The 72,089-nt window shown below is 38.0% G+C and overlaps 1 protein-coding gene across 4 annotated transcripts; it reads right to left on the minus strand.

Moving 5' to 3' along the window:
• Positions 1 to 15,133: 15,133 nt before the first annotated feature.
• Positions 15,134 to 40,582, minus strand: Slc5a7 (solute carrier family 5 (choline transporter), member 7). Of its 4 annotated transcripts, none has more exons than XM_006524775.3 (9): positions 40,125 to 40,582; positions 38,503 to 38,732; positions 35,358 to 35,471; positions 34,480 to 34,635; positions 28,899 to 29,047; positions 25,706 to 25,849; positions 23,267 to 23,420; positions 20,219 to 20,436; positions 15,134 to 18,691 (listed from the first exon to the last, which is right to left on the minus strand). In XM_006524775.3, the coding sequence occupies exons 2-9, from the start codon at positions 38,678 to 38,680 to the stop codon at positions 18,062 to 18,064; spliced, it is 1,743 nt and encodes a 580-aa protein (XP_006524838.1). In that variant the 5' UTR covers positions 38,681 to 38,732; positions 40,125 to 40,582; the 3' UTR covers positions 15,134 to 18,061. The 4 variants fall into 4 exon arrangements, with proteins under 4 accessions (XP_006524838.1, NP_071308.2, XP_006524837.1 ...); NM_022025.4 differs by having other exon boundaries at positions 38,503 to 38,735; positions 40,125 to 40,578; XM_006524774.3 differs by lacking the exon at positions 40,125 to 40,582 and adding an exon at positions 39,849 to 40,058 and having other exon boundaries at positions 38,503 to 38,735.
• Positions 40,583 to 72,089: the final 31,507 nt, after the last annotated feature.

Genomic DNA, 72,089 nt, shown 5'->3' on the forward strand with positions numbered 1-72,089 from the left:
CCCAACACAACCGAAAATCTAGACCCAGATTTAAAAACATTTCTCATGATGATGATAGAGGACATCAAGAAGGACTTTCATAAGTCACTTAAAGATTTACAGGAGAGCACTGCTAAAGAGTTACAGGCTCTTAAAGAAAAGCAGGAAAACACAGCCAAACAGGTGATGGAAATGAACAAAACCATACTAGAACTAAAAGGGGAAGTAGACACAATAAAGAAAACCCAAAGCGAGGCAACGCTGGAGATAGAAACCCTAGGAAAGAGATCTGGAACCATAGATGCGAGCATCAGCAACAGAATACAAGAAATGGAAGAGAGAATCTCAGGTGCAGAAGATTCCATAGAGAACATCGACACAACAGTCAAAGAAAATACAAAATACAAAAGGATCCTAACTCAAAACATCCAGGTAATCCAGGACACAATGAGAAGACCAAACCTACGGATAATAGGAATTGATGAGAATGAAGATTTTCAACTTAAAGGGCCAGCTAATATCTTCAACAAAATAATAGAAGAAAACTTCCCAAACATAAAAAAAGAGATGCCCATGATCATACAAGAAGCATACAGAACTCCAAATAGACTGGACCAGAAAAGAAATTCCTCCCGACACATAATAATCAGAACAACAAATGCACTAAATAAAGATAGAATATTAAAAGCAGTAAGGGAGAAAGGTCAGGTAACATATAAAGGAAGGCCTATCAGAATTACACCAGACTTTTCACCAGAGACTATGAAAGCCAGAAGAGCCTGGACAGATGTTATACAGACACTAAGAGAACACAAATGCCAGCCCAGGCTACTATACCCGGCCAAACTCTCAATTACCATAGATGGAGAAACCAAAGTATTCCACGACAAAACCAAGTTCACACAATATCTTTCCACGAATCCAGCCCTTCAAAGGATAATAACAGAAAAGAAGCAATACAAGGACGGAAATCACGCCCTAGAACAACCAAGAAAGTAATCATTCAACAAACCAAAAAGAAGACAGCCACAAGAACAGAATGCCAACTCTAACAACAAAAATAAAAGGGAGCAACAATTACTTTTCCTTAATATCTCTTAATATCAATGGACTCAATTCCCCAATAAAAAGACATAGACTAACAGACTGGCTACACAAACAGGACCCAACATTCTGCTGCTTACAGGAAACCCATCTCAGGGAAAAAGACAGACACTACCTCAGAGTGAAAGGCTGGAAAACAATTTCCCAAGCAAATGGACTGAAGAAACAAGCTGGAGTAGCCATTTTAATATCGGATAAAATCGACTTCCAACCCAAAGTTATCAAAAAAGACAAGGAGGGACACTTCATACTCATCAAAGGTAAAATCCTCCAAGAGGAACTCTCAATTCTGAATATCTACGCACCAAATGCAAGGGCAGCCACATTCATTAGAGACACTTTAGTAAAGCTCAAAGCATACATTGCACCTCACACAATAATAGTGGGAGACTTCAACACACCACTTTCTTCAAAGGACAGATCGTGGAAACAGAAACTAAACAGGGACACAGTGAAACTAACAGAAGTTATGAAACAAATGGACCTGACAGATATCTACAGAACATTTTATCCTAAAACAAAAGGATATACCTTCTTCTCAGCACCTCACGGGACCTTCTCCAAAATTGACCATATAATTGGTCACAAAACAGGCCTCAATAGATACAAAAATATTGAAATTGTCCCATGTATCCTATCAGACCACCATGGCCTAAGACTGATCTTCAATAACAACATAAATAATGGAAAGCCAACATTCACGTGGAAACTGAATAACACTCTTCTCAATGATACCTTGGTCAAGGAAGGAATAAAGAAAGAAATTAAAGACTTTTTAGAGTTTAATGAAAATGAAGCCACAACGTACCCAAACCTATGGGACACAATGAAAGCATTTCTAAGAGGGAAACTCATAGCGCTGAGTGCCTCCAAGAAGAAACGGGAGACAGCACATACTAGCAGCTTGACAACACATCTAAAAGCCCTAGAAAAAAAGGAAGCAAATTCACCCAAGAGGAGTAGACGGCAGGACATAATCAAACTCAGGGGTGAAATCAACCAAGTGGAAACAAGAAGAACTATTCAAAGAACTAACCAAACGAGGAGTTGGTTCTTTGAGAAAATCAACAAGATAGATAAACCCTTAGCTAGACTCACTAAAGGGCACAGGGACAAAATCCTAATTAACAAAATCAGAAATGAAAAGGGAGACATAACAACAGATCCTGAAGAAATCCAAAACACCATCAGATCCTTCTACAAAAGGCTATACTCAACAAAACTGGAAAACCTGGACGAAATGGACAAATTTCTGGACAGATACCAGGTACCAAAGTTGAATCAGGATCAAGTTGACCATCTAAACAGTCCCATATCACCTAAAGAAATAGAAGCAGTTATTAATAGTCTCCCAACCAAAAAAAGCCCAGGACCAGATGGGTTTAGTGCAGAGTTCTATCAGACCTTCAAAGAAGATCTAATTCCAATTCTGCACAAACTATTTCACAAAATAGAAGTAGAAGGTACTCTACCCAACTCATTTTATGAAGCCACTATTACTCTGATACCTAAACCACAGAAAGATCCAACAAAGATAGAGAACTTCAGACCAATTTCTCTTATGAATATCGATGCAAAAATCCTCAATAAAATTCTCGCTAACCGAATCCAAGAACACATTAAAGCAATCATCCATCCTGACCAAGTAGGTTTTATTCCAGGGATGCAGGGATGGTTTAATATACGAAAATCCATCAATGTAATCCATTATATAAACAAACTCAAAGACAAAAACCACATGATCATCTCGTTAGATGCAGAAAAAGCATTTGACAAGATCCAACACCCATTCATGATAAAAGTTTTGGAAAGATCAGGAATTCAAGGCCCATACCTAAACATGATAAAAGCAATCTACAGCAAACCAGTAGCCAACATCAAAGTAAATGGAGAGAAGCTGGAAGCAATCCCACTAAAATCAGGGACTAGACAAGGCTGCCCACTTTCTCCCTACCTTTTCAACATAGTACTTGAAGTATTAGCCAGAGCAATTCGACAACAAAAGGAGATCAAGGGGATACAAATTGGAAAAGAGGAAGTCAAAATATCACTTTTTGCAGATGATATGATAGTATATATAAGTGACCCTAAAAATTCTACCAGAGAACTCCTAAACCTGATAAACAGCTTCGGTGAAGTAGCTGGATATAAAATAAACTCAAACAAGTCAATGGCCTTTCTCTACACAAAGAATAAACAGGCTGAGAAAGAAATTAGGGAAACAACACCCTTCTCAATAGTCACAAATAATATAAAATATCTTGGCGTGACTCTAACTAAGGAGGTGAAAGATCTGTATGATAAAAACTTCAAATCTCTGAAGAAAGAAATTAAAGAAGATCTCAGAAAATGGAAAGATCTCCCATGCTCATGGATTGGCAGGATCAACATTGTAAAAATGGCTATCTTGCCAAAAGCAATCTACAGATTCAATGCAATCCCCATCAAAATTCCAACTCAATTCTTCAACGAATTGGAAGGAGCAATTTGCAAATTTGTCTGGAATAACAAAAAACCTAGGATAGCAAAAAGTCTTCTCAAGGATAAAAGAACTTCTGGCGGAATCACCATGCCAGACCTAAAGCTTTACTACAGAGCAATTGTGATAAAAACTGCATGGTACTGGTATAGAGACAGACAAGTAGACCAATGGAATAGAATTGAAGATCCAGAAATGAACCCACACACCTATGGTCACTTGATCTTCGACAAGGGAGCTAAAACCATCCAGTGGAAGAAAGACAGCATTTTCAACAATTGGTGCTGGCACAACTGGTTGTTATCGTGTAGAAGAATGCGAATCGATCCATACTTATCTCCTTGTACTAAGGTCAAATCTAAGTGGATCAAGGAACTTCACATAAAACCAGAGACACTGAAACTTATAGAGGAGAAAGTGGGGAAAAGCCTTGAAGATATGGGCACAGGGGAAAAATTCCTGAACAGAACAGCAATGGCTTGTGCTGTAAGATCGAGAATCGACAAATGGGACCTAATGAAACTCCAAAGTTTCTGCAAGGCAAAAGACACCGTCAATAAGACAAAAAGACCACCAACAGATTGGGAAAGGATCTTTACCTATCGTAAATCAGATAGGGGACTAATATCCAACATATATAAAGAACTCAAGAAGGTGGACTTCAGAAAATCAAATAACCCCATTAAAAAATGGGGCTCAGAACTGAACAAAGAATTCTCACCTGAGGAATACCGAATGGCAGAGAAGCACTTGAAAAAATGTTCAACATCCTTAATCATCAGGGAAATGCAAATCAAAACAACCCTGAGATTCCACCTCACACCAGTCAGAATGGCTAAGATCAAAAATTCAGGTGACAGCAGATGCTGGCGAGGATGTGGAGAAAGAGGAACACTCCTCCATTGTTGGTGGGAGTGCAGGCTTGTACAACCACTCTGGAAATCAGTCTGGCGGTTCCTCAGAAAACTGGACATAGTACTACCGGAGGATCCAGCAATACCTCTCCTGGGCATATATCCAGAAGATGCCCCAACAGGTAAGAAGGACACATGCTCCACTATGTTCATAGCAGCCTTATTTATAATAGCCAGAAGCTGGAAAGAACCTAGATGCCCCTCAACAGAGGAATGGATACAGAAAATGTGGTACATCTACACAATGGAGTACTACTCAGCTATTAAAAAGAATGAATTTATGAAATTCCTAGCCAAATGGATGGACCTGGAGGGCATCATCCTGAGTGAGGTAACACATTCACAAAGAAACTCACACAATATGTATTCACTGATAAGTGGATATTAGCCCCAAACCTAGGATACCCAAGATATAAGATATAATTTGCTAAACACATGAAACTCAAGGAGAATGAAGACTGAAGTGTGGACACTATGCCCCTCCTTAGATTTGGGAACAAAACACCCATGGAAGGAGTTACAGAGACGGAGTTTGGAGCTGAGATGAAAGGATGGACCATGTAGAGACTGCCATAGCCAGGGATCCACCCCATAATCAGCATCCAAACGCTGACACCATTGCATACACTAGCAAGATTTTATTGAAAGGACGCAGATGTAGCTGTCTCTTGTGAGACTATGCCGGGGCCCAGCAAACACAGAAGTGGATGCTCACAGTCAGCTAATGGATGGATCATAGGGCTCCCAATGGAGGAGCTAGAGAAAGTAGCCAAGGAGCTAAAGGGATCTGCAACCCTATAGGTGGAACAACATTATGAGCTAACCAGTACCCCGGAGCTCTTGACTCTAGCTGCATATATATCAAAAGATGGCCTAGTCGGCCATCACTGGAAAGAGAGGCCCATTGGACTTGCAAACTTTATATGCCCCAGTACAGGGGAATACCAGGGCCAAAAAGGGGGAGTGGGTGGGCAGGGGAGTGGGGGTGGGTGGATATGGGGGACTTTTGGTATAGCATTGGAAATGTAAATGAGTTAAATACCTAATAAAAAATGGAAAAAAAAATCACAAATGGAAAGGAAGACATAATAACAGATCCTGAGGAAATCCAAAACATCATCAGATCCTACTACAAAAGGCTATACTCAACAAAACTGGAAAACTTGGATGAAATGGACAATTTTCTAGACAGATACCAGGTACCAAAATTAAATCAAGATCAGGTTAATGGTCTAAACAGTCCCATATCCCCTAAAGAAATAGAAACAGTCATTAATTGTCTCCCAACCAAAAAACCCAGGACCAGATGGGTTTAGTGCAGTTCTATCAGACCTTCAAAGAAGACATAATTCCAATTCTTCTCAAACAACTCCACAATATAGAAACAGAAGGTATTCTACCCAATTCATTCTATGAAGCCACAATTACTCTGATACCTAAACCACACAAAGACCCAACATAGAAAGAGAACTTCAGACCAATTTCCCTTATGAATATCGATGCAAAATAGTCAATAAAATTCTTGCAAACAGAATCCAAGAACACATCAAAACAGTCATCTATTATGATCAAGTAGGTTTCATCCCAGGGCCATACCTTAACAAAATAAAAGCAATATACAGCAAACCAGTAGCCAACATCAAACTAACTTGAAGCAGTCCCACTAAAATCAGGCACTAAGCAAGGCTGCCCACTTTCTCCTACCTATTCAATATAGTACCTGAAGTCCTAGCCAGAGCAATTAGACAATAAATAGAGGTGAAGGGGATACAAATTGGAAAGAAAGAAGTCAAAATATCACTATTTGCAGATGATATGATAGTATATATAAGTGACCCTAAAAATTCCACCAGAGAACTCCTAAACCTGATAAACAACTTCAGTGAAGTAGCTGGATATAAAATTAACTCAAACAAATCAGTGATCTTTCTCTACACAAAGGATAAACAGGCTGAGAAAAAAATTAAGGAAACAACACCCTTCTCAACAGTCACAAATACCTTGGTGTGACTCTAGCTAAGGGAAGTGAAAGATCTGTATGATAAGAACTTCAAGTCTCTGAAGAAAGAAATTGAAGAAGATGGAAAGATCTCCCATGCTCATAGATTGGCATGATTAATATAGTAAAAATGGCTATCTTGCCAAAAGCAATCTACAGATTCAATGCAATCCCCATCAAAATCCCAACTCAATTCTTCACAGAGTTAGAAAGGGCAATTTGCAAATTTATCTGGATTAACAAAAAACCTAGGATAGCAAAAACTATTCTCAACAATAAAAGAACCTCTGGTGGAATCACCATGACTTCAAGCCGTACTACAGAGAAATTGTGAGAAAAACTGCATGGTACTGGTACAGCGACCAACAGGTAGATCAATGGAAGAAAATTGAAGACCCAGAAATGAACCCACACACCTATGGTCACTTGATCTTTGACAAAGAAGCTAAAACTATTCAGTGGAAAAAAGACAGTATTTTCATCAAATGGTGCTGGCTCACCTGGCGGTTATCATGTAGAAGAATACGAATTGATCCATTTCTATCTCCTTGTACTAAGGTCAAATCTAAGTGGATCAAGAACTCCACATAAAACCACTGACACTGAAACATATAGAGGAGAAAGTGGGGGAAAGCCTCGAATATATGGGTATAAGGGAAAAATTCCTGAACAGTACAGCAATTGCTTGTGCTGTAAGATCGAGAATTGACAAATGGTACCTCATAAAATTACAATATACAATCATATGATTCTGATTTAGGTTTTATCTGCTTGATTCTAATTCCAATTCTGGTTCTTCAACATATTTCCTATTGCTAAGGACATAAGTTAGCTTTTAGAGATTATTGCTCTTACTTAAGGATAGGTATTTCATATTAGACACTCCCCATAATGAACTATTTATTCCCAAGATTAAGAGGATGCTTATTTCTATACTTTTAGAAATGTTGTTTATATATGTATATATATATATACATATATACACATACACACACACACACACACACACACACACACACACACACACACACATATATATATATATATATATATATATATATATATGACTATTTTAAAGATTTTTTTTTACTGCAACTACCTCTTTAAAAGCAAACAAACCGGTATTTCAAGATCTTTAGAAACCAGGCTTCTAAGAAAGAAACTCCTAATTATTTTCAAATTACTATTTTGAAACGTACTTTGAGGTACACAGATATCCTAGAGTTTATATATCATCTTAAAGTGTTGTACCATAATGATATATTTTAAATTAGTTGTGTGTATGTGCACAAGTTTGTGTGTGTGTGTGTGTGTGTGTGTGTGTGTGAGAGAGAGAGAGAGAGAGGGAGAGAAAGAGAGAGAGAGAGAGAACAATGATAGCCATAAATGTCAATCTTTATGCCATTTTTGATGTCTTATCCTACCTTGGATGCCTCAGGAAAATTAATAAAAAGTTAGTTTTTTTATAACATAAAAATATTCAAGCTTAAATCTTTAACAAGTAGTTCAAATTTGGTTAAAAGTAAATAATGTACTTTACCTATGTTTTTCACTGTTAGATATTTAAGATACTGTTAGATAATGATTGAGGTGATGTGAAAATAAAGGAAGAATAACATGATCTTCTTCATAGTTACTTAACAATTTTAAGTGAGCTTTCAAGGTTCTAGTGGATTTGTGAAGAGGGAAGTAATACAACAAACCAGAGCTGCCATCCCAGCCCCTGTGTCACGGCCAGAAAAAAACAAAACAAAACAATATTCTCTGCTCTTCTTTGTACATTTCCTTTACTCTTAGCTAGCAAATATATTGTTCAAGCATAGACCATCAATTCATTTCATGTTAGTTCACTACAGTTGCCCAAGTATCCTTACAAGAAAGGAAGAGAGAATGAAGAGTCAATAGATCCTTTTACAAGTAATACCAGCTATATCTCTTTTTGACCACCAAGACCAATAATATCAGTTGGAATGATGACTTTGCCTCTCATGGAGTGTCTTAAAAGGAGCCTAAAATGCTCAGCTAGCAAATGTGGCACTTTCTCAATAGGGTTCCTGCTGTGTACATTTGCATAATGTTTCCACTCTTCAAGTTGAGATTTCCTACTTTGCAGAACTCAGAGCTTCAGAGATAAGGAACACAGATTCCCACTGAGTCAGTAGGAGAAATAGTTACTAGGCAGATACCTGCTTCCTCAACCCATGTATCCAGACCCACTTCTTTTTACTTGTGACATAAAACCATATAAAATCACTTGGCTTAGTTGAATGCTCTGTTCTAGAGAGTGCCATATGCCCTGCAGTGCTGCTTTCAAGTGTCTTCATCTCTCCCTCCTTTAACCCATTTCTATACTATGGCAGTCTGGACGCCATGTCATGGGTTACCTCTATATTTCCTTTGCTGGAAAGTGGAACACTTGGTGGCTTGATTATTTTGTAGTAAGCCATTATATGGTGGTGCTGATAAGAAAGCCACATCACATCCAGAGTCTACATCTTGTCAGAATGAAAAGCTTGCTCTTTGTGGGTAGAGGACTTAATAGAATAGATTTGCCACACATTAGTGTGTGGTTTCCTCAAAGAATAAGGTAATGTGAAGACAGGCAGTGTTATTTTTTGATGTGGGCTACAGTCATTGGTCATTCTCACTCATGTGAGAGAAGTTCTATTATACTGTTTTGGCTGATCAGATAGCTAGAGAAGTGGTCTTCAAGCAGGTTGCAGCATTCAGAGTCCTCAGAGCACAAATCTGTGATAGGGAGTGTGGATCTTTTCCTGAGTCCTGAGTAATTAAAGCAGATGCACATATTTGTATGACTGTCACCACAGTGAAAGTATGGCACACTAACACACCAGCTTCCGTTACACTGTATTATTTCCGGTTCACAGATGCTCTAGTGGACTCTGCATTCCTACTTGAACATTTTTATAGTTCTTTTGAAAGAACATTATTTTCTAGAATAGACATTTTTTTCCTTATGTGTTAACAATACAAACTCCTCAGGTGAACAAGTAAAATAATCTGAGCAATATTTTGAAGAATACTTATTGAAGGCATCACTTCCAGATATTTTGAATCAATCAGTTTAAGTGAAGGCCTAGTATATTTAAGAAGATTCTAGGTCCCTGTACTGTACATTTTTAATTGAGACCTGTGCTGACTAATGTTTTTGTTAACATTATGCTACCTACAGTCCTTTGGGAACAGGGAGCTTCAATTGAGGCAAGCCTGTGGGACATTTTCTCAATTACTGATTGTAGGTGAGGAGAGAACCAAGCCCATTTTGGGTGGGGCCACTCCTAGAAAAGTGCTTCTTAGTCATATAAGAAAGCAAACTAACTGATCCAGAAGAAGCAAGCCAGCATGCCACAGTCATCTGTAGCCTGCCTCCCAGGTCCTGCTGTGTTTGAGTTCCTGCCCTTACTTTCCTAAGTGATGGACTCGGTGTTTTATCAACACCATTACAATCAATATAGAAATCTATACCAATGAAAATCTTAAATCTGTATCAACATAAATTCTGTACCAATGTAAGAAATTATAAGTTCAATTTGTATCAATTATAGAGGTTTCTATCAATGAAAGAGTATAGCTACACGATGCTTTGTTCAAGAATAAAATTAGTAGTCTATCCCAGCTATTTCTTTCCTGTTCAAAATTATGACCACTCCCAAAGTATTCCTTAAAATGACAACCTATATATAATTTATAAAATAACCATAACCAGACAACCAAACCAGAAGGTTGGGATGACAAGTCTTTGCAACTTCTTCCTGCTTAATAGGGGCAAGGAACATTCTTTAATGTGGGGGAGGGGTAGGAAAATTAGAAAATTTGGTTAGACTTAAGAAAGCTAGTTTTAACATCTGTTATCCAGTCTCTGTATGCTTAGGAGGCTCAGGGCTTGGCTTAAGTTTGTTTGGATTCATCAGAAAGGTTGGATGAAATGAGGTTACCTAGAACCAGCAGCAATCCTGAAGCTGTTCTGGAAGCAAGTTTCTGGACAGCATCAGGAAGCAGGGGGCGGGAACATCAAGTCGTTCAGCATCCCAGTGGACGATTCTTGTAAGAGCTGAATATTCTGCAGTCTCTGAATCTCACAACCAAATTTTTAGTAACATTAAGATGGATGGTGCAGTGTGCAAAGATCGGGTAAAGATGAAACTTTGCTTCCTGTGTGAGTCGGTCTTTCTAATAAGTTAATTTTATCAATAAACAGATGTAATAAATCTTCATTCATGCCATATGAAGAAGGGCAGGAAGAGTCTTAGGGACCCATAATTAATAAGATTTATTGTCTCATTTTAGCTGAAGTTTTGGCTAGAGGCATTTTTATGTCTAAGCCACTTAATTAGGCTATTCCTTTGTCAAGGAATCAGCAGATCAATTTATCTGTTTTAATTGATTTTCTCAAAATTCTCGAGATCTTCAGGTGATCTTTCCCTGTTATATGTGATCCGTATCACTTTGGAAGGGGGTCCAGAGCCTAGTCTCCTTTTCGGTCAACACAAGTACAGACCCTTTCTCCCAAAATAGCATGTTCTTGGTCCAGTGACTGGAATTCATTAAGGGTATGGCTTGACTTCTCTCCTAGAGGATGAGAAGGGTGAGCCAATGATGATAGAGCTCGAATAATGTACTTTCCTCTTCGTGCTACATTTTTGTCTCTGGTTTTAAAAGTCCACATTTTAGATCTTTGGAGTTTTCTATTAAAAAGTCAAATTTGGGAAAATCATTACCAAACATTTAGCTGTATGAGTTAGAGGAAAATGACAAGGAATCTACTATGAAATGAGCCCTATATAGGTTAGGTTTCTCCTAAGGGCTGAATGTGAACTTAATGTTGATTCAGGCATGTTGTCTCCACTGTGCACTTTGGCTCTGTGAGTAAGAACAAATGAGTTGGGACTGTCACAGTCTCTCATGGGTTCAGCTCTTATTGTTCACTGCACTTAGTTACAGCTCACAGTTCATGCCAATGGCTATCTATGTCTGGGACATTTTAACCTACATAGAGGTAGACAATTTACAATATTTTTTGAGTTTGATTTTGTTTGTTAAATTCAAGTAATTTTGCTTTGTAGCCCTTGGCACTTGCCCTTTCCCTCACATTCCCTGTGCTTTAAAGGCCAAATTACTTAGTTGGTTTTCAAATTTTAAATTTTACCATATCAATTTCTTATATTTTACATCTCTTTAAGATTCTTTAGCCGGGCATGGTGGCACATGCCTTTAATCCCAGCACTCAGGAGGCAGAGGCAGAGGTAGGCGGATTTCTGAGTCTGAGGCCAGCCTGATCTACAAAGTGAGTTCCAGGACAGCCAGGGCTATACAGAGAAACACTGTCTCAAGAAGAAAAAAAAAGATTCTTTAAGAGTCTATATTCATGGTTATAATCCAAACATGAGGAAGGCAGAAGGAGGTAGCCATCCTCAGCTACATAGTAAATTTGAGGCCAACCTGGTTTATGTGAGACTCATGTCTCAAAAAAGAAAATTTAAAACATTTTATGCTTCCATTCAAACAATCAGAAACACACATAGAAACAAATCTAAACATTGCATTGTCATTTCAAATATCCAAGGGCCTTTTTTAGTTTTTATTTCTCCCTTTGTACTCAAGGTACTCAGCTTGGCAGGTGGTATTGACCAAAAATCAAAATTACACAGTGAGGGAAAACTTGGGCTTCTCAGTTAAGCTCATGGTTATATGCAAGGATGGATCTCTGCTTGGAGAGAGATTCTGAGGAATGGATATCTGGAAGCAGTGAAAACAAATTACTCAAAGTCAAATCATAAGTTGAAGCTGGTAGCCCATTATCTACTCAAGACAACTTTCTAGCCTGTTTTCTTTTTGTTCTTTCTTCTTCTCTGATCTGCTTTTTCTGGAGATCTCTAGACATCCCTCTATATGTACAGCTTTCAATTGCTACTATCTACTTATGACTGTTCTCCAAGCAGTTCTCTTTTGCTATTCTAACAGTTCTCTGGATAGCTTGTCTATTGCAGATTATAATTCCAGACTTTATTTTTATATACCAATCCAGTCATTTACTCCAGGTTTACTTTCAATTATCCTGTGAATCAGAATCTCATGACCCCAGGCCCTAATTCTTAGGAGACAGGAAGCACACATTTTCTTTTAGCATTGCAAAGAATTCGGAGATCTGCCTGCCTCTGTTAAATACAGACAATAAGCTGGCTGGGTGGGACCCATCCTGAAATTATGATTTCAACCATACCTGGGCCTAACCTTGCTCTGTCCCAGGCTGGGCCCGAACACAGAAATTTGTCTGTCTTTGTAAGGATAAACAAACAAAGAATCTTTTCTGGGTGGGATCACCTATGATCATCTCTCCTTAAATCTCTTTATCTCTTTCCTTAGTATCTTTCTGACAAGTTGGCTCATAGTGCTGATGCCTTTGTTCCTGCCTTTGTTCCTTTAGATTCATGAAGCCCCTCATATAATTCATATTTCATCCTTTTTTGAGAAATTATATATATATATATATATATACTCATGTTTTAGAGCCTTTTTCAACAGCCTTAAGGACTGTTCTGAAGGTCCCAGAATTTACCAATTTTGCCGGAATATTCCTATTAGCTACACCTTCACCTCCCAGACTCATGCTGTCACTTGTTATCATGGCATCATTAAAGTTAACAGAGAGGACATTCCTTGATGGAGAGATGTAGAATATGTAAATTATTTAACTAACAAACTCTCTCTCCACAGAAGTCATCAACAGTCTTGGTGGAGGCTCACATTTGCTGGCCCTATCCTAGGGGCAGAAACCATGTCATTCTGTCCCCACCAAGGCCATGCCATACTTGGCATCCTTATAGATTACACACAGAGTAAAATTTGGGTGCACAAGGAGCAGCCTGAAAACTCTGTTCAACTGTGTCTGTAAAGCAAATGTGATCTGTAGGTCAATAGGGCTAAAATAGGACTCTAGTTTTTTCTTCCAATATGTAGATTCCATGATGGCAATGTCAGTTTTCTCAGTTGAAGAGTAGAATTTGTAGTTCTGTCTCCCTATTTTAAGGGTTGTCTACCATGTAAACTTGTGTGTATCTTATAGCTTACTAAGAAGAGGTAAATGCCATTTTTTTTTTATCAGCAAGACTGAGACCGACACAGTTGTGTAATTGGTAAAGCATATGCAGCTGCCAAGGCATGTGCCTTTCCCTGTGGCCCTAGGCTCAGTTGCTATCTATCACGTTACAATCTATTCAACCAAATAATGCATAACCAAACTGAGAGACTCTGTTAGAACATTGCTCAAATCAAAAGTACTACATAGCTGAAACAGACCTCTAGAATTTCAATAATTCTAACACAAGCATGATTCCCAGATCTTATTTTCCATGGGTTGATTCAGCTGCTTTTTTGTTGTTGTTGTTGGAACCAATTTGTAGTTACTTCATTCACTGTATCTGCTACTCCCAATTCTATAATTAGATCTAAGTCCTCTTTGGTCTATGTATTTCATTGTTTCCAGGTAACAAATTGTTAAATCAGCACTCAAGTTTGGTTCCAAAATACATTACACAGTAGCTTTTAAATACAGGTAACTATAGTTTTCCAATTAAAAATAGATTCCAAACAGAATCATGAAAATTTATTATTTATTTTAGAAAACCTTAATCTGTTTTTTGAGAGATTCTAAAAATAACATTAAGATAGGATGGCTATTTTCACTGTGCTATTGTTGGAGTTCTTGCACTGATGGTATACTCTTGTCAAGGGTAATCATTTTTCCTAAGTTTCTCTAGAATGTATACTCTGATTCCACTAATAATAGTGATTGAACCTGGTATTTCACACAGGTTAGGTGAGCATACTACCCAGTGATCTATATCCCCAGCCAGCTTTAAAAAACCCTCATCTTTTACATAATAACTCATTATGTTGCTCAGAGTGGTCTTGGGCTCACTCTGAAGCCTAGACAGGCCTTGTATTTCCAGTCCTCTTGCCTCATCCTCCTGAATAGGTAGACTTCACTACTGCTGTGCCAGTTTTGACTCTGCTTTTATGCTTTCTGTGTTTTTTTATTTCTAATAATTTTATTGTAGAATATTTGAGATAAAGCAGAATTTATACATAAGGAAGAATATCCTCAATGGTGGATAAACATGATATATTTCCTTGTTAGACGTACATTTTATTCTTCTATGAGCTCTTTTAGATCCTTCTACCTTGTCCTTGTCTTATGTACATAATGCTTATGGTGATGGCCAAAGAAGCCAAAGATCTTCTGAACCTCAGTAAATATCACTTTTAAATACTCCTTGAAATGTTTAGACAAGAAACTTCAGTATAACCTTGGAGAATGCAAAGAACTGGTTTGTCACTGTGTACTGGCTATACGTCCTACATCATCAGTGATAAGATAGCTATCTCAAAACCGCGTCTTTATAGTGATATTTATTTATTTCAAAAGAATGCCTAAATAATCTAAGAGAAGGTGGATAGATTGCTTCTAAGATAAGATATATAGATTGCTCTAAGATGTTACAAGTTGCAATTTACCCACTTGACATTTAAATATCTTTCTATGCATTTGTTTATTTCACTTTCATTGCATAATTGTCTTCAAGCACTATTTATATTTAAATAAGAGACCCCCCAAAAACATCAAATCTACACATGATATTCTGAATTTCAGTGGAATAATTTAATACAGTATTATTACATTTGAACACATACATGTATACTTGTAAATCTACTTATTTGAGTATAACTTTGTATAATATTTTGACAGATAAAAATATATGTTTTGGAACCATTATATGCATTTACCTATGCAGTAGCAAACATACAATATAGCAAACTTATAACATACGATACCAGAGTAAATTTTGTAGAAAGACATAAAGGAAAGTGATGATTTATGTTTAAAATATATGTTAATTCATTATTTACAAATAAAAATTTCAACACATGTTATATTAAATGTACTAATTTCAAGCTTATGTTCATACAATATTCACAAAAATTCATTATTTATAACAATGAAATTGGATTTTGGCACTGAGCATCTGATAGCTTGTTGACATATCATTTCACCTACAAGCTTGATGTTCTGAATATGTGGAGAGGAACACAACTTACCTAAGAAACATAGTACAATCATTGGTAATATATGGGAGGGAAACTCCTATCTTGTTCCAATGCTACACATATTACTTCCCAGGCAAGAGGCTGAAACAGTTGTGTTATTTTAATTTCATTGGGGATTTGAAAATGACGTCTACTGCCTGAATCTGGAATGACTTAGAGATGTCACCATTCTGATACAGAGTAGACCTTCCGTACTTTGAAGCATCATCCCTTGCTTGAAATTCATGAGGAATTCATTCCAGAGTATGCATAAATAAATACTTTAGGATTCTTCTCTCATTTTCTTTTTTGCTATTTTAACACTTTAAATATTATAAGATTAGTTGGGCAGTTGTTCACTAAGAACATTACAAAATATATTGTATATGGAAAGAACCTGCTTTGCTGTAAGGTCTACAGTATGAATGAGACTCCATGATGTTCATAATTCAAGAACGCACATTAACAATCCGATGGAAGGGCACAGATGATGAGTTGGGCAAAATTCACTCTTTTGTCTTTGTTGAAAGACCTTGTGGGTCTGAAATACCATGTTTACCAGAAATTTCATCCTTGTCACTAGTAGTTTTTCATGCCCAAAGTTTTCTATTTTTTAATCTGTGTTTTCTTTTTTCTTTGATTCTTTTCTCACCCCACATTTGAGCATCTCAGACTCCATACTTTCAAATAGTCCATAGTTAGTGAGTTGATTCTGAGATAGACTGGAGGGTAAATTAATTATCTTTCTTATGTAATATACATACAGTAAAGAGGCCTACGAATTGAGACACCACTGAAAAGTAGGATATTACAATATGTAAAATTATTTAACTTTAAATTTTAAAAGTCATACTAGGAATTTTTAAGTCACATTTTTAAGCAAAGGACTTCCACCTTTTGATACTTTGAGAGATAATAACTGTAACCTATAAAGAGAATTCTAGGGTTTGGGGGCACAAGGTTTGTGTGCAATTCTGAACAAGACAAAGAGAAGCAAAACTACATTTAATGACTGACCTCTTGAAATCCATGTACACAACAGATATTAAAAATGATGGCTTCTTCTTTCTATGACTTGTTTTTACTGTTTGCTTTCTATTACATTTGATATTCAATATACATACTTGTTGTGATCTGTCCAGTCCCTAAAAATGGCTTATGTGGAACAGTGTCAAGAGTAGGTCCTGAACACTAAACTATTCCATTAATAAATGTCCAAAATAAGCAGGGTTTGTTTTCCAGTTTCTTGGTGAGGTGTTTGGAAGCTGCTGGTAATAAATATACATTGAACGCATGCTGATAAAGCAAGTGCCACCTCTAACAGACGTTAGAAATCTCTCTTTACAGATGGCTCATCTTTGCCTCCAACACTGACTTAGAAGATAGGCCAAGACATTGTATTTGTAATGTGTAACAGTATTTAATGTCTAAAAGCTGGAGATAGAAATCTGTTTTTCTTCTTCTCCTTCCTTTACTTTTCTTCTTGACTTATTTCTGTAATGCCATCCAGCAACCATTTCATGCTTGGCGTCAAGCCCTTCTCTTTGTGGAGATGGCAATCTTAGATATATTTGAAGAACTCAGTGCTTTTTTTCCAACTCCAACATAGATTGTGTTTCTATCATTTACACATAAAATGTCACTATTAAGTAAGATATGGTTTGTGTTGCTTGTGCTTAGAATAATGTATGGCATCACTGAAAAACTAAATAAATCATTGTGGGGCTGCAATGTAGCTCAGTAAGAGAGTTCTTACCCAGCATGTGCAATAGATTTCCAGCACCTCAAAAAAAATATGAAGAGAAAAGGAAAGGGAAGAAAAGAAGAGAAAGGGGAAGGGCAGAAAAAAGGAAAGGAAGTAGAGAGTAGGAGGGGATGGATAGATGAAGGGATGGTGGAGAGAGTACACATGCAAGATGGCAAGAAAGGGTAAGGAAGCGCACCTTGAAAAATGAGTAAAAGCCACAGTTCAAATCAGGCAAGAGCAAGACAGCCTACCCATGGAGAGAAGTCAACTGGCTAACTCACTGCATCATCCACAGTAGTGACTGGGATTGAATGCATAAACTCCACGTTGTAGTAATTAAAATGGTGTCCAGTGCATTAGCCAGTGAGGATGATCAGGACCAGCCAATCTCCTTCCCATAGACTCCCTAATATATATCCCCCTTTTTTCCATAATAAAGATAAGTAATATTTGGCCACCTTCTTTGGCTAGGGCTTTATGCATTTTTATGCACTTAACAATGCTATTTAAAATTAAAAGTGCTATGATGAGAGATAAAGCTTTTGGCTTCATGCTCGATTCCTTCTCACTGTGCAATTGTTATTTTTTCTGAACTCATCTGTCATAACTTATTTTATTTCTGCAAAACTATTTCCCTCTAGACACTTATATTTTAACATGTGTAAGATATGCTCCAAGCCTTTCTTCCAGTACTACCCTACAGCAATGCCCTCTTCTGTATATTTTAGATTGGGTCATTGTAAGTTATCTTCAGTCCCAGACCCCTCCGGACTGGAATCAACATCAAGGAGGGCCTCCTTATTGGTGAAAGTTGAACTGAGGGTTAGGCTCTGCCGAGGTTTCACAGGTGCAAGTTCATTTAATTTGATATTTTCATTTCTGACTAGAATGGTCTTGTCCATGTTCTCTTCACTGTGCCTTGCGACAACAGCATCAAATACATCTAATTTTGGAGGCAAGGTTCCACTTTCAAATAGATACTTGGCTAGATAAGAAACACAAATGTTGGTAAAGAATGAGGTAACCATGGAGAGAGTTTTAAATGGGAACCTCTGATTGTATATACCATTCTTGTCAGAGTAATAACCAGGGTAGAAGATTAAGGGCTGCAAGTATAGATATGGCTCTCCTCCAGTAATTCTCAGGAATAGTCCAAAAATATAACCAGCAACTGCCCCATAAGTGTTGGTTCCTTTGATGAAGAGTACACAGAGCAGCTGTGGGAAGATGATGATGTAGACAAGGTCAGAGCTCAGGTACCAGAGCCCATACACAGTCTTCGTCAGCAAAGCCATGGCTGTTGCAGATGCTCCGAACACAAGCACAGTGATCCTCATGACCCACACAATTTCCTTGTCTGATGCCTGTGAGGAATCAAGGCACAGTCAGTTTTGTCAACAAGGTGCTGGCTTTTTAAGTGATAAATAAGGACGTTTCTATGCTTTAAAACTGATCTTATCCATTCTCCTGGGTTCAAAGCTGATGCAACCTGTGGCACTTGTGTACAAAGGCTTATGGTTACCATATGAAGAAAGTGAGGCTATGAAGCCTTGTTCTGAATGTACAGGGGGAAGCTGAGATGAAATAAGACCATATGTCACACATAAAATATGGAAAGGTGATATCCCACTCACATGAGGTACTAAGAGTATGGGTAACCTTATAGCTTATGCTTGTAAGAGTCCTACCAAAAAGATTACATATTTATTGTTTTAAATCCAATGTTTAGGGAACACCTGTGATGAAATACAAATGGACCATTTTTAAAAATTGTGTATGTACATGCACATACCTCTGAGCAAATATTCATGCTATGGTACATGTGTGGAGGTCAGAATTTGCAAATGTCAGTTTTTCTAATCATGCGGGTTCCACAGATGGAATATGGGCCATCAGACTTAGTAGCAGGAACATCTTTTTAAAAACTAAGCCATCTAGTTGGCTCCAATAGACTTATTTTGCTGACTATGACACAGGCAACCTGGTGAGAAGTCAAGCTTTATATGACAGAGAAAAGCTCTTGAGAGAGGCCCATTGTTTTCCAAGGACTACCTACAGTAGCAAGCTGTCCTGAAACCTTTCAGTTCCATAAGAAAAATCAAATAGAAAGGCTACTATGTGTTAAAAGCATTCTGCGGAACTCAAAGACCACAGAAGTTGTTATAAAAATAGAGTTAAGGAGTTTACCATGACTTAGGCTATGAGGTATCTCTAGGACCCTAGTATATTTAAGCAGATTAAGTGCTTTTCTAAAATTTTTGAAGCTGTATTGTCTTTTACAAGACAGACAAGAAATATAAACTATAGTAACATGACATGTTCTTGGGAAAAGTTAAACTAGTATGTTTCCTTTGCTGTGAAAATAAACAATGTGTTACTGTGATTCATTTGCAGGATACATAAGTACACTATATTTAAATATGTGTTTGAATCACTCTAAGGGGTAGATTTCAATATAGTCTCAATATGTATACACAGACTTAAATATCCTTCATCCATAATGCTTGACAGTAGAAGTGTCTTATATTGTCAGGGGCTTATGTTTGAATATTGGAATATTAGCATGCTCATAATGAAAAACACTAGGAGTGAAACTCAGCTTTAAAACAGAAATTACATGTTTCATATATACCTTGTAGATACAGCCTGAAGGTGGTTTTATATACTATGCTTAGTACAAGATTTCATAGTATGACACCCCCTCCCCTGCAAACTGTTAAAATTTGTTGGTTTTCAAAAAGTTTTAGGTTTTGGAACATTCCAAATTGAACATTTCAGGTTACAGAGATTCTATCTGCAATACCATATGCATAAGAAATATAGCAAATGCATTGGCAATGGCAACGACTACTAGTACTACTACAAATGACAGATTAAAAGGCTGGCCTTACATTTTGTCTGAAGGAAAGCTGGTAGATATTCCGAGCAAACATAGAACTCGCCGACAGGATGGACGAGTCAGCTGAGGACATGACAGCAGCTGAAACAGCACCAAGCCCAAAGAAGGAGATGTACACAGGGCAGAGGTACTGCAGAACGATCGGGAGAATCATGTCTGCTTCCTCCTTAGTCTTGGGATCTGGATACCCGTAGGCAGTCTGGTTCCAGTCTGTGGAGCAGAAGAAACCACCACAACTGAGAGCCCTCACATGGTCTATGGAGATGGAAAGTCCATATGCTGGTCATGTAATATGTCCGACCTGCCTGGGTCCAGCGAATATTGATAGCGTTCAGGTTTAGTTACACCTGCTGGGCCCTGGAACCCAGATGTTCTCTGTGTGCAGTGCTGCTTACTCAGAATCACAGATAACAAACTTTCTTTTCTTCACTTTTTTCTCTTTTTTATTTTATTAGATATTTTCTTTATTTACATTTAAAATGTTATCCCATTTTCTAGTTTCCCCTCTGAATATCCCCTATCCCCTTCTCTTCTCCCCCTGCTCCCCAAACCCACCCACTCCCATTCCTGGTCCTGACATTCCTCAATTCTGGGGCATAGAACCTTCACAGGAACTAGGGCCTCTCCCTGCATTGATGACCGACTAGGCCATCCTCTGCTACATATACAGCTAGAGCCACAAGTGCCACCATGTGTTTTCTTTGATTGGTGGTTTAGTTCCAAGGAGCTCTAGGGGTACTGGTTAGTTCATATTGATGATCCTCCTACGGAGCTTCATACCCCTTCAGCTCCTTGGATTCTTTCTCTAGTTCCTTTATGGCAGATGCCAGCAAGAGTATGCTGCCAGGAGCCTGATATAGCTGTCTCCTGAGGGGCTCTGCCAGTGCCTGGAAAATACAGAAGTGGATGCTCATAATCATCTATTGGACAGATAACAAACTTTCTTAAACCAAAGCAGTTTCTTTAGATTGATTGGAACTGAGTGGGGCCCAGGAACTTTTGTACATACTGAAATCATAGCAGATTTTCCCCCATCCACCCTTTTCCTGAAGAAAGTATAACCTTGGACCTACCTTTGAGTTAGTTTGCTTCTAAGCAGTTTCATTTTACGTAGAGTTTTCATTATAGAAAGAGAGGTAGGCTTTGCTAAGGGTAAGTCTTTTTTAATTATGAGGATCAGGTATCTGGGAGGTTTTTAGGCTTGGTATAATAAAATGACTTGAAACATTTGTTTGTCTTTGAATATATACCTTCTATTTTGTTATTTATGTGCTTTTGTGTGTGTGCTCACATACTTGTGTGCTTATGCATGTATAGTACTCAAGTGTTATGGCATATGACTGTGGAGGTAAAAAAAAAATGAGGATGTCAATTTGCTCCTTCTACCATTGGTTGCCATGGATGGATTTTAGGTTGCAAACTTAGTGGCAAATGCCTTCACTCTCAAACCATTTCACTGTCCCTATATTGGGATTGGTGTGGTTACCGCATGTGTTGAGGAAGACAAGGGACCTGTATATGAACATTAGTTGACTTCTTCGATATGTGCTGTTCTTTCTTGGTGTTACAATGCCAGGGTCAACAAACATTAATTCTTGCCATTTATTCACTTCCATTACAGTTACAATTAAAGCTATGCCTATATGCTACCAGGGCTAAAGATGCAACTGAGAAATTTAGTTACAAGAGTTAATAACAATAAACGTGCACCCAGTCTAGGAAAGAGAAAGCTGTAGTCTTGTTTTTGCTAACCTGCTTACACATGCATGTATATCCATGGGAGGGAGTGGATCTATTAACTCTTGTGAAGCAAACCCTATTTTCTTTTTAACAGAAGCAGATGCTGATAAAGACCTTGGCCAATGTTTTTATCATTCAATTATTATTTCATGTCAATGGACATGGAATGGGAAGATTATACTATGAATCATGGTTTCTGTTGTAAAACTAAAATAAAAATACACCAAAGTAATTCAATAAATAGCATTACTTTTACAAGAGAAAACAGGATAAAAGGTGAACTTTTTCTAATATGTTTTAATGGGCTCTACTTAAAGAATGTTTCTCAATGTAGATAAATATTACATATTTTCATTCAAATGTTACCTCTAATCATAATTAAGACAGCTGCAACTTAGCTCTGAAGTTCATAAAATTCTCCGCTGACCACAAATTTCAGTTTCTGTCATTATGTTCTTGTGTTTTTATGTTTACACCTCTTCTAGTTCTCTGAAGCCCCAGTCCACAAGGTGATAGTATTGATTTTAGGCAAGGAGGTTATTATGTTGCAAAGACAGAACCCTCCTGAAAGTTGTCAGTGTGCTTGTGGGGGAATCTAACTTCTTCTTCTTACTATAGAAGAAACATGAATGACAGGCATGATTACATTCAAGAGAATGAAAGGCAAAACTTAAGAAATAAATGTTACCTAGAGGCCAACAGGGAAATAATAATTTTATATTGCTCTTTTCTGTTATCTTAGTATTTAGTTTCTTTATCTTAAACAATACATGTAATGCTTAGTTTCTGCAAGTAGAATAGAAAAATCTTCTTGGTTAGCAAGCTATTGAAAATAAAGTGCTAAGATCTCATGTTCATAGTGGTTCATGGGGACCATAATGACAGAAGGATGATGATCTCCTAAGGTAGTTCCTTGCAATATTTGTATCTCTTTGGCTCACCAAGAGGACTGTAGAGGGTCTTCAGTGTTCATTTCTACCCTTTAAACTCAGAATGGAGTAGTATTTTTAAACCCCCATCCCCATGGTTATACAATGTGCATCATAGTTATCTCCTGGTTGACAGAATGCAATTTATAAAACACCAAAATTGGGTGTTCATAAAGGTTTCATCACTAAGTGACAAATCTGGGTAGAGAACACAGAACTAGAACTTTATTTAATGAATGCTATAGCAAAGTCATAGTCAGGTAATAGAGAAAGAAATCATTTACTCTGTTGGGGAAATAGGGATGTGGCATAGAACGCCTAGGGGGTTGGAACACTACCTTGGAAATGTAACAAAGATGCAAGATGTTTACCTGTGGAAGCTCCAATAGCTCCTATGCATATGGCGGGTAGAGCCATCACCAGGCACCCAAAAGCTGCCAGGAAGGACAGTACCTGAGCATAGGTGGCTGAGGATGAAGAGAGGACCCTCTGGAAGTAGGCTTGCCATGGGATTCCACCCAGCATCTGCATGAGAACCCAGGGATTCAGAGTAAGTCAAATGAAGGGAGCAAATGAAAGTGTTGCTTCTTAGGAGTTTTGCAACACTGCATCAGTTGCAAAGTTTTAGTAGACTGTGAAGTGTGAAAAGTGCTCCACAGACCACAAATCCCAACTGCTACAACTGTGTTTGCAGTATAACTTCAGTGTTTGTCAATTTAAATTCTGTTCTTCTGGGTGGAGGAGTCTGTAGCATTATTGGCTCTTGGTGAACTAATTAGATCATGAAAATGGGATTCTTATAAATCTAGTTAGTATTTTTGTTAATAAATCAAACAAGCAAAGAAAAAAACAATAAAAAATAATTGAGAGAGGTTAGTTCTCTTTCCTACCAAGTAAGGACACAACAAGAATGTGTTGTCTATGAAGGGTCAGCCCTCATCAGACATATCTTGCCAATGCCTCAATCCTGAGCTTTATAGTCAGACTATGACAAACAAATTGTGTTGATTCCAAAGCATCTAATAATGATAGTTGTTAAAACATCCACAGAAGGCCTGTCAGTGAGTGACAATGGTGATTTTTTGTTTTTAATCTTGGACTCCTTGAATTATTTCTCGTTGGGATTATACTAGACAGTTTTTTTCTTTTTCTTAATTTGATTGCTTTTAGGTGCCTTAAAATTACCCAGAAGTCTTCAATTCAGTTTGGGACAGGATTCCCACTGTCATAAAAATGTAAAAACTAATTGGGTTTCTGAAACTCATGTGATGAAATATGAACCACGGGTCCCAATGAATATCTATAGATGTTAATCATATAGTGGGAATGAGAATGGTGGGAAGACATGGTTTTCACATCCCTCTGGGAGAGTGAATGCACTGTAGTATTTTATTAAAGGGGACTCTGCAGAATGCTCATTGGGGCACTGAAGAGAGGGTCAGAATTTCTGTCTCTATTCATTTTTGTAGAATATGTCCCATGATTTAGTTTTCTAACTAGATTACAGATATTTTAGCACAGTATATGTAAATGATTGATAAATGTGACACTAGAGGTACACTCAATATTTTCATTAAAGACACAAAACCAAAAAGTTTCGTGGCATTATAATAGGCTATAAGAAGTCTGAATGGAAACAAAACTGAGAAACAATTATGTGGGATTGAGAGAAAAGGAAATAAGTGGATGCCTACAGAACAAGGAGCAAAGCCTGTAGAAATGACATCTGAGTTGGACATACAAGAAGAGGAGAGTTTCTTGAGGGAATGCTAACATGACACAAAGTAAACAAAGAATGGTACCCAGGTATCTGTGGGACCACTGCATATGTGATATGGGTAGAGTTCAGGGTCTAGAGCAGTTGTCTGAGAGAAGAATGGAGGATGATTGACTTTCTCCTAGAGTATTGATACATCTTCAGCTGTCAGATGGATGGAAAGTTGGTATTCAGGAATTAGTATATTAATGAGGGCATAGTTGAAGAAGCTTGCTATGTCACCTGTGGTTTTTCTTCAGGGATTTAACTTTGGCATAGCTATTTTTGTTTGTTTTGTTTTTGGTTTTTTTTGTTTGTTTTTCGAGACAGGGTTTCTCTGTATAGCCCTAGCTGTCCTGGAACTCACTCAGTAGACCAGGCTGGCCTCGAACTCAGAAATTCGCCTGCCTCTGCCTCCCAAGTGCTGGGATTAAAGGCATGCGCCACCACGCCCGGCTACTGGCATAGCTATTTTATTCATCTTTGTTTCATTTGTGTCAAGCATAGCACAGAGTAATTTTTCTTCCCATACAAGTCACACATATTAAAAAGTAAACAGTTCAAAATAAATTGTAAATTTCATAAATCTATTCCTCAAGTCTGTATTCTTTCAAAACCATTTTTTAAAAATTTTCAAATGTGTAAGTTGGTACATCAACGACTTTTCTCATGTACTACTTATATTAGAATAAAGTAAATTTTAATGCTTTGTTCCAGAACACAAATCAGAAGCTTCAGGTGGCCTGGTTCTCCAGGTAAGTAAACCTCTATGTTACAGTTGGCAATTACATGATTTATAAGATCCTATTGTAGCAGAACTCTGGATCCAGAATATGCAATGATATAGTGCTAGACCTTTAAGGTTCCCTTTGCTGTCTACATTGTGTAGGTTACCATTAGTCAACATGTGGCTCCACCCTTCCAAGAAAAGAGTTAATTCAGATATAGCCCTGGGTCAGCAGAGGAAGCCGTGTGTACACATGTGAGATCCTGAATGTGTCTTTGATTTTTATGAACAACTAGACCACATTTCTTGGATGACAGTGTCACTTACCAATAACAGAAAATTATCAAGCCAGGTGTAGACTTCAACTGATTCAATGGTTCCCAGCCAGGGACTCTGGTATTTAGCATGCACAGCTGTGAATCCGATGTCGGTGACTGCAGGATGTGACAGGGCAAAAGGGACACTGATCCACTGGAACAAAGAATAACATTGGAGCATTGGCTATGAGCTTAACTGTCCTGGATATGTGTGGGTCATGTTCCTAGTTTATTTTTCTCAGACTTGGCACAGCTTAATAGCTGCTCTTTCTCAGACAGAGAAGGAACTAAAATCATGTTCTCTATGTGAAGCTATGAAACACTGATTTAGAAAAAAAATGAAAAAAGTCATTGAATACTCATGTATTTGATTATATTGGATTAAGTAAACTATAGAAGTGGTCAGATGAACCTTTTGAAAAGAAAATATTGCATCACATACATCCACATACTCATACACACACAGACACATATACACACATTTTTGTGTTTCTTGTGAATTCAGCAAAGATACATATCCATTAATATGGGAGGAAAACAGGTGATTGAAGGATGTGCCCCAGGACTAGTAAAGAGAGGCAGAGCTGAAAGGATTCAGGGCAGAATGAACAACTAGAAGCATACAGATATTACTCAACTTACCATTGGCTATGTGGAGTTAAATCATTTAAAGCAGAAAATACTTTTAACTCACAGGACCTACCAAACATACTGCTCAGCAGCAAAGTACACTGAAATGTATAGGTTGTTGCCAGGTGATTGTGTGGTTGACTGGGAAATGCAGTTGTTTTCCACTACTAAATATCACAGAAGATTGAGCTGAATTTTGCAAGATTGGGAAGAGATGCACATTCAAATTTCAAATAGAGATTCTTTCTAATGGGCATGGCTTTTGAAACATCATAAAGCTAAATATGTTAAGCAGTAATATCATAATTAAAGGATCATTTGCATATGCTGTGTGTGTGTTTGTGTGTGTGTTCAGATTGGTTGGGTATCAAGGTTTGCTGGCAGTGGGGTGGATTTTGGGTATTAGAGACAAAAAACAAAAAACAAAAAACAAAAAACAAAAAACAAAACAAAACAAAAAAAAAACCCTCAAGAAGAAAGCCTTGAGTTTCAAGCAAAATGGTTTTAATTATGTTTTGTAGGTAACTGAAAGCTAGAAGAGTTTCATATTTCACATATTTCAGCTTAGTGTCATGGATATTATGTGTTTCGAAACACAGAAACAAATGGGAGTATCACAGGACATCCTGACAAAGTTTGGCTTTGAAATAGAAAGATGCTCCTAAGAACAGATTGGCAGACTCCACAGCCTCTGAGTTAGAATAGGGAGCAGAGGCAGAAAGGGAAGGCTAAGTGAATCCAGTGTTCAGCTTTGGATCTCCAAAGATGATTACAAAACCCATAAAATTAGAGAATCTGAGAAGGTATGGTCAAAGTATAGATTGACTAAGTATGTATGCATAGGAATTAAAGCTATGAAAATAAAATATATTTAGACTTAATAGTGCTTTAATTAAGAAACCCATAATCATGTAGTATTTACCTAATAATACACAGAAATGATTTAATTTAATCTAGAAATAAAAAGAAATCTGCCCCTATAACTTATCTACTTAGTTATGTTTTATGGCAAAAATTTTTTTCAACATATATCCCTACACATGTTTGCCATTCCATTCTGACACCTACAAACTTTGAGTCATTAGTCTGTGCGTCTTGCATACTGAACTCATGTAAAGCAATAAGGTAGGATTTACATTGTTGGTTGATAGATTCATCACCTGGAGTTGGGCTTCTTGGGATAACAAGTGCATCAACTATTAAAGCTAATATCACCCATACTGACCTCATTTCTGACACTCCAGGAGAAGAGCCTTTGTGTTTTCTGCTTTCTTTATGGATAGCTAAGATGGTCCTGAGTAAAATCTAGAGTCTTGTACATCTACTTAGTTTGAACAATTTGAAAATAAACAGTGAGAATTCTTGAGCAAGTTAAATATTCTGTAATTTAACTTTAAAATGTGTTTATGATGATTTCTAACACAGTGTATAGGAGAAGAATGAGAAATGGAGGCTGTGTAACTCTATGGGAATTAATATTTACAGTGTAACTCAGATGGCAGTCAAATGATTCCTCTGGGATATTGTTACTGATGATATAAAGGTACCATAAAAACCTATCAGATTTATCTCCAAAAGTTGGGTAAACCCCAAAATAGTCATTGGAGATTTTTGACTCTAAGAAAAATAAGATGAAATATAATCAAGGATGTTTTAATCCTGATTGGAAAAATAAGTGCACTAACATTGTCTGCAGCTCCGCATAAGAACAGTTGACCTGATGTTTGTATTTGATGAAATTGTGCAAATGGACCCATGTCACTCCATTGCACAGATGCCCATTACCATTTCTACTTCTTTTTATATGAAGCTGGTGTTTCATGCTATTATAATTATTATTTTTTGCATTTTAAAACTTGAGGATGCAAAGATTCATAAGTAGACTAGCATATATCTAACATGCCCCAGCGTGCTTTCACTGTTAGCCCAATACTAGTAATACTCCATAGTGATAGTATTCTTTGCTTAGTAAGACATGGGTGGGGTATAATTTATCCTGGGACTAACATACACAGTAAACCTTGTTCATTTCTTATGTAATTAAGCTCCTTATGGTTAGAGCCTAGAGACTGAAGACTAATACTTGAATCTTTGATTTTTCTAATGACATATTTTTTTGGAGTGTCTTATCAGTCACCCTGTAGTAACTAACTGAAGAAACAGAGCAGTATTTTGGCTAGCTTGCCATGAAACCTTAATTTTGCTCATGAGATGAAAGTGTTGCCACTGCCTATTAAAAGGATTACAAGAAAATTGGATTCAGACTAATAGGGGTAAGAAAGCAGGGCCCAGATATTTGTAAGAGTTAGAGTTAGGGCACACATTTTGGTCAAAATCTACCAAATAAAAATAGCCAGGGCTTTTGATCTATCTAGTTTGTATATCAAATCGTATTAAATCTATTATGTAATTTTTATTATGGAAAATCATATATCCACTGACTTTTGCTGAGTTAAAATACATATTATTTTTAGAAGGAAATAAGGCAGGCAGGCAGGGAGGGAGGAAGGAAGGGAAGGAGGAAGGAAGGATAAAAGGAAGAAAGGAGAGAAAATGAGAGTGATGTCACTTACCAGTCCTATAAAAATGCAGAATAGCTGGACAACATCAGTATATGCCACAGAGTAGAGCCCACCCACTAGGGTATAAAGAATGGCAATGAGTGCAGAGACAATGACCGATATGTTCACATCCACATCAATGATCACGCTGATGGTGGCCCCTGGAAGAAAATGATCAGGCAGCTCAGTGGGCAAGAAGCAGAAATGATTCTGCTTCCAAAGTGCAGCCACAGCAGACATGTCCCCGGGGCTTGTGGGATGTGCACAGTGACAACAGTGGAAAAGAATTGTTGTGTTGAAATTTTGTCTTAGTAAAGTATACATCTCTCTACATATAGCAGGATATATCGGAACTTGGTCTTTTGATAATTTATGTAAGATATTAAGTGACCAACTAGAAATATGGGTAAATTCCATTTCAGCACTTGTAATGCCTTTCATTATATGAAATTCTAAGTTGATTAAACATGAACAGTAGACTTCCATACATCCACAAGAAGTGTTTCTAAAAGGCATGAGCATCCATTTCCATAATTTACAATGAATATTTCTTTCTATTTTGTCTTGTGCTAGCTCACTCTAGCAGACAAATTCTACTAGATACCAAAGAACTGAGTCAAATTTATAGGATAGAATAATAAAATGAATCATTGGAGTTTTCCTTTTTTTTATGGAGTCATTCTAATTAATTTTTTCCATAAAGGTTATAATCGGAGTCTTCAATGTTTTTCTTTCTCAAAGAAGTCACAGATCTCTAAAAAAATGTATAATTGGTGTATGTGTGGTTTCTTCCCAGAATGTCAACATACTGAAGAATCCAGGCTTTAAAAAATATCATAGTTTAGGAGTTCTCTTCGATGGTTTTCTGTCTAGGTTGTAAGTTTCTTTGAGGGTAGGGAATAGGGATTGTCCAAGAACTTTTCTATGTCCCTCTTTCTCTGTGAGTGTGTACATATCAATACTGTGGCAAATGTAGCTTCCTTGCTCTTTACAGTCAGAAGGAGCAACAGTTCTCCAGAACTGATGGTTTTTGGCAGGGTCCATGTGGTGGAGGAGGAAGGATTCAGTTTTCTTTAAGGGTCTGGCCACCAGGAGTTTCACCATGCTCCAGTGAGTAAGTATATGGGCAACACAAATTGGACTTGTTTTATTCTGTGTTCCCTCCTCCTCCTCCTTGTCCTCGTCCTCTTCTTTTGTGTAGGGGGTTGCAAGGGTTGGGAGTGGAACTGAGAGGAGTTGGGAAGGAGGACACTTGGTGTTTCTGATACGAAATTCCCAAATAATCAATAAATATACTATTGAAAAAAACCTCATAGTTTAGGGCCTGGATAGATGGGACAGTGGTTACAAGTACCTACTTTTCCTGTAGAGTACCCTGGCTCAGTTGCCAGCACACAAATGATGTCACATGAGCATCTATAACTCCAGTTCTAGGAGATCTGACACCCTCTTCTGACCTTCATTGGCACCAGGCTCTCAGTGTTTACACATACATGCAGGCAAAAAACACTCATACACACAAAATAATAAAGAAATTTAAAATTAAGAAAGAGAAAATCATAGTTTTAGTAGCTTTTCTCTTCCATTTGTTTGATTTCTTGCCTTATGACATTGTTTATTGTGTTCATTGGTGACTGTCTTTACACTGAGGATTCTATGAATGGGCAGTTTGGAACACTTCTAACGCTTTGTACTCTGTCACTGGCATGCTCACAGTGTATACCACCTACCACAGAGGAACATCCATTGTTTAAAAAGCAGTTCAGGTTATTTTGAAACACTAATACAAAATAATTTTCAGCTGTAACGATGGGAATATAACAATTTCCTTGACTACAAAGAGAATATAACAAGTGCCTATGATTCAAATGCAAAAGACACCGAATATCCATCAGTGCTTTTGAAAATGGCAGGACTTACTGTATTGACACTTAACAAGCTTTTTTTTTTTTTTTTGTCTGAAGCTTGTTTTTAAATGTTGGAATTTTAGTTGAAAAATCTATGTCACTCTTTTACTGCAGTTTTCTGCTTTCATAACATTTTCAATTTATAACTCCACAAATTATAAGCAATTTAATCATAGGCAAAGATCACAGCACTAGATGTTCAGTCTTTGGAGATTCTATCATTTGGTTGCAACTCAGTGGCCTCAGTGAAGTCTACTGCCTCTTTATCACATCTGAGTTCAATTTTTGTGAATATATTTCCTATATGATTACAGTAATTGTAGTGAGGAAAAAAACTGCATCTGTTGGTATAATGTTATAAAACAAATCACTGAATTTAACTATTAGAAATATAAGAAGACATCTTATTCAAGCATCCTAATATACTATCAAATGTTTTGGTTTATTTCTTGGTCAAATAATAATGCCAGCACCAGAATGGTATTGAATGGTACTAAATGTTAACACAGCGCAGTGTGATTCAGCAAGCAGATGTCAAGTGAGAAGACATAATAAGTGAAGAAGATATAACAAAAGTCATAGGTTCTGGAGAACTTTCAGGATGTCAGTGTTACCCATTCAGTGATGGCTGGATCTGAACATGAGGCAACAAATCTTGTTTAATATGGTGGGCAAGACATGAGAAGGATAAATGATCGAGTCACGCCTGGAAGAGATTATTCAGAAAACGAAAGTGAAAGAAGACCAAAGAAGTGGTTGTGTAGATGAAACCTGTGGACGTAGCCATCTGACAGGGATTCTGAGAGGCTGCTCCTACCTTGAATACACAGTGAGAATGATCTCTTCTGTATGTTACTTTAAATAAATGTAGCGATTGCAGAGAAAAGATTCACCTCTGTTTTCATTCCCCATGCTCATTCCTAGTGAAACGAAGATGAGCACAGATAGAGTTTACACTTATCTCTTCTTAAATATCCCAGGATTATTTCTTACCAACAGTACTTTTGAAATATAACCAGCAAAGACAATAATTTTATGATACACATGTGCTGCTAGAACATATATTTCTATCAAGGGGATATATATATATATATATATATATATATATATATATATATGCTTATATGTGTGGGCAATATGTATATATTGTTACTTTATATGTATGTGTATAAAGAGAGACTGTTAACATGTTTTCAGAAACTCTTAAATACATATAAAGGCATACACAAATATCTGCAGAGGTAATTATATTAAAGTGCAGAGTTTAGCTACTATGTTTTGCATTTGTAAAATGCCATAGAAACATCAGCTCATTAATTTTGTTCACCTCGTAGGACTATTATTCAGAATCTTTATTCAGCCAGGGAGGGCATTTTGTATTTAGCTATTACTTGGCTCTCTCCCTTTTGTCATACCATGGCAGGTAGTCTATACTTAAACCTGAAATTTTTAGTGTCAAACTTGTGGCAAACAAAGTCCCCTTGTTCCTTAGCTAATGAGCACAAGGTTGGGGTTTACATACTATCACTAGGCTTTAAGGTGAGGACCGTTGTCCAGCAGAGGGGCCTGTCATTTTTGAGAGGTATTTGTGTATTTTATAAACCAGCCAACTGTCTTTCTTTTCTTTTCCACCATCACTCATTTCCTTCCAAGGCTATAGACCAAGAAAAATACCTTAGAGTATATAGGAATTTGGGAGGAAAGGGAAACAAAGTGGGTGTGAACTAATTCAAGTACAGAAGTTACACAAGATAATACTGAAGCCAGGAGACAAGCCCATTGTCTGGCATATGTTAACACCAAAGGAAATTCCAATCGCTCTAACCACTTAGTTCTTGGCTGTAGATTCTATGCTTGCCCTTCCATTTGGAGAAGAGATGGGAAGTCCTGTGTAGGATGTGGCCACCTGGTCCATTGAAGAGGGCTGCTGCAGAAGTTCAACTTTGCAGTTGCCCAGCAAGTAGCTCCACATATAATAAACTGAGACAGGTCTGCCTTTAGTCTAAAGGTAGTAGGTGAAAACTAAAGATTTTTTCCTAGTCCTATTAAAAACACAGGAGGTGAGTCCAAAGCCTAGGCAACTGGATTTGTAAAGTATCAGAGGCAAGATGGAAGACTCACAATTCTAGAGAATGAGTATAGGAGGCATAGCAAAAAAAAATAAAAAGAAAAAGAAAGAAAGAAAGAAAGAAAGAAAGGAAGGAAGGAAGGAAGGAAGGAAGGAAAGAAAGAAAAAGAAAGAAAGGAAGGAAAGAAGGAAGGAAGAAAGAAGGAAGGAAGAAGGAAGGAAGGAAGGAAGGAAGGAAGGAAGGAAAAAGAGAGAAAGAGAGGAAGAAAGAAAGAAAGAAAGAAAGAAAGAAAGAAAGAAAGAAAGAAAGAAAGGAAGGAAGGAAGGAAGGAAGGAAGGAAGGAAGGAAGAAAACAAAGACTCTCCCATGCCTGTAAAGCCTGTTGAAATTTTTGATTTAAAAAGAAAAGAGTAATAAAGCCTGAACTTAGAAAGAGTTGCTTACCAGAGGAGGGCAAAACTGCAAGCAGGGAGACCTCAGCCTTGAACCCAGTGAGGAAGGCCTGGCTGAGGCAGGTAGAAGGGAGAGGTGGGCAGAGGCAAAGAGAGTGACTGAGTATTCAGGAGAAGAACTAAAGAGTTTAGTATGGCTCTAGAGTTGAACTGAGACTGGTAGAATGAAGGAGGCAGCCATGCCAGTGAGGCAGTGCGCAGCTTCCTCAGGATTTGCATCTCAAGTTACTTGAGATAGGAGCCTGTGGATGTCTACATTTCAACAACTGGCCATGTTGTTTTAACCTCTGAATATGCATCTCCAAGAATAGTAGACTGGGTTGAAGAGAAGCTAGGGACTGAAAACCTTTCATATGTTGACAAAAATAAAAACAAAACCACTTAAGCTTGGAAAAGAATTCTCCCTGTGTTCCTTCATTCCTGGTTTTAATTTTCCATTGATTACCCATAGTATTATTCCTTTGAAAAGAACTTACACTTACATGTCTAGTTAGTGACTTTGCTTGAATGCCTTTCTAGTCTATCCACAGGCTGTGAGGTCCCATTTCTCTGCAACTGTTACTTACTGTTGACACCTACACTTTGTTTTACATTTGCTTTTAATAAAGTACTTCTCGTGTAACAATGTCACTGCTTTGAAAAAAAATCTTTGAGAAGTTTAGTTTTCCATACATTTATCAGTTTTAGCATGGCAGTCATTGGAAGAGAAAATAGGAAGAGGCAACATGTGCTTGCAGAAGTCAGAATAGTTACTGAAAGTATATTAAAGGTTAAAAACCATTTATTTTAATTGATTGAAGACTAGAGATTTCCATAAGCCTTTGGCTAATGGACAAGTTTTTAAACTTCTGATCAAACTTACCTTTTAGTTGTGCTTAAAATTAAGTATATTTTATTCTAACTCATATATAACCTTAAAAAACAATTCCTGATCTTTATAACTCATGGCCACACTTCAATGATGTGATTCAGGTTCGAAACAAATGAAGTTGAGATTAGATTTCTTTCAGCACTATTGTGGTATTTGAGTAAGTATAGAATTTCTGTTGAGATTCTATAAGAATAGATATGGCTCAGGGCACAGTTTTAAAGATTTTTTTTAAAAAAGAGGCCAAACCATATGATTAAGAATTGAAGACTCAGTAGAACCATTTTCAGTCCTTACCTAATGCAGAGAAAATTGCTGCAGCCCAGAACATCTCTCCCATCAGTGCAGGGATGAAGAGCAGCCCACCCATGCGCTTTCCATAGATCTGTTGAAATGGGTCTAACATAGTCACATATCCCTTGGAACGCATAGGTTTCGCAAAAAACAGACCACCTAAAACAAATCAAACAAGGGCTTGTGGGAATAACAAAAATTATGATAGAAACTCTTTTACTATACTATCTCCCCCTCTCCAGGAAAACAAATTGTTATGATATCAATATGTACTGAGGAGCATGTCTTACATGTCTAAAAATATAGTACCAAGAAATATTTAGCAACCTAATATAAATTTCTTAGTACATCTAATACTGCATAAGCCCACTGGGCAACTTCATGACATAAGTGAGGTATATGAGTTGAAAAACATGGACCAAATCAGTGTGTATTAAAATACTTTGATGCATTTATGTCAAACAATTCAACATTTAGACACTTTGACTAAGCACAAGGCCCAATAAAAGCATTTTGTGTAACAAAGTGAGAAATTTCTCTTATATAATATTCAAACTTTTAGCAGTTTGACTTACCAAAAAGAACACAGGGACAACTGAGTTGATTAGGCTCTAATGATATATCCATACAATTTTTTTAAAGAAATAAATCATAGCTGTTTAAGAAATTCACTGTTCTAGTGGCTATAAGATCAAAGAGTTTTCATACAATTCATAAGCAGGAGATTAATAATCCAAGCATTAATGTTAAGCTACATAACAATTTCTGGTAATTGCTACTTAGAAAGTTTCTCTACAATAGTTTTTCACATTGCTTTACTTATTTTTTTGTACTTTATGCTGAGTACTGAGTGAGTCACTGAGATCTTAATACCCACTTACCTAAAATTAGACTCAGAGAATATCCAATGGGTGCCTGAGCCCAAGCTAGACCACAACCTGGCCCATACACTGCTTCTGCTGTCCCATTGATGTAGCCTCCTCCAACCCAGGTGGCTGGAATAAAATAAAGAGTAACATTGGAACACTGTTCACCTGCTGTGCCCTAAGCCCATCTGTCCAACACAGTAGCCATTGGGTTCATATGTCTATATTAAGCTGTGCAATGCAGTTAGTACTCATTTAGATATTCTCTTAGATACGTATTCTTCAGATATATAAATGTTGTGTAGTACAATTGCTGCATAAAAGCATTTATAGAACCAAACAAAGCAGGCTTTGGCTGAACAAACTCAGACATACAAGCTACTAATGTCTCTCACTAGATCTGATTCTTCTTTTCTTTTATATAAAATTTTAATAATTACTTGAGAATTTCATATAATGAACTTTTATCATATTCAGCACCAATACCTTCTGCTAATGCCTAACAGAATATTTTATTCTTGCTGGAAGAAGATAAGTTAACAGAACTTTTAGATTTTGTATGTATGTCTAAGAAAATAACAGAAAGATTCAGAGTGATAATGCATGTGGGATGATACAGGTCCCCAGACTTAATACTCTTATCAGACAAGAGCATGGATAATCCAATCAAGAATGCAACATTAAAGAATACATTCCTATGTATAGAAATTTTGTCTATATCATTAAGATGTTACTGACTGTTTTCATGGTAGAATTTAGCCCCTTTTTTGTCTAACATGCAAAGAAGAGTGTATTGGGATTAATACTACATTAAAATATATACATATAGAAAGAGCGGCATTTGGAAAGAGATCAAGGAGGGCTACATGGAACAGTTTGGAGGGGTAAAATGAGAGAAATGATATATTGCATTGCAATCTTTAAAATGTAAGAAAAAATTAACTCGAGAAGACTTTCTGATTATGAATTTTAGGAGCATTCAACCTGAAATTTATGTCCTCAATACTGACATGGACAGGAACTGTATAGCAGAGACTCCCATTTTCACAGAAGGCTTCACACCATTCATTGCTTTTCTCATTCTCATCCCTGTTGAACTTTTAGAATTCTCCTTCCCTATCCAGCACACAGTATATGTAACACGTGCCAGAAGAAATCTATTCTTACAAGATTCGGAAACTGAGACTTCATCTTTGAGCTAAGATGGCTGAAGCTGAGATGATGCTAGCAATGCCTTGGTTCAGAATAAAAATGGATCAAAGATTTTAAAGAGCACAGAGCTTATTAGCAATTACTTTCTCTGTGTAGCTTCTCAGGCTTTCATCCAAAATCAAAATTAGTGCCTGAGTAATTATTATATTAATCCTGTATTTATTGTAATGCAGAACTGAAAATTTAGTCACCTACCATGATTAAACACAGTTTTTCTATTTGTTATTGATAATGTCCTTTCTGGGCCAGAATTTGTTACACACACACACACACACACACACACACACACACACACACACACAATGAGCAAGAACACAAATTCTTTTCAACTATATATTTTAAGAGAACCTACAGTTTCACTCTTTATTTCTTATGAAATGCATGTAAATAACTGAAACTAGTGAAGCTTAATATTCAGATTTTAAATAAATGGTCACATTGAACAATGGCCTTCTGAGCTTTGAGAAAGAGTTGTTAACAAGTCAGCTAGACTATGATAACACTTTATAACATCCTCATTTGACTATTTTTATATACTTTAATGATGTATCATGTTTTTTATAAACTGCATGAAATGGAAAAACAAATTCTGCAACATTGTATGAGTATATGAAATAGATTGTTATAGAATAGTAGAATATTATAATAATCAGCAATGATTAAAATGCTTGAACATTTAACAGCTCATTTATTATTATTCTTGTGTACAAAGTACCTTTTTAAAGAGACATAGTACACCCGTAAGAAAGCTGAACATAGCACAGCATGGAAGAATAGTGAGTGTGGTCATCGAAAGACCTCATCTTTATCTGTGCTAACTAAGCAAATCTGGAGATTCCCTTCACTCTACGCCCCTTTCACAGAGCCTGCTGTAAAGAACATATGGCTCCATCTACAGTGGCTGAATATATATCTGAACTTACAATTCGAATACTTGAGAGATTAAAAAAATCTGCAGTCCATATAGGATACTGTAGATCTCAGATGACCAAAATGTTCAGAAGAGAAAGACCGTCTTCATAGGAGAGTAAAGTCCCTAGCTAACACACAACGTCAATTGTCTTTCGATAAAAGGTTTGCACAGACACTGATATTTCATTTGGATTTGGTTTCTAGTTAGACATTTTTCTAATGAGACATCAAGAGTTCCAGCAAGAACGTATCATGTTGCTAGTATTAAAACCACTAAGGAAGGTTCAGATCTAATGTGTTGTTAGTCAAAGTGTTACCAACCATTTATAAGACACAATTTTATATTGTTTTCAGAATTAGTTTTGGAGACCAAGACAAAAATGAAAAACAGCAGAAATCACTCTGAGACCAAAGGTAGAACAAACAAGGGCTGCTCCTAACAAAAAGAAGATTATAAAGGAAGAGAGATGCAGATGATGGCCTGTGAATTCCTTTGAGGACACACCTTGACTTTTTCCCTTTTATACCAAGGATCCTGAAAAACTTACTTTTATTGTTGTAGATTGTTTCCTTTAAGGAAAATAGGTATTAAATGAGAAAAGTAAGCTTCTAACAGGAATAATTAGATTAGAATTCTACTGCCTTCAAAATTATCTATTTAGGCAAAAAACTACAACCAGGTAGTATTCACTTGTCATTTCAGAGAGCTCAGTCACAACCCCAAATAGACACATTGAGACGCCATCACATTGTTTCATCGATTCTCATCTCCACTCCTTTGTTTTTACCATTCCTATCCACTAGCCCGTCAAGAGAGACCACGTTGCTTCCCTAATATTAAGTTCAGTGATTTATTGTAAAATTGTTTTTGTCTAGAATTACTGAAATTAAAACATGTTCATTTTGTTTTAAATTAAATATGAAGCCACTTTAAAATATAAGTTGTGGACTGAAAGAGCTCCAAAGGACAAAGGCAATGTGTGATTTCTCCCTTTGAGTAGAAACCAGCCTGGGAAGGGAATACAGAGAAACCTACCTGTCATGGTAAAACCACCAACCAACAAACCAATGTCACGGCCCCCGACTATGATGGCTTCACTGCGCTCTTCTGGGTTGCCGCTGTTTTTGGTTTTCCATGCAGCCCATATTCCAACCAGAAATATAAGGAGGTAGAAGAGGATAATAGCTACCAGTCCTTCTACGTGGAAAGACATTTTTATTTAGGGTACAGTGCAGATCCTTCCACAGAGGGCTACTTCATCAAATCTTCTGTAGAAAATACAGCAATGTATTATTAAGCAGCCACGCACTATGCTTACACAGGCTGCCAAAACGAAGCAGCTGGATCCAGACATCTTTTTTTTTTTTCTTCTTTGAAAAAGCTTGCATTGAAATCCCATAATACTAATCATGGCCAACAAGTGTCCAGTTCACTGCTCTGTTTCTGCTTAACAAGTTAATGCTTTGCATTCGAAGAAACAAACAAAAAAAGGAGTGAGCATAAATCCAATAAAAATAATTTTTTTTGTATTTTATAAATTCCTTCAAGTTAAGTCTGTTTTGTATTACACCTCAGTTCTTTAGATTGTTTGCAGCGATTATGCCTATATATTTGCCCTTTCAAACTAAGTCAATATTTAATAATTGTTTACTAATTTAAGTGTAGCCTAAAGGAATACTCCAAGAAAGTCTCCCCCCTCCCCCTCCCTCTCTCTCTTCCCCCCTTTCCTCCTCCCCTCCCCTCTCCTCTCTCTCTCTCTCTCTCTCTCTCTCTCTCTCTCTCTTTCTTTCTCTCTTTCTCTCTTTCTCTCTCTCTCTCTGTTCATTCTTCATTCTTTACTTATCCTTTCAGACCTCAGGAAACAGGTCCAAAAGTAACTCAATATAAAATATCTGGCCAGAATACCCCCTCCAAAAACACTAAAACAAAAACAACGCCCCCCCCCCAAAAACAAACAAACAAACTAGGAAAATCCTTTTTAAAATCAATTTACTGTGACAACTAAGTATGTTTTCCTTGTTTAAAAGAAGGACCCTCTCAATCTCTCAATCTTCCTTTGTCCTTAGTTCATATCATGTCCACCCCACCCCCACCCCCACCCCACCCTCACTCCTACCCCCACCCCCACCCCGCGCCTCATCATCCCGGTCTCTACAGAAGAGGATTTTAAAATAAGGCAATATATAAACCACAGTCACAGATACGAAAACGCGAACGAAGAGGACTGATGTCAACTTTTAAAATAAAGCTTGATCTTACGGAATTCCTGTTCTCTTATACTGAACAAACCAGTGCTATTTCCTTCACCCCAGTTCACAGGCGTAAGTTTTTGTGGGAGGGGGTCTGAGCTTTGCAAGCGGGTTCTGGCTGCAAGCACTCACCTCCGGGATGTTCTGGAGCGCCCCGGACCGGGTGGGCTCCGCCTTTGTGAGCCCAGAGCCACCAAATTTCCCCTCCGCCCAAACTCCCCCGCGCCCTGCTCCCCTTTGCCTCTGAGCTCTGGATCTCCTGAATCCAGACTCCTACAGTCGCTAGCACCCCTAGAGCCACAAGTGCTTCTTAACTGAGCGGAGGGGACATCCCCAGCAGGCAGAGTCGATCCTTCCCGGGCGGCCCCGAGGGTGTGGCCCTAGCTCTTGTTCCCGTAGGGCTCTTACCTTTGCGTCACCCGGAGCTGCTTTAGGGGTCCAGGAGCCCCTTGAGCCCCGGGCTGTGAGGGACACGGAGGGAGGGAGGCTCGAGGTGAGTGGAGGGGGCTCCGGCAAGGAGCCCGATGAGGACTCCGAGGGGGTGAAGCGATCGATCTGGGTATTGGAAAAAGTCTCTTTATAAGGGCGGAAGGCGGGGGCGATCGTCAGAGCTCTGGAGAAGGACGTCAGAACAAAGTGGTGCTGGGCGTGAGTTGCGGACTGTGCCCTGGTGTGGCCCGGGGTGCGAGGGAACAGCCAAGCTCAGATCCAGCACTTGCCCAAGTTCATGTTCCCATCCCAAGTCAAGTCGTCTGCTACCCTAGAATGGAGGACTCCAGACTAAAGGTCATTTCCCAGCCTACCTGCCCACTTTATCTTTCTGGGTTGCAAAAGACAGCAATGGACTTGGAGGATTTCACTTGCAGATGCAGACTGGAAGCTTCCAAACCCCGCCTTGAGGTGTCCACATGCAAGCTCAGTTAAGGGCCTTGTCTCTGTCTCTGGTTGGCCTCAGAGAGGGGTTGCTTTCAAGCCCTTCTTGGCTAGTTTTTTTGTAGAAACATGTTAGGAAGGTTTAGACTAGTCAGCCTATTTCTCTTTGCTTTATATTCATATTCCCTTCACTTAAAACTGGGGTCACCATGAAACTTTCTCACAGGTGCACAGTTCTTTAAAATAAAGTTGGTGTGTAAGCCACAGGAAACATCCTACTAGCTAAGCCAAGCACTCTAGCTTATAAAAGCACTCAGTCTATCACTTCAAACAGGTTTAGATCTTTTGCATGCATATATATCTAGCACTACATTTCTAGCATACTACATATCTAGTATTCTGTGACAGGATTACTTATGTATCTGTTGTACCTGTCTTTAAAGGGCTTTATCTTATAACAGTTGAATATATTGTAGAGGGGGCTGCTTCTGCAACCTTTTAAATGTGTTTCAGGGAGAGGTGTTATGGAATGGGTGTGAGGAAAAAGAAAAGATTGAAAGCCATAAAGTCTCAGCTTTGTGCCCACTTTCTCACTTCTTTCTACATCTACTGAGCCAGTCTATTAAACAGTGAAACAGTGCATCTGACAGCTAACGAGGTGAAGTCCATACTCAGCTGCTATCCACCTCTCTAGGCTAACCTGCAGACTAGCTCCCATCTTAGACTGGATTTATAGAGGCTCTTTTAACTGTATTCCCCATTCCTTTGTTCTCTGTGTGAACAGTAACTTCCCCTGTTACTGGACAGGGCAGAGGCCTATGTGGATAGTTGTCATAATGAAGGTTTGTAACCAGCTAATTGCTATCTATCTATCTATCTATCTATCTATCTATCTATCTATCTATCTATCTATCTATCTATGGAACAGACCCTATTTGAGCTCAGACAGAAACTAACAGAAGACAGACATGAAATTCATTTAACCACTCAGTGTTTTAGGTGGGATTTCTTTTACTTTTGATTCTAATTAACTTCTGATTTTGAACTTAGGCCACAGATTAATACACATTTTTTTCCTTCTGGAATATTCCTTAAGGTGATGACACAGATATTTCAGTTGCAGTAGGGCAGGGATCAGGAATGCAGTGTCTCAGACAGTGTGCCAGTTTATGGGGCTAAGGTCAGAGAGTGTGACTCAAGCACAGAGAGACAGGAGAGATGGCTGTCCTCACAGAACATCACTAGGGCTTAGGGGTGAGAATCCGGAGTGCAGCCAGGGCTGGCACTCTGGGAGAGGTGGGGCTAGGGAAACTAATTAATTTTGAGAAGCCAGGAATACCAGGATCTAGACCAACTCCCAGATCTCAGTAGTGACAGTGACCTTGAAAGTGGCTTAAAAGAAAACTGGCAAAGAAACTGTCCTTCATGATAAAGAGCACCAGTTGAAAATGACAACTACTGATGTATTGAGTCTGGCTTTTGGCAGACATGTCCTCATCTGCCAAGTCCTGTGAGTACCATTGTCTGACCAGACAATGATGCCGCACATGCGTTTCTGATCTAGCATCCTCTTTGTGATGCATGTTTGTCTTTTATCTTCACTATAACATCCCTTTCTACTTTCCTGAGAGTATATGCTTATACTTGGAGCCACAGAATATATGTCAGTGGGAGCTGAATTTCGGATTTAGGAGCTGGAAAGCAAGTTTGCATTACAAATCATTTATTTCGTTAGTACACATCTCCTATTACTTTTTATATTCCAAACAGTGTTCTAAGAACCGAGAATATATGTAGAAAATGATATATAATGCCCTACCCTAAACAACTTTTTATCCTTAACAGGAAAACAAAAGGAATATCAGACAAAGGTCTCATTTAACTTCTTATTTTCAGTTCTGGGGAGCACACAGTATATCCCTCTGCTTACAGATATTAAGTGCAGCCCAGACATTTCTCTATGACTGATACACTGTTCTTGAACGAGGGGACATTTTGTTCATACAGCAGAGGCTGTTTTGTGCGAAGATTATGATGGGTGCTGGATCCTTCTTCTCAGTGAGCTTCAGTTATCTGACCTTGCTGCCCATAGCATCATTCATGGAATAGAGGCGCTAGAAGCACTATTTTTTCAAAAAAACATTGATATGTATATATGTATATGTATGTGTACACATATATATGTGTGTATATATGTATATATAAGAATCAATGGCTATGACTTGAGTGTACATTAACACATTATGTTAATGTGACATAAAACATTAACCCAGATGTATTCAATGAGATACTGTGTGCCCCTTTCCCACAATTCCTTAACCTTCTGGTTTCTCACATACCTTTAAGTTGACCCTCTTTTAATTTACTACTTTTCGATTGCAACTGGCCAAACATTTCAAAACACAGTGGATATCATGATAATAGGGTGCTATAGAAATTGTACTAGAGTGATAATTTTAATTCTATAAATCTTAGAAAAAGGTTTAGGAATATTTTTCCTTCTGACCCTTTCCCAGTGTGGTGGTTTGAGTGAGAATGAATCTCAAAGACTCGTGCTTTGTGAATGCTTGGCTCATCCCTAGTTGGTAGACTGCTTAGGAAGGATTAGGGGGTATGGCCTTGTTGGAGGTGTTTCACTAGAAGTAGGATTTGAGGTTTCAAAAGCCTACCTCAGGCCGTCTTTTATTCTTTCTGACAGCAACTTGTGGACCATATGAGATTTCTCAGCTACTGCTTCAGTCTTGATTCAACTTAGTCCCTTTAAGTTTTACAGTGCTATGAAAGCATTCATGTTCAGCAGATCTCTCAAGTTCGAACTTGGATATTTCCATGGGTCACTGATAATGTCACAAGACATTGGTTCCTTATGGGCAGCAGCTGAGACAGCCATGCCTTCCATTATCATAGGGGCAAATAATCAGCATTCGATGTCCACTGTAATCGTTAAATCATGCGGCACATTCAGTGTTTCATAATTAAATGGGTTTTCTGATAGATGACTTTTCCCAACTAAACTCTAAGTATGTTTAAGATTAATTAGGTTAAGCTAGAGTGTGTAGTGAGTTAAGTGCATGACATTTTAAATTTATGATATTTTCAACTTCTATTGGGTTTGTTGGGACAGAATCCCAAGGTAAGTCATGGGCTATCTGCCCAGTTTTTTAAAGCACTTAATGCAATGAATATTTTACTTTTGGTGTGCAATAATATATGGTAAACAAAGGATACTGTGGCAGCCTATTATTGTTCTTAGATTTGTTGTTTAAATTATTGATGGTCTGTCTTTGGGTGCCAGCTTATTACATTGCATGTATGGTAGACAAATGTCCCTACATTCTTCTTAATGATAAAAATAAAAATAAATAAAGAAAGAAAGAAAGAGAAAAGAGAAAAGGAAAGGGAAGGGAAGGGAAGGGAAGGGAAGGGAAGGGAAGGGAAGGGAAGGGAAGGGAAGGGAAGGGAAGAGAAGGGAAGGGAATAATTTCAAGGTGTTTTAGGGTCCTTTTAACCAACTGCTTACTAAATCCATATTGTGTGTCTTTGTAGGTACAGTGGGGAGGGGAATTGGGAAAGTAGAAGTAATGTGCTTGGGAGAGATATGTGTGGAAGACACCAACAGGTCCTTCTGTCCCAGCCTTTGCTGGCTCCTCTGCCCGACACTTCCAGCATGGTCGTTTGAATAAGAATGCACCCCACAGACTCACTCACAGGCTTGAATGCTTAGCCACCAGGGAGAAAAACTCTTTTGAGGAGGATTAGGAAGTGTTAGCCTTGTTGGAGGATTTGTGTCGCTGGAAGGAGGATTTTTTTCTTTTATTAGATATTTCTTTATTTACATTTCAAATGTTATCCCCTTTCCTAGTTTCCCCTCCCTGTCCCCTATCCCCCTCCCCCTGCTCACCAACCCACCCACTCCTGTTTTCTGGCCCTGGCATACCCCTGTACTGGAGCATATAACCTGGAAGGAGGATTTGAAGTTTCAAAACCCAGGTCCATTCTCTTTCTCTGCTTGCTACCACTGGATCAAGATGTTAACTTCTCAGCTCCTTCTCCAGTGCCAGGGTAATCATGACCTAAACCTCTAAAATTTTAAGCAGTGCCCCAACTAAATGCTTTCTTTTATAAGAAATGCCTCGGTTGTGGTGTTTCTTTACAGCAATACAAGAATAACTAAGTAACAGTCTCTGCCCAAAGTTTCATTCCCAATTGCATGATCCATTTCCTGTGAAGCTAAGCTTCTCGTGGCTCAGACTCATTCCAGATATGGATGACATGAACTTTCCATGGTCACCATCAATGCCAGAATGTGTTATGCATTACCCTCCACGGTACTTCTGCTATAATTTCTACAGATAGCATGTCTGTGTCTCCATTACCGTGTACATGGAGAACAAGAAGAAACATGAAAGAGGGGAAATTGTTTCATTCTTTAGCATCATGCCAGGAAAAAAAAACAATAGTCAAAACTAGGAGAATCAAATTATTTCCTTTCCACTAAAGTGAAAATGCTTGGGAAGAACTGGGGACTTATTTAATCTGACGTTAACTAAGAAAACTGATTTTTGGAAAAGGCAAAACCTCAATATTGATGGTATTGAAATCATCATTGTGAATTCAATTGCAAAATGCTCTTATTTCATTCTTATAAAGGCTTGAGCTGTGTTTGACCTGCTAGCTAATGCTTGCTTTTATATATATGTCTGTATGTAAACATGTGTGTATAAATACAAGTGTGTGTGGAGCCCAGAGGTCAATGCTAGGTGTCTTTCTAGCTACTCCCCATATTATGTTTAGAAGAGTCACCAAACCTGGAGCTCTCCCATTCTGGAAGACTAGCTAACCAGCAATTCAGCCCCACCCCAACCGTTACTTTCAGCTTCCTCAATACTGAGATTATAGGTACTCACTGTCATGTCTAACTATTTACATATGTGCTGAGAATCCAAATTCAGATCCACTCTGCTGACTGGACCAGTCTGTCCAACCTTGACAGGCTAATGTCTGACAGAGGTTTCCTTGAATATCAAATAGCTAAAACATAAAACTAGAAATATAAATTGTTTAGAGATATTTCCTTGGCAAATAAAACACACCCCATTTAACCCAGAAAGGGAGCCCATTATCCACCAAAGTTTACAGTAAGCTCCAAAGTCCAGCTTAGCGAACCCTGAGATTTTACAGGGATCTCTAACAGGAATATGGAAGAGTTACAGGAGCAAAGGTAATTAAAAAAAATATCATCACTAAAGCACCCACCCTAACAAGGGTTATAACTAATAAAATTCAAACCTTGAAGCTCTCTTCATGAAAATTTTAGACTTGTAACATTTTTTGATGTAAGGTCTATCTTTTTTTTCTTTTAGTTATACCTTACACCGGACATTTTTCTTCATCATTTCACCCTTTAAACTATTTGTGTCTTCAGATCTCTTTTATGTCTGATACAGACAGCATGTTGTTGGGTTATGCTATTAAAAATCTATTCTGCTAATCCTATACTTTAATTAAATTTAATGTGCCTACATTTAACCTATACAGTGGTGATATGAAACAATAAATTGCTACAGTGTGATGCTTTACCTTATTTGAAATCTTTGAGTCCAGAAATTTTTTGATTATAATATTTTCTTTATCAGATTTTGTAATATTTAAGTATAAATACTTAAGTTAATTGGAAATTTTCTTCATATTTAAATGTGAAATTTATCTTTTACATAGAACTTGGAGATAAGCTCTTATGTTTCTTTCTATATATTCTTTTATATAAAAATTGTCTGTTTTTTTAATGCATGTGATTTTTATTGTTCCTGCATGCATTTATGTGTAAATATGTATGCACTATCTGTAGAAGCCAGAAGAGTGCCTCAAATTCCCTAGAGCTGGAGTTAGACAAAGTTGTGAACTTCTATGTAGATGCTAGGAACTGAACCCTCTGGACACAGATGGACTAAACCCACTGGAAAAACAGCAGTTTTTCTTAAGCACTAAATTACTTCTCCAGCCCAATACTACAATAAATTTTTTGTTGTTGTTTAATGTCTCTGTGTATATGTGTATCTAAGTATGTCTATATATCCTCTTCACATATGAGTATGTGCATATCTATGTGTGAATATGTGTTATATATCTGTGTATGTGTGTGTTTGTTTTTGTGTATATCTGTGTCCATTTGTGTATTTTTGTTGGGGTTTCTATTGCTGTGATGAAACACCATGACTAAAAAGTAATTTGGGAAGAAAAATATTTATTCAGGTTATATTTCCACATTGCTGTTCACCACCAAAGGAAGTCACGACAGGAACGTAAACAGAGCAGGAACCTGAAGTCAGGATCTGATGCAGAAGCCATAGAGATGTGTTGCATACTGGCTTGCTATCCCTGCCTTCTTAAAGAACCTAGGAACACAAGCCCAGGCATGGTACAATCTACAGTGGACTGAGCCCATCCCCACTGGTCAGTAATTGAGAAAATGCCTTATATCTGCATCTCATAGAGGCATTTCCTTAACTGAAGCTCCTTTCTCTCTGATGATTCTAGCTTGTATCAAGTTGACACACAAAACCAGCCTGTATAGTATGTATGTTTATGTATGAGTTTATATGTGTGTCAGTATGTAGGTATCTATGATGGTTGGAATGAGCATGGTCCCCATAGACTCATATATTTAAGTACTTGGTTCCCAGTTCATAGAACTGTTTAGGAAGTATTAGAAAGTGTGTTTTTATTAGAAAAGGTATGTTATTGGGAATGAGCTTTGAGGTTTCAAAAGGGCTCCCAAGGCCTAGTCTTGCTATCTCTGCCCACCACTTGTGGGTCAGATGTGATCTCTCAGCTACAGCTTCAATGCCATGTCTGCCTGTTGTCATACCCCCCACCATGATGATCATGAACTAATCCTCTGAAACTGTAAGCCGGCCCTGAACTAATTTTTATTTTTAATGAATTACCTGGTTATGTATCTCCGTCTCCCCACAGCAATTAAACAGCAACTAAGAAGGAAGTTGGTACGAGGGACTAGAGTATTTCTGGAATAGGCATGAACATGGGTTTTGTTGAAGAAATATGGAAGACCCAGGGTTATTGGACTAGAAAAGCTTTAAGTAGGGCTTAATGGGACATCCTAGCAGCAATGGAGGCAATAGTGTTGAGAGCAATATCGACTGAGAACAATAACAACTGGCTTAGAAAACATTCTTCTGATATTGTACTGGCTAATTTTATATGAACTTGACACAGGCTAGAATCATTCAGGAGTAGAAAATCCCAATTGAAAAAAAAAAAAAAAACAAAACCAAAAACAACAACAACAAAATGCCTACATAAAATTGGGCTGTAGACCAATCTGTAAAGCATTTTTAAAATCAGTGACTGGTGTGCCCTCCCATCCCATTGTGGTTGGGGTCAGTCTTAGAGGTGGTTCTATAGGAAAGCAGGCTGAGCAAGCCATGAGGAGCAAGTCAGTAAGCAGCACCCCTCCTTGGCCTCTGCGTCAGCTCTGGCCTTCAGGGTCCTGCCCTGTTTCAGTTCCTGTCTTGACTCACTTTTACAATAAGATAAACAGTGCTGTGGAATTATAAGCCAAATAAATATTTTCCTCCCAAACTTGCTTTTGGTCATGGTATTTCAACCCAGACAGAAAAATCCAAACTAAAAAAAATATTTTGGCAAAAAATGTGGCTGCTTTTTGTTATTATCTTAAGAATCTACCTGAGGATAAATTAAAGAGCTTTGCATGAATGTCACTGACCAAAGAGACTTTAATACAACCTAGTATTGATGGTATCATGTGGTTATTAGTGATCATTCTTATACAGATTGACAATGAAAAGGAACAAACAGTGCAAAAATAAATAAAATGTACAGTTTGGGGAGCAAAAGAGCACTGGGAAATGTAAGATTGGAATCAAGTCCTGTGCTGAAGGAGATTTTTTTTTAATCTTTTAAATTTAAAGCTTTTAGCTTAAAGAAAAGCCTGTAACTAAATGGAATGATGGGATTGGTGCCGACAGGTCAAGACCTGTCCCAGTTAATGCTGCAAACTGCTAGAGGAATAAGCTTGAGTTATTCCCTAGAAACCATTAAGGAGTCAACGATTATGAAAATGCAAGTCAAATGGAGGGGCCAAGTTCCAGCTATAGGAGACAGGAGAACTTGGCATTTTAGAAAGGAGTTATTAGACGGTACCTTCTATTTCCAGTTCCTTCCTGTTTTGTTGAATGCAACACATTTCTCTCTTTCGGGTTAATTCCATATCCAATATTTAGTTCTCCTTGACAGGTTCCCAAGGGCTCTGCCATCTCCAACACCATCCAAGCTTTATCTTTACAGATTTACAATGGCCTCTCTGAGCCTCCAGGCAGAGACTCCCTACCACAAATTTGGCCGTAATGGTTTGTTTCTACTGTAGATGAAGATTTCACAACCCCTTTACTAAGACAGCATGTGTATTTATATGAGTGTTCACCTGTTGTGTGTGTGTGTGTGTGTGTATGTGTGTATGTATGAATGTATGTATGTATGTATGTATGTATGTATGTGGATATATGGGTGTGTTTGGTGTCTGTGTATGTATGTGTTTCTGTGTATCTCTGTTTATCTATGTATCATCTATTTATCTATGTGTGTCTGTATATATCTGTCTATACATGTATGTCTGTGTGCCTGTATGTATTTATATGTGTGTGTGTATCTGAATATTTGTCAATGCATGTGTGTGTGCATGTTTGTGCATGAATCTTTGTGTGTATGTATGTATGTATGTACGTATGTATGTATGTATGTATTATATGTGTGTATGTGTAAGTGGTTGTATTTGTGTTTGTGAGTACATATGTGTCAGTGTCTGTATATATTTGTTTGTCTGTATGTTTGGTGCATTTATATGTGATTGTATGTCTATGTATATGTGTAAGTCCATATATGTATGTTTATGTATGTATGTGTATATTCATATATGTGTTTATGTATGTGTGTACATCTGTGTATATATATATGTGTGTGTGTGTACATCTGTATATATATATATATATATATATACATATATATATGTGTATATATATATGTATATATATATGTATATATATATATATTTGTATATGTATGTATAAGTGTATACCAAAAAGTAGGCTATGTACATTCTCAGGCTTTTATCCCAGAGAAATTTTATAAATTTAAATTTTATATTAATTTTATATATAACTGAGTGAAGTATGAAAATGATTCATATACAGTTTGCTATACTCAAACCAAATGCTGTCCAGCCTTAATAAAAAAGTCTTTTTTCAGTGAACAGGAGTAGATATTATAGAGATTTACTTGCATAAGATGTGAGAATACAATATACAGAGGACTTTTGTATTGATGGCTATCCATCAACAGTCTAGCAAACACTCTGGAGGCAGACACAGGGGACATAAAAACTGAAAGTTAAGGAAATGGCTCCAAATATCAACTTCTCAGCAATACATAGCCTTTGCAATTAGGAACTTACAACAACTTCATGTGCTTCTACTTGGCCTGCACAAAAACGGGCCCATGAACAGTAGACAAAGATAGAGGTAGGGCTCAGAAGTCCTCTTCCTCACTGTAAAACAATTTGTTACTGATTGATTCAAGGAGACAAAGAGTCATTGCCTTCAGTTTCATATCCAGTGATAACACCACCACATCTCAATTGACAGTTATAATCCAATGCTCACCCAGATGTCTTTAAAGTAAATGAGTCATGAAACAAAACCAAATGTCATAAATCTGGAAAAGTGATTGGTAGAACTAGGGAGAGAAGTATAGGCAGGGCAAAAAGGAAGATAGAGAGTATGTATGGAGATGTAGGAAAAAATACCTTAATTATAAGCATGAAATTGTTGAAGAACAAACTAAGTTAATTTTCAAATGAAAACATGCATTATATGTATACATTATGTCATAATGAAACCAGCTATTATGTAACTAATATGTGCATATAAAAATTAAAATATACAAAAAATCCATAAATTTGTAGTATGCCTGAGCTAGAAAAACTATGATTTCTCTTAACGGAGAAATGTATAAACAAACTAAAACACATCAATTCCTCGATAATATGGTTGTCAATAATGAATAAGAGTATGGCTGAGAGAGTAGCTTGCTTAACGAGGCTGGGGGCCAGGATTTAGTCAATCATCATCAAAAGGAGAAAGAGGGAAGCCAAGGCAGGAACTCAAACCTGACAGGAACCTGGAGGCAGGGGCTGATGCAGAAGCCATGGTGGAGTGCTACGGTTATAAGGTTGCTTTTCTTGGCTTACTTAGCCTACTTTATAAAAGAAACCAGTATCACCAGTCCAGTGTAGTACCAGCCACAATGGCTTGATCTTCCCACATCAATCACTAATTAAGAAAATACCCTACAGCCTGATCTTACGGAAACATTTTCTTAGTTGAAATTCCCTTCTCTCATATGACTACAGCATGTATTAAGCTGACATAAAACTAGCCAGCATAAATATGTACTGTGTGCATACCTGGTACCTACAGAAGTCAGAATAGAGTGTCTCCCTAGGACCAGAGTCATAGATGTTTGTAAACTACCATGTGAATGTTGGGAATTAAACTCATATTCTCTGTAAGAGCAACAAGTGCTCTTAACTGATGAGTAAACTCTCTGTCACCCTCCACTACATATTTCAATGATAAAATTTTAGAAATGCAAACAGAGCAGCAACTGCCAAGGAATGGGGTAAGAAGTAATAAGATAGATACTGTTCAAAAGTGACAGGAGTAATACTTGGGTGAAATAAGTCTTTAATCTTGATTCTGTGTTGATAAGTGTGCAAACTTCCACATGTTATGAATATGCATAAATGCATGTGCACTAATAAGTACATAAGGGAATGGGCAAGTCGGAGTGAGGTTAGTAGGTTCTATTAGCATACACAAATAAGAACAAATAGAAAAGGATAAAGACAAATAATAGCAGATTGTGCTTAGTATATACAAATAAGAACAATTAGGAAAGGGGTAATATGAGTAAGATTAGTAGGTTATAGTAGAACAAACCATACCAAGTAGGAAAGGGTATGTCTGAGTGAGCTTAGTAGTCTATAGGAGTACACAAAAATGAGAACAAGGAGGACAGTGTTAAGTATGACAAAACTGCAGCAAGCAAGTGTTGCTTACAGATGTGAGAAGATGGCATTTCAGTGATCAAGCATTTCTCATACCCTTGAGGGTAGGGACACCTTGCATAGGAACTTACAGCTAGTCCAGAGACCAGTTTCCTCTAGCAATTTTTAGGTGGTCTAAGTGACCAGAGACCAGTGTCCTAGTTTTATCAATTAAAGTATTCTTAGGAGTACTTTCATAAGATGGCAAAACTACAGTTCAGTAACCAATTATAATAATAAATTCAAATATTTTGGCAATAATTATTCAATGCTTTTTAAAAAAAAATCATAGCACAATCAACAAATCTGCAATGTAGTTGGCTATAATCGAAAGAAAAAGATGGGAGTATGTGCTTGCTATGTGTTTAGGTTAAATATCCAGAACTTCTATCCTTCTTATAAAATGAATTTTCATGGTGCTTTTGTAGTAGAAGATTATTTATTATTTTCCTTTTCAGTTAAAATATAAGCAAGTAGAACCTCTCCCAGGGAAGAATGATGTGAGCCTCATGGTTATTGGGAGCAGGTGTTAGTAAATTAGAGGAGGTGTGTCTTTGGACTGAAGGAAAACCTTCTGTGGGTAGAGCTGGAATCTTGGTTTGACAGATTTCCTGCCTAAGGATTGAAGCTGTGTAGGAAATGCTGGGACTTTTAGAAAGGCATTTTGGAGGAATCTAGGTAGATGTGAAGCATATCTCACCTTGCTCTGGTAAGGATGGTGTCAGCCTCTCCCACAGCATTGGGCTATATCTTAGTACCATGAGCCCTCAGCCACTTCCCTCCCAAGCACTGGTGAGCTCAAGTTGATAGGGGAGAAGGGTGAGTGGAGAGAAGCTCTTCATGGAACAGTCTCTTCTTCCCACAACTCCTCACTACTCTCCATTGACTCAGGAGGCTCTAGACAAAGGAAAAAGGAATCCGTTAGGTTTTAACGATGTTTCTTCTGCTTCTTTCTTTTCTCTATCAGAGCCTATCCACTGAGTTGTGTTGAAGTCCCTTGGAGAGTGAGCCAGGGTAACAAAGAGCAGCAACAGCCACTGCCCTTAACCTTTGACCCCCTTGTCTTTCCTCCCTCCCAGGGATTTGTGAGCCTTATCTAGTAGGTCCACTGCTCCTCCTGCTGTCCCCTTCCCTACTGCCTTCTACCCCTTCATGGGGAGTTGGTGTTTTCTTTTGTTGTTGTTTTTGTCCTGGGAGGAGGATAGAGAGAGAGGAGGGGAAATGTGATTTTTTTTTTCTCAGAGGAGAGAGAAGGTGTTATTGAGGAGCAGCAAAAGCAGGGAAGGCAGAAGTAGAGTAACATTTTCTTTGACTCACTTTGGGAACTCTCTCTTTTAGATTTAAGTTAGGCTTTTGTAAGAGACTCATTAGTTATGCATTTTTATTAACCATGTAAGATTTTATTTACAGAGAACATAGTTTTCTAGGATATATGATGGATGAGTTGTCAAATGAATTAAATAAGTCATTGCTAAAACAGAATAGCCAGTTAGATACTTGAACATAATATAGCATTGATTGAGATTGTGGTATTGGATTTTTAAAAAGCTTATATTGTAGACAGATTCTAAGTTTACAGAAAAACAAAAGACTGAAAAGCAAAGAAATTGCCATATTCTCTGTGCCACATCCATTTGTCACCTTTCTGTGTTCAATGTCTCCCACCTGAGTAGTATATTTCTTGTAACTGAAGAAATTACAGTGATTTATTATCATCTAAACCTCACAGCAGTGTTAGGACTCTTTCTTGTTATATTGTTCATTCTTATGTTTATAAAAAGGCTTAATGATGTCTGTGGTCCCACTGAGAGAACTGTCCTTGCTATTAATTTCCTACATATGCTACATATTGTTCACTCCTTCCCACTATCCACTATTTAAACGTGATGTTTTCATTGTTAACATAGTTTTCTCTGAAGAATCTAGAGTAGTTGACATATTTACACATAGTCTATTATACTGGCTGCTGCCATTTAACAATATATATTTAATATTCCTACACATGTTTTTTTCCTGTTTTGAAAACTCATCTAACCACAGCATATTGATCAATTACTTTATACTGGGTCATGAAGTTGGAAAACATTAAACCTTTGGATTTCTTGTCCTTCCAAATTGAGGGCGGTGTCCTAGATCTTTTGTCTCACAATAGGAACTTTAGACTGTGTTGATATGAACAAAACTCCTATGTGTTTTATTTGCTTGTTTTTGAGAATGTAATTTAATTACAACATTTTTACCTTTTCTTCTTATATATATATATTTTTTATTAGGTATTTTCTTCATTTACATTTCAAATGCTATACCAGCCAATATATCCCTTCCTCTTCTCCTTCAAATTCATGCATATTTTTCATCAAGTGTTATTGTATGCATATAAGTATTTGTACATACATTATATATTCCTAAATATAAATTGCTAAGTCCATATAGTGTTTTCTGCAGGTAAGTTTTCAGAGATGACTAGTTGATTGTAATTTCTTTAAACTTATAAATAAGCCTTCCAGTGTCCATCTGCACCTGGAGCTGACCCTGTGCCACAGCTCTCCATACCCAGATCTCCCCCTGACCCACCCTGGGAATGAGCTGGACTCCCAAAAACTTTTGACACACCTGAAAACACAGGTGAGACCACTACTTCTGCTCAAATTCTAAGCCCAAGAGGGACCTGCCCAGAGTGTTCAGATCACAGGAACTAAGGAACAGCTGGAGACAGGATCCTTCTGGGTTTTGTCTGCACTCCAGAGCTGAAACTGTGCCACGGCTCTCCATACTCATATTCCTCCCAGAGAGAACTGGTCTCCCAGGAGTGCTGACACAAAGGCTTACAGGAAGGAAAATCCACAGTCAGAGATGGCAAGACCAGCTAAAACCAGAGATAATCAGATGGTAAGAGGCAAGGGCAAGAACATAAGCAACAAAAAACAAGGCTACTTGGCATAATCAGAACTCAGTTCACCACAGCAAGCCCTGAATACTCCAACACAATGGAAAAACGAGACTCTGATTTAAAAATCACATCTCATGGTGATGATAGAGAACTTTAAGAAAGACATAAATAATTCCCTTGAAGAAATACAGGAGAACACAATTAAATAGATAGAAGCCCTTAAAGAGGAAACATAAAAGTTCTTTAAAGAATTACAAGAAAACACAACCAAGCAGGAGAAGGAATTGAACAAAGCCATATAGGATCTAAAAAATGGAAATAGAAATCACAAAGGAAGACAACGCTGGAGATAAAAAAACCTAGGAAAGAGATCAGGAGTCATAGATGCAAGCATCACAAACAGAATACAAGAGATAGAAAAGAGAATCTCAGGGGCAGTAGATACCATAGAAAACACTGACACAATAGTCAAAGAAAACACAAAATGCAAAAAGCTCCTAAGACAAAACATCCAGGAAATCCAGGACACAATGAGAAGACCAAAACTAAGGATAATAGGTATAGAAGAAAGTGAAGATTCCCAACTTAAAGGGCCAGTAAATATCTTGAACAAAATTATAGAAGGAAACATCCCTAATCTAAAGAAAGAGATGTTCATAAACATACAAGAAGCCTACAGAACTCCAAATAAATTGGACCAGAAAAGAAATTCCTCCCTTCACGTAATAGTCAAAACAGTAAATGCATAAAACAAAGAAAGAATATTAAAAGCAGTAAGGGAAAAAGGTCAGGTAACATATAAAGGCAGACCTATCAGAATTACACCGGACTTCTCACCAGAGACTATGAAAGCCAGAAGATCCTGGGCAGATGGCATACAGACCCTAAGAGAACACAAATGCCAACCTATGCTACTATACCCAGTAAACTTCTCAATTACCATATAAGGAGAAACCAAGATATTCCATGACAAGACCAAATTTACACAGTATCTTTCCACAAATACAGCCTCATATGGGTAATATATGGAAAACACCAACACAAGGAGGGAAACGACACCCTAGAAGAAAGTAATCTTCTTTCAACAAACCCAAAAGAAGATAGCCATACAAACATAATTCCAACTCTAACACCACAAATAATATGAAGCAACAATCACTATCCTTTAATATCTCTTAACATCAATGGATTCAATTCCCCAATAAAAAGACATAGGCTAACATACTGGATATGAAAACCAGACACATCATTTTGCTGCATACAGGAAATGCACCTCAGTGACAAAGACAGACCTCAGAGCAAAGGGCTAGAAAACAATTTTCCAAGCAAATGGTCCCAAGAAACAAGTTGGGGTATCCATTCTAATATCAAATAAAATCGACTTTTAAGGAAAAGGTATCAAAAATGATAAAGAAGGTCACTTTACACTCATCAAAGGAAAAATCTACCAAGAAGAACTCTCAATTCTCAACATCTATGCTCCACATGCAAGGGCACCCATATTAATAGAAAAACTTTACTAAAGCTCAAAGCACACATTCCCCTCACACAAAAAGAGTGGGAGACTTCAACATCACACTCTCATCCATGGACAGGTCAAGGAAACACAACCTATACAGAGACACAATGAAACTAACAGACGCTATGAACCAAATGAATTTAACATATATCTATAGAAAATTTCATCTTAAAACAAAAGAATATAGCTTCTTCTCAATACTTCATGGAACGTTCTCCAAAATTGACCATATAATTGGTCAAAAAATAGGCCTCAACAGACCCAAGAAAATTGAAATAATTCCATGCATCTTATCAGATCACAATGGACTAAGGCTGGTGGTCTTCAATAACAACAAAAACCACAGAAAGCCCACATACACATGGAAACTGAACAATGTTCTACTGAATGATAACTTTGTCAAGGAAGGAATAAAGAAAAAAAATAAAGACATTTTACAAGTTAATGAAAATGAAGGCACAACATACACAAACTTATGGGCCACAATGAAAGCAGTGCTAAGAAGAAAATTTATAGCTCTGAGTGCTTCCCAAAAGAAATTGGAGAGAGCATACACTGGTAGCTTAACAACACAACTGAAAGCTCTAGAACAAAAAGAAGTAAACATACACAAAAGGAGTAGATAGCAGGAAATAATCAAACTCAGGCTTGAAATTAACCCAATATAAACAAAAAGAAGTATACAAAGAATCAACAAAAGCAGGAGCTGGTTCTTTGAGGAAATCAACTTGATAGATAAATCCTTAGCCAGATTATTCAGGGGGCACAGAGACAGTATCCAAACTAGCAAAATCATAAATGAAAAGGGAAATATAACAACAGAAATTGAGGACATTAAAAAACTCAGCTGGGCGTGGTGGCACATGCCTTTAATCCCAGCACTTGGGAGGCAGAGGCAGGCGGATTTCTGAGTTCGAGGCCAGCTTGGTCTACAGAGTGAGTTCCAGGACAGCCAGAGGTATACAGAGAAACCCTGTCTCTGAAAAACAAAACAAAACAAAACAAAACAAAACAAAACAAAACAAAACAAAACAAAACAAACAAAAAACTCATCCAGATCCTACTACAAAAGCCTATACTCAACAAAAGTGGAAAATCTGGATGAAATGGGCAATTTTCTAGACAAATATCAGGTACCAAAGTTAAATCAGGATCAAATAAACCATCTAAACATTCCCATAATCCCTAAAGAAATAGAAGCTTTCATTAAAAGTCTCCTAACTAAAAAACCCCAGGACCAGATGGGTTCAGTGCAGAATGCCATCAGACCTGCAAGGAAGACTATTCCTCTGCCTAATATCCACTTATCAGCGAGTGCATACCATGTGTGTTCTTTTGTGACTGAGTATCTCACTCTTGATCATGCTTTCTAGATCCATCCACTTGCCTGCGAATTTCATGAAGTCATTGTTTTTAATAGCTGTATAGTACTCCGTTGTGTACATGTACCACATTTCTCTATCCATTCCTCTGTTGAGGGACATCTGGGTTCTTTCCAGCTTCTGGCTATTATAATTTTGGTTGCTATTAACATACTGGAGCATGTGTCCTTATTACATGTTGGAGCATGTTCTGGGTATATGCCCAGGGGTGATATAGCTAGGTCCACAGGTAGTACTATGTCCAATTTTCTGAGGAACCACCAGACTGATACCAGAGTGTAGTCCCACCAGCAAAGGAGGAGTGTTCCTCTTTCTTCACATCCTGGCAAGCATCTTCTGTCAAATGAGTTTTTCATCTTAAACATTATTACTGGTGTAATAATATTATTAGATATTTTCTTTATTTACATTTTAAATGTTATCCCCTTTCCAGGTTTTCCTTCTGAAAACCCTCTACACAATTCCCCCTTCCCCTGTTTCAATAACAGTGCTATCCCTTAAGTTCCCTATACCCTCCCTCCACCCTGCTCTCCTACCCATCCACTCCCTCTTCTTGGCCCTGGAATTACCCTGTATTGGGGCATATAAAGTTTGCAATACCAAGGGGCCTCTCTTCCCAGTGATGGCCGACTAGGCCATCTTCTACTACTTATGCAGCTAAAGATACAAGCTCTGGGGGTACTGTTTAGTTCATATTGTTGTTCCACCTATAGGGTTGCAGACCCCTTCAGCTCCTTGGGTACTTCCTTTAGCTTCTCCATTGGGGGCCCTGTGTTCCATCTTATAGATGACTGTGAGCATCCACTTCTGTATTTGCCAGGCACTGTTATAGCCTCATATGAGACAGATAACAGGGTCCCTTCAGCAAAATCTTTCTGGCATTGTACAATAGTGTCTGGGTTTGGTGACTGATTATGGGATGGATCCCTGAGTGGGGTAGTCTCTGGATAGTCCATCCTTTCATCTTAGCTCCAAACTTTGTCTCTGTAACTCCTTTCATGGGTATTTTGTTCAATTTAGATAATTATTATATCTTTGAAATTATGAGCTTTTAGATTTACCTATTATGTATCTCTGATGATTGTAGCATTTTGTTTTGTTTATTAAGTTTTAAACATTCCACTACCTTCTACTATAAGTTGATATTTCAGATTCATCATATTTATTCTCTTGTACTTGTCTAGAATGTGACATATAATTCTACTCTTATTTTTGTGGAATATGGAATTACAAAGCAAGCAACTGCAAGTTACTACAGCTTTTTGATGTTCTCAATGTTACTGATAGATGATTGCTTAGAGTTGCCATCAGAAAGGAATGTGACGCCAAAGCAACTTTATATTGTTGTCTATAATGATAATCCACTGTGAAATGAATCATTGCAATCTCTCCTCACTTATTCACATTTTTTCCTATTTTAGAAGTAGAGTTTATTTAATTTTTCAGACCTCCAAATAGTCTGTGGTAATTTCAGAACCTCAAAATCAATTTTAAAAATAGAATGAATAATCTTAAAAGCAAAGCCATCATTAAATCCTTAATATTTTTCTATAGTAGAATACAGATCTCTGTTCTAACTACTTATATGGAACATATTATGAACTTAAGGAAATTAAAATCCAGCTAAGATGACTATATGAAAGTGAAACATGATTTATTTTTAACATTTTGTCCTCATCAATCATTAGAATTTATTTACTTTTTGAAGAGAAGAGGTAATTAGAAGAAAATACATCAGCCAATTTCTTATTCACTGTTGCAGTGACCAAAAGGAATGACTGTTCCCAGTTTAGTGTTGGAAGTATGCTGAAACATTTGCTACAGTTTTCCCAGGAAAATTTGAGGACTTTTGCTCAATGTGATAGACTATCTACTCTCTCAATAAAAGCATGTTGAGCTGCATAGGGCTATGAACATAATAGTTTTAATTTTTCACATGTAAACTATAACACAAAAGTAAAAGTTAAAGGTGATCAAGTTCTCACTTCATGATGTCAATTCACCGAGCAAAGCAATCTCAATGCTTCTTCTATGACTTTTCTACAGAGTCAGACCTTCCTATTCCTATAGCACATGGGTTTCCCATAAGCTTTCCCAATTAATATATTTCAAATAAAACCATAATTGGGTTTAGTGCCATGGACCTGTAGTTTCAGCTACTTTGGAAAACTCTGGGGGAAGAAAAATCAAAGGTTGAAGGCCTACTTGAGCTACAATCAAAATAAAACAGTCCAAGACAGGGCTGGGCAACTGTTCAAAGGTAGTGAGCTTTCCTAGAGTGCCCAACATGTATAAAACTCTACTTAATCCCCAGTACTAGAAACACTAAACCAAACCAAACTAAACAAAACCAACCAACCAACCAAAACTAACCAACCAACCAACCAACCAAACAAACAAACAAAAAACCCACATGATGTTATGGCCTCACTTACAGAAAGATCTTTTGAATTGAAATGTAAATATTTCAACAACTTTATTCAATTCCATATTATATATTGATAGGCTGTCACTGATACTGTACAAACCTCAACTTTGTGCCATGTTTCTAATCTTTAGGTCACTTCTCAAAGGTAGATCCTTCTATCTGCGCAAACCCATGTGGAATTATATATATATTTAATCCCTATAATTTATGCTAATTATGTAAACAAAAATTGTATTGTGTGTTATCATTAGTTATAGTGAAGGGGACATACTTTGAGTAACTGTCCATCTCCTCTTTGTTCCATGTTGTAACACTGGCTGATTTGGCAGCACAGTGACATTCCACAGCCTAGAGTCAATATGTAGATCTATTTTTTTCTTAGATCATGAGTCTGGTAACTCTAAACATCTAAAAATCAAGCTTCACATTAAAAAATCCAAATTTCTCAGGAATGTTGAAATGCTGGTATGTTAGAGTTCTATAGAGAAACAGAAGTGATGGAACATACATACACATACACACAAACACAGAGAGAGAGAAAAAGGGGGGTAGGGAGGGAGTCCCCGAGAGAGAGAGAGAGAGGGGGGGAGAGAGAGAGGGAGAGAGAGAGGGAGACAGACAGAGAGACAGGCAGAGAGAGAGAGAGTCAAACAATGGAATTCATTTGAATGGCTTATAAGTAATAGGGGCTTGGATAGGCCAACAATGGCCATTTGCATATTGGAGAGAATGCAAACTTGGTAGTTTTCAGTCCCAGAAGATGAATGGCTCAATAATCTCAATATGATATTGAAGGCCTGGAGGGATTCCATGGAGAGCTGTTTATCTTTTCTAGCAGCAACAACAGTACTTACTAGCACATAGAGTATGCAACCAGAGAAATAGCAATGAACTTTGTTTTGAATCATTTCTTAATGATTTTTAAATATTTTCAATATTTTACACACACACACACACACACACACACACACACACACACACACACACACACACATACACACACACTCACACTCATACACACACGGATGCTTTGTCTGCATGTGTTTCTGTATACCACATGTATGCCTGGTGGCCACAGAAGCTAGAAGACATCATAGCCCATAGAATTGGAGTTGCAGGTGTGAGCTGCCATGTGGGTTCTAGGAACCCAAGCTAAGTCCTCTATAAGAGCAGCAATTGCCTTTAATACATGAGGTATCTCTCTAGCCTCCTTTTTAGAATATTTTATTTATTTCTGGATATTTCATATATACATACAATGTATCTTGCTCATATTTCTCCAACCCTTCCTTTCATTCTGGCTCCCAAAACATACCCTTCTTAGCCTCATGTCTTTTTTTTCCTTATAAGACACTGAGTACAATTGGTACTGCTTATATTGGCATGTGTGCAGATCAGTTTACTGGACTAAGAGCAACTTTCCAGAGGCTACTCCTCTAGGCAAAAAATCACTTATTCTTCCTGTTTTAGTTAGGGTTCTCGTTCTATGTTCCCCCTCAAGGTGCTAAGTACCAGGCAGGAAGAGGAAGGCAGAGCACGGGATGAATATGATCTGGCCTAGTAAGGAGCAGATGCTGAGAGTCCCAGAGGGATGGGAGGAAAAATAGCCTTCCTCAAGAGTTTTGGAGGTGGCTTTTTAAGATGAAGGCCTTTCTCTTGGCACCCATTAATAAAGCAGTTCTCTGAGACGATCCTTGATTGTTCGGTTTAGGGTTTTTTTTTTTTTTTTAAATTATTTTGATGATGAATGTGAATGCTTACACTTTATTTGGGGTGAACCAGGGATTATATACCTTTGTGGCAAAAGAATACCCAGGAGGGGTTAGGTTCAAGACTATCTGGATACCCCATTAATATGGAGAAGAATTCCAGGTGTTATATATATGATCATCTCAGTACAGTGTCATAGTTACATGTTCTAAAGCAGGCAGAGACACAGGTAGAAAATGACTCTACTCCTACCATTCTCAAGTCTCTGAAATTAGGGAATGGCACCACTCCTGCCATTCTCAAATCTCAGACATTTCTGGGATTTGAGCTCATTCAGCCTTACCGGTTCTTATGCTTGTCTGATGGCATTAGCAGTTCTTATGCTTGTCTGATGGCATGGTCCCACATGCCCTACATTAGTCTTTGCACTGAGTACTTCCTACTGCAAAGAGAAGTTCACTTAAGCAAAGCTGGAAGTAACGTTAAGCTATTGGTACAAACATAAACATTTTGAAGTCACTTTGGCAGCATGAGTTTGCTCTTCTTTACATCTGGCAGCCCACCGTAAGGTGCCATTCACTCTTGGAGGAGAGTCTCTGCTGCTCAGTAAATCCTTCCCGAAAAAGCTGTCAAAGACCTGTGCCCAAAGATGTATTGCTCAAAGGGTTTCAGAATAAAATCAAGTTGAGAAAATCAAGTACCAAAGCTTGCCTGGACAATGGTTGGTTTCCATGATGAGTAGTAAAGTAGAACATGCAATTATCACCTCACTTTCATGTGGCCTTAGTACCTGCTCTTGTTTTCTGAAGAGGGAAGCAAATAACACTCTTTAGTTTTCCTTTGTTGATTCTAGAGTAGGGTCAATTAGTAACTTAGTTATTTTTATCTATCTATCTATCTATCTATCTATCTATCTATCTATCTATCTATTTATTTATTTATTTATTTATTTATTTATTTATTTTTGGTTACCTGACATGATATTTGACAAGATAGTGTAAGAAGAAGAAGAAAAGTATTTCAGCTCAGTGCTCAGGAAATATGGACAGAAAAAGATTTTTGTGATGTTTTGGCCAAGTTGCAATTATCCCAAAGACCAGAAGGACCAATTGAGATGTAAATACTTAAGGGTCTTTATTACAAGCTCTTCAGCAAGGGTATAATGTAATATGATATAATACAATATTTTAAAAGCTATATTTTGGGTATAATCTGTAGGAACCGAACACAGGGGAAAATCATGTGACTAGCAGGATGGGTAAGTTATCTACACTCTGTGGGATAGATAGCTACCTTGACCCTGCTGTTGTAGCCTGACTGGCTGCGGCTAAGGAGGGTGGGTTGCCATAGGACACTTGCTCAGGAGGACTCTGTGATTGTCTTTCTGGAATTGGATTTTAGCCTGGGTTTTTTCAACAAAATGGAGTTTCTTCAAAAATGAGGTTGTTTGGGCTTTATAGTGACAGGAGGCCCCATGGGATTGGGCATAACATTGTTAGTGAAGGCAGAAAAGAGGATGCTCAATTAGGCTGTGGCTAGGCTATAACCATAAGTCCTTAAAAGTTCCACTGCATTCTAAGCCAGTGCATCTTGGGGACTGTACTGGCTAGTTTTGTGTCAACTTGACACAGCTGGAGTTATCATAGAGAAAGGAGCTTCAGTTGAGGAAGTGCCTCCATGAGATCCAACTGTAAGGCATTTTCTCAATTAGTGATTAAGGGGGAAAGGCCCCTTGTGGGTGAAACCATCTCTGGGCTGGTAGTCTTGGTTCTATAAGAGAGCAGGCTGAGCAAGCCAGGGGAAGCAAGCCAGTAAAGAACATCCCTCCATGGCTTCTGCATCAGTTCCTGCTTTCTGACCTGCTTGAGTTCCAGTCCTGACTTCCTTGGTGATGAACAGCAGTATGGAAGTGTAAGCTGAATAAACCCTTTCCTCCCCAACTTGCCTCTTGGTCATGATGTTTGTGCAGGAATAGAAACCCTGACTAAGACAGGGACCAAATATTTAAACTTGTGGGAGCATATTACTTAAATAATACCCAGAGGAAGAAGAAAATCATTTTTTCTATCAAAATAGAAGAATAAGAACAAAAAGGATCAGTCATTTAAAAAAAATTTTATTAGATATTTTTTTAATTTACATTTCAAATGCTATCACCTTCCTGGTTTACCCTTCAAAACCCCCATATCCCCTTCTCTCTTCCCCTCCTCACCAACCCACCCATTCCTGCTTCCTGGTCCTGGCATTCCCCTACATTGGGGCATCGAGCCTTCACAAGACCAAGGACCTCTCCTTCCAATGATGTCCAACAAGGCCATCCTTTGCTACATAGGCGGCTGGAGCCATGGGTTGCTCCATGTGTACTCTTTGGTTGGTGGTTTAGTCCCTGGGAGCTCTGGGGGTACTGGTTGGTTCACATTGTTGTTCCTCTTATGGGGCCCCCACCCCCTTCAACTCCTTGGGTCTTTTTTCTAACTCCTCCACTGGGGATCCTGTGCTCAGTCCAATGGCTGGCTCTGAGCCTCCACATCTGTATTTGTCAGACACTGGTAGAGCCTCTCAGGAGACAGCTATAACAGGCTTCTGTCAGCAAGCTCTTGTTGGCATCCACAATAGTGTTTGGGTTTGGTGACTGTATATAGAATTGATCCCCAGGTGGGTCAGTCTCTGGATGGCCATTCCTTCAGTCTCTGCTCCACACTTTGTCTCTGTATCTCCTCCCAGGTGCATTTTGTTTCCTATTCTAAGAAGGACCAAAGTATCTACACTTTGGTCTTCATTCTTCTTGAGCTTCATGTCATCTGTGAATTGTATCTTGGATATTACAAGCTTCTGGGCTACTATCCACTTATCAATGAGTGCATACCATGTGTGTTCTTTTGTGACTGGGTTACCTCACTCAGGATGATATCCTCCAGATCCATCCATTTGCCTAGGAATTTCATAAATTCATTGTTTTTAATAGCTGAGTAGTACTCCATTGTGTAAATGTACCACATTTTCTGTATCTATTCCTCTGTTGAGGGACATCTGGGTTCTTTCCAGTTTCTGGCTATTATAAATAAGGCTGCTATGAACATAGTAGAGCATGTGTCCTCATCATCCGTATTTTGTCTAATATGTTATCTAAAGGAATTCCACTCTTGTGTATCTATATGACATCTATTATATTTGGAAAATTTGTAAAAATTAATGTGTATGCATGTATATGTTTGGTTGGTTAATTTTACCACAGTTAAGCCACCATATCAAACTGTCAGGCACCAGATCAGAAACTGAGAATCAGAAGAAAGGAGACATTGTACTGTTATTAAAAGGTACTTGGCCCTGCAAATTCTTGCTGCATCTTTACTAACACATTTTACATGATTTACATACTCTTGATTTTATCATGGGCTTTACCACAATCCTCTAATTGGTAGTACAAAAAATATACTAATTTTAGATGAATCTTTCCCCTCAAAAAACAAGAATTCTACTTCAAAAGTTATTTTTCTTTAAATCTGTATCAGTTAGCTAATACTTATTGATAGTATACATTAAAATGTCCAAGTAATTGATTTGTTAAGGAGGATAAGTGTATTTCTATTTAAGAAAAGTATTCCATAGTAAGAGTTACAGGTAAAATTTACTTGAGAAGAAAACTTGTATCAAAAAGCAGACTAATTCATCTCCTGTTATTTGAACATCAGCCATAGGCAATAAGTTTACCAGTGGTGAATTTATAACACTACTAGGGATGTATTCTTTTTTAATACAAGCATCTATCTTTCAGGCAGGTTTTACCATCACTAACTTTCAACAGCTTTATTATACATGCCTGGGATTCACAATATGATGGGTTTCTACTTCTTAATCCATCTGACTGAAAGAGCTCACAGGAGAGAAGTCAGTTCATAAGTCACAATGGCAGTGGCTTAGCTGCTGCTCTAAGAATTTAAAGCCATAAATGATAGTACAGTTTAGAGCATGGTAATCCGCGAGGTAATGGTGGATTGCTTGGCACACTGTTACAGATGAGGCTGGAAAGTTGTCATTATGAAGAATCAAAGTGAAGCGAAGGAGAAATTCTACACCTTAATTTGGAGTCTGGCTATTAAGTAATGACACAGGCAATCAGAGGAAATCCTCCAGCAATGGATGCCTTCCCTGCAATATGGTTCCATTTCCTTTCTTTCATTTTCTTAAAATTAGCTCTGTTTAAAAATGATCAACAAGCATAACAGAGTATAATTAGTAGTGTTAGTGTTACCCATAAGATAGGTCTCAAGCTGGGCTGGTTATTGCCCCCCACCTTCAGTTACAGATTTCTATTAGTTTTCATGGCCACCTATCGATATCTCCTGTCCTTCCCCATACATGGTCTTGAATTCCCCATTCCCTTCTCCATCTTCCCTCCTTTCCAGTTCCCTCCTTCCATCTTCCTCTTATGACTATTTTATTCTCACTTCTAAGTGATACCCAAGCTTTCTTGCTTGAGCCTTCCTTCTTGTTTAGCTTCTTTGGGTCATAGAGTGTAACATGGTACCTCTATTTTATGGCTAGTATCCACTTCTTTTGAGACTGGGTTACCTCACTCAGGATGATAGTCTCAAGTTCCATCCATTTGCCTGTAAAATTCATGATATCTTTGCATGTCTTCAGAGAGACTCCACCCAGCATCTGACTCATACAGATACAGACACTCACAGCCAAACAGTGAATGGAGCTTGGGAACTCTTATGGAGGAATAGGAGGATGGATTACACTCCTGGAAGGGGATAGGAACTCCACAGAAACACCAACAGAGTCAACTAGCCTGTACCCTTAGGGATCTCAGAGTCTGAACAACCAACCAAAGAACATACACAGGCTGGATCTAGGTCTCTCCACTCATGTGTAGCAGATATGCAGCTTGGACTTTACCTTGGTCCTGAACTACTGGAATGGGGGCTATCCCAAAAACTTGTCTGTTGGGTGGAATTTGTTCTTCTAGCCTGGCTGCTTTGTCTGGCCTCAGTTGGAGAGGAAGCACCTAGTCTTGCTGAGACTTAAAGTACCAGGGTTTATGTGTGTGGATATCCAGGGCCCCTTCCTGACCTGCTCAGAGGAGAAATGGAGGGTGTGGGGGAAGGCTTGTGGCAGGGGGTAAAAAAAATGATCAGCAAATCCAGTTGTAACTTGGTAGGAACTGTTGGGAAGAACAAGACACATCTGCTGTACCTTGGCTGTAGATGAATTCATTTTTACTAGAGGCAGTCTTTTTCAATTTATTTGCAGGTTAATATACTTTTAAACAGTCTGATGGAGGTAGGTATCTGTTATGTGTACATCATGCAACATTTTCATAATTTTATTATAGAAAAATCTCTTTCTCAGACTACTATAATAAGACCTATAAGTGGTTTCTTTACACATATCTTTAGGCAAATGATCTTTGCAAGTAATTCTCCTTTATGCTCAGGCTCATCTATAAATTATCTTCATTTTGCAGTAACATTTATTATTATATTTCTGGGCAATGTCCTAAAGGTACTGCCTGGATAAGATATTGTATCTCAGGCTAAGTGATTAACTGCTGCTCAAAGACAATACACCTTCATCAATTTATTCTCTCTTCTAATATTAAAAGGTCTTTGAAAGTTCAATATCTTTAAAAAATAACTCTGGATTTCAATATGCTATCATTGCTCTTGGATTGCATCCTAGCTTAATTACCCCAGTGACTGAAGTAAGACATATATTGAACTCACTATTATCTGCTGTTCTGTCTAAGTAGGTGAAACAAGAAGATATGAGAAGGAAAAAAATTACTATGTATCAGTTGCTTCTATTAGAAAATATTATGGAATATGCAAAGTGCCATGTGACCATATTTTAAAAATTTGTTTCAATAAACAAATTTTGAAAATTAAATAATTTGCTTAAAGTCCAACAGCCTGTCAGTAACAGGATAAAATTGAAAGCACTTCTCCAGTTCCCAATCCAGATTTCTGATAGTCTTTGTGCACCAAGTACTGATTTAGCCACCTCAATCTTGAATTCAGACAGATGTAGCTCTTCTTTGGATCCTCCTCACACACATGAACATGTTCTGAACAGTTGCCTGTGGGTTCATGCATTGTGCCCTCATGCAAGATATGGTCACTTGAGAGGCTAAACCCATGAGCTTGACTGCACATAGCCCAGTACCTCCTCAGGGCATGTGATAGGCCACAGGGAAGTGCCCAAACATCGCTCTGGGGGTGGGAAGCACAGTCTAAGATATGAGGAAGTCAAAGCTGGGGTTCCCAGAACCCTGGACATCCAGTTGTCCAAGGGGTTCCTCACAGAGGAGTTGGGAATAAAGTGTTGGGGGTCCATGGGCCCGAAGGCTAAGGACAGCATCTATCCTGGGCCAGGACTAGGAACTTCCACTTAGCACTATGGTGAAGGCACTGCTTGTTGTCTGAGAACCCAGATGGACCTTCTATGGGAGATATAGGCAGTGTCTCTGTAGGCAAAGGCCTGCTCCATGCTCCCCATGGTGGTTCTCGATGAAAGAGAGTCCTCATTTCCAAATTGTTTACTTGCTGTTCATCGTGGAAAATGGATGTGTATCTACTTCTCAGGGTAGACCCAATATTAAATACCATTTGTAGGGAGGCATGTCTCGGAAGGAAGCTTATTGGCTAAACTCTCATGGTTTTTAGATATCTCATTAACATGGGGAACTCTGTTCTGGGCCTACGTGACCACAGGTCATGTTTACTTATGTGGGAAGTGTGGCAGGTGATCCAGGCCAGGAATTTGACAGGGAGCAGGGAGGTGCCTATGGTCTCAGGTGTGTACACATAGAGTTTTTGGTTTGAGACCTTCTCTACCCACCAAGCTTCCTAACTTGGCTTGCCATCCCACAGCTACCAATCCAGCTCTGAAAAACCTTGTGCATATCATATTCATCTCTTCACCAAATCTCTAGGGTGAGACATCTGGGCAGTATTATAAGAAACCATCACATGCAATGCCATCTAATATAAACACATTACATGGAATACAACTGAGTGGAACATTTTGACATGAATAAATATAAATCCAGGAGAAAGATGCAGTAACAATAGATTACCATTTGTTGATCCTTTAAATTGAAAAAAAAATAGTGAAAAGTCATGCTGATTTCCCACAAATTACTATGTTTGTCTAGAAAATAAGAATCTAGAAAATAAAGCTTGCTGGGAAGGATAACTCTTGATGAGTTGAACTCATTGTGAAAACCAAGTATAGCTGATCACATAACCTTGGGTTTGAAATTTCCTTCAGAGTGTTCTTGCTTTCTAGTCATTTTGGGGGGAAGATAGTTTTTGTGAGCTACTTTTTGAGTGTCACCTGTTGCTACTAAGACATCTCTTCCAAAGACTCTAAGAGTAGACTCAAAAGAAAGATAGAAAACAGTTTATTATGTTTAAAAGAAAATTCTTATTGCAGGTAAATTGTAAATTTCAGTGCATCATGGAGTAGGAAGATGGGAGAAGAAAGGGAAAGGCCATGCTTTTTACAAGCAGGTACGTGAAAGAAATAGGAGAGGAAGAAATGTAGAAAAATGAGTGGGGAAGCCTGGAGGATTCTGAAAAGCATATGTGGGCTTTGGCAAGCATCCAAAAGAATTTAAAATGGTACAAAGAGGAAAGGGGAAGGTTGTTACTTTTTGAATGGAGACTCCAGAAAAACAGGTTTAATAAACTTGCAAGGCTGTGGTCCATAAATGACTGCATGTTCTTGACGGGATTGCAAGCTGGTACACCCACTCTGGAAGTCAGCTTGGAGGTTCTTCAGAAAATTGAACATATTATTACCTGAGGACCCAGCTATACTACTCTTGGGCATATACTCAAAAGATTCTCCAACATATAGCAAGGACACATGTTCCTCTATGTTCATAGCAGCCTTCTTTACAATAGCCAGAAGCTGGAAAGAACCCAGATGTTCTTAAACAGAGGAATGGATGAAGTAAATGTACACTTATACAATGGAGTACTACTCAGCTATTAAAAACAATGAATTCATGAAATTCTTAGGCAAATGGATAGAACTAGAAAATATCATCCTGAGTGAGGTAACCCAATCACAAAAGAACACACATGCACTCACTGATAAGTGGATATTAGCCCAGAAGCATGGAATACCCAAGATACAATTCACAAATGACATGAAGCTCAAGAAGGAAGACCAAAGTGTGGATACTTCAGTCCTTCTTAGAAAGGGGGAACAAAATACTCATGGGAGGAGATACGGAGACAAAGTGAGGAACAGAGACTGAAGGAAAGACCATCCAAAGACTGCCCCACCTGGGGATCCATCCCATATACAGTCACCAAACCCAGACACTATTGTGGATGCTAAAAAGTGTATGCTGAAAGGAGCCTGATATAGCTGTCTCCTGAGAGGCTCTGACAGTGCTTGACAAATACAGAAACAGAGGCACTTAGTCAACCATTGGACTGAGCACAGAGTCCCCAAGGGAGGAGTCAAATAAAGGACCAAAGGAACTGAAGGGTTTGCAACCCCATAGGAAGAGCAACAATGTGAACCAACCAGACCCTCCCTGCCACCCCCCCTACCCCAGAGCTCCCAGGGATTAAACTTTCAACCAAAGAGTACACATGGAGGTACCCATGGCTCTAGCTGCATATGTAGCAGAGGATGGCCTTGTTGGACATCAATAGGAGGAAAGGCCCTTGGTCCTGTGAAGTGTTGATGCCCCAGTGTAGGGTAATTAGAAGGTGGGGAGGCAGGAGAGGGTAGGTGGGTTGAGAGAACACCCTCATAGGAGCAGTGGGAGGGGGGATGGGATAGGGGTTTGGGTGTCTTCAGTATGGCTTTAAAGTGACCCTACCTTCCTCAGGGCTCATCCCTTGGCCAAGTGATAGACCCAGCTGGGTTAACTCTTAAGGGAGGAGACAATGGCATGTTTACACTCAAAGGTAGATTTTAACCTTCTGACTGAGAGACAGAAGCTTTCTCTTAATGGACCTGAATACTACTGTTCATGTCCTTTTGGATATAACATAATGTTATTAAGCAGAATCACTCCATTTCCCTACTGTTCCTTTAGGGTGTTGTGTAACTTGCTTATGGTTTCTTTTTAGAAGAAAGAAACATCTGGGTCTCAACTCAAGTTTTCTTTATTAAATTGGGTTTTTCCAGATTCAGGAAATCACATATTACTGGGGAGACTCCAAATGTTATCTGTAAAGCTGATTTTATATGTGGCTATCTCCCCTGTCTTGGCTACTCTGCTCTTATGTGGATCAAGTATGACCCAAGCTTATATGGCTGCTTTGTTTGTTGAGTAATGATGTCTGAGGATAATACCCTTGAAATTGAGCTGTCTAGCAAGTTGCAAAATCTCTCTAATCCCATGGCTACATCTTTCTGGTAGAGTTCCAACAATGGATAAGGGATTTGCTTAATTCTAGAGACTCTTACTCTGTCTTTTTACCAAAATGCTATATTTATTGAGTTTCAGAACTGACTAGCATGCTTCAAAATAGATAGTGTGAACTGTTTATAAAGGATAAGTTTTCTTTGTTTCTACAACCTAAAAGCTTTGTGGTATCATTTATATTGCTACTCTCATACAAAACTTTGCATGCTAACATTGTAAAAACAAGCCTTTTTCTCTGAAGGTTTTTAGAGTATGTATAGTACTCAAATGGATATCCTGTGCCCTTTAGTATTGAAGTATATAGCTGTTTTAGAAATGCCTATATCAACTGGCTTACAGTTCCAGGGATAGAGAGGATGAATGCCAGACCCTGGATGGTACCTAACACTTCATCCGAGCTCTGGGGCTGCATTGGACCATCACAAAAGTTGGAGGGCATCACAAGGTGAAACAGAGCAAGACTGTCTATTCAAGTCACTCTTCTCCTGTCCACGAATACACTGCAGCTATTATGAGGCCTTTCTTGCAATCACGTTTAATTTTATGTCCCTCTCTAAGTTCCTGCCTTCAAATACAATTTAAATGAAAGTATGGGGATTAAGCTTTCAAGAGAAAAATGTTATGGAGACTCATTTAAACCACAACGATGGGTATGAATAGTAAGAACAGACCTTTACTTCTCCATTTTTACATAAGGGATCACTTAGTGTGCATTCTAAAAGACACTTTTCCTTGCTGTTTTTAATCTTACCCTATACAATATATACATTATGTGTGTGTGTGTGTGTGTGTGTGTGTGTGTGTGTGTGTGTGTGTGTAAAACTTGGCAAGGAAGTGATCACAGGGAGAGGGAATAACAGTGGTTTTCTAGATAAGGTGAGGTTGGTTGATACAGGGTAAGAAAGTAGGATGAGAAACATAATTGACCCCTATGTCAGAGCCCCACCCCAGCACTCTACCTGTGTGTTCCTAAGGGCTAAAATAAGGCAGTTCGAAGCCCTCATCAAAACTTTTTCTTCTAAACA

This window comes from Mus musculus, chromosome 17 (assembly GCF_000001635.26).
Source record: "Mus musculus strain C57BL/6J chromosome 17, GRCm38.p6 C57BL/6J".
NCBI lineage: Eukaryota > Metazoa > Chordata > Mammalia > Rodentia > Muridae > Mus > Mus musculus.

Excerpts from the sequence above, each read along its gene's own strand:
- Slc5a7 (XM_006524775.3), bottom strand. The coding sequence starts at position 38,680 with ATGTCTTTCCACGTAGAAGGACTGGTAGCTATTATCCTCTTCTACCTC. Across the intron at positions 35,472-38,502 it reads TGGTGGTTTTACCATGACAG|CCACCTGGGTTGGAGGAGGC; the intron begins GTAGGTTTCTCT and ends ATTTTATTCCAG. Across the intron at positions 18,692-20,218 it reads AGCTTTCCTTCAGACAAAAT|GCATCAGACAAGGAAATTGT; the intron begins GTAAGGCCAGCC and ends GATTCCTCACAG.